Source organism: Lactuca saligna, chromosome 1 (assembly GCF_052625555.1).
Source record: "Lactuca saligna cultivar CGN05327 chromosome 1, ASM5262555v1, whole genome shotgun sequence".
NCBI classification, from domain to species: Eukaryota; Viridiplantae; Streptophyta; class Magnoliopsida; order Asterales; family Asteraceae; genus Lactuca; species Lactuca saligna.
The window spans coordinates 14,161,308-14,233,396 of record NC_136417.1 but is presented as its reverse complement, the minus strand read 5'-3'; the positions used below and the strand labels follow the sequence as shown (position 1 = coordinate 14,233,396).

General features: G+C 35.1%; 5 protein-coding genes across 6 annotated transcripts; 2 read left to right on the top strand and 3 right to left on the bottom strand.

The window, feature by feature from the left end:
- Positions 1-34,906: 34,906 nt before the first annotated feature.
- On the bottom strand, positions 34,907-35,958 carry LOC145012942 (uncharacterized). The gene is made up of 2 exons (XM_078971762.1): positions 35,676-35,958; positions 34,907-35,579 (listed from the first exon to the last, which is right to left on the bottom strand). The coding sequence occupies exons 1-2, from the start codon at positions 35,856-35,858 to the stop codon at positions 35,013-35,015; spliced, it is 750 nt and encodes a 249-aa protein (XP_078827888.1). The 5' UTR covers positions 35,859-35,958; the 3' UTR covers positions 34,907-35,012.
- A 662-nt stretch (positions 35,959-36,620) lies between these two features.
- LOC145012858 (phosphatidylinositol/phosphatidylcholine transfer protein SFH6-like) lies at positions 36,621-39,960 on the bottom strand. The gene is made up of 11 exons (XM_078971684.1): positions 39,815-39,960; positions 38,883-39,180; positions 38,441-38,807; positions 38,283-38,360; positions 38,081-38,182; positions 37,952-38,001; positions 37,746-37,845; positions 37,512-37,667; positions 37,039-37,437; positions 36,871-36,945; positions 36,621-36,781 (listed from the first exon to the last, which is right to left on the bottom strand). The coding sequence occupies exons 1-11, from the start codon at positions 39,849-39,851 to the stop codon at positions 36,743-36,745; spliced, it is 1,701 nt and encodes a 566-aa protein (XP_078827810.1). The 5' UTR covers positions 39,852-39,960; the 3' UTR covers positions 36,621-36,742.
- A 1,812-nt stretch (positions 39,961-41,772) lies between these two features.
- LOC145002822 (uncharacterized) lies at positions 41,773-42,777 on the top strand. The gene is made up of 4 exons (XM_078962017.1): positions 41,773-41,830; positions 41,936-42,059; positions 42,105-42,447; positions 42,538-42,777. The coding sequence occupies exons 1-4, from the start codon at positions 41,773-41,775 to the stop codon at positions 42,775-42,777; spliced, it is 765 nt and encodes a 254-aa protein (XP_078818143.1).
- Positions 42,778-43,380: 603 nt separating this feature from the next.
- LOC145002815 (uncharacterized) lies at positions 43,381-43,794 on the top strand. Its single transcript, XM_078962009.1, has one exon. The coding sequence runs from the start codon at positions 43,381-43,383 to the stop codon at positions 43,792-43,794; it is 414 nt and encodes a 137-aa protein (XP_078818135.1).
- Positions 43,795-49,130: 5,336 nt separating this feature from the next.
- On the bottom strand, positions 49,131-52,454 carry LOC145012709 (bifunctional nuclease 1-like). 2 transcript variants are annotated; one of them, XM_078971596.1, is made up of 11 exons: positions 52,143-52,454; positions 51,006-51,302; positions 50,755-50,925; positions 50,607-50,656; positions 50,462-50,518; positions 50,301-50,366; positions 50,115-50,189; positions 49,818-49,939; positions 49,633-49,724; positions 49,463-49,518; positions 49,131-49,371 (listed from the first exon to the last, which is right to left on the bottom strand). In XM_078971596.1, the coding sequence occupies exons 2-10, from the start codon at positions 51,298-51,300 to the stop codon at positions 49,466-49,468; spliced, it is 981 nt and encodes a 326-aa protein (XP_078827722.1). In that variant the 5' UTR covers positions 51,301-51,302; positions 52,143-52,454; the 3' UTR covers positions 49,131-49,371; positions 49,463-49,465. The 2 variants fall into 2 exon arrangements, with proteins under 2 accessions (XP_078827722.1, XP_078827654.1); XM_078971528.1 differs by having other exon boundaries at positions 52,109-52,453.
- Positions 52,455-72,089: the final 19,635 nt, after the last annotated feature.

Genomic DNA, 72,089 nt, shown 5'->3' with positions numbered 1-72,089 from the left:
AAATAAAATAAAAATATTATATTATCATTATACAATTTATATTTCAGAAAAGATATGTCATTAAATAGTTTATAAAAATAATTAGTTAGTAGAGAAATAAAAAAATATTAAAAACTAAATTATAATTAAAATGGTTGAAATAGAATATAATTAAAATAAAAGGATATGATGCGTAAATTACAAAAATATATTTTGATATATTTATCATTTAATATATATTTAATATATATTTAAGTGGTTAAAATAAAATAAAAAAATAAAAACCTAGTTAGAGAACTAAATGATCGATAAAAAAAAAATCTATTCTAATAAATGAAAATGATTTGTGACACATGTCATGTTTTCCATATACTTGGACACATGTCGTTTTCTGAGTTTTTTTATTTATTTAATATTCCACTTGTCATTAACCTATAATGACACCTAATTAATATTAATATTTTTATATAATCAGTTAAATATTCCTTAGTTTTAGCCTATATTGAAAGGAAATTGACTGCAACTTTTAATGCCTCTCAATTTGACAATTAATACATTGAATTCGAATAAATGTTAGTGTATAATATATATGGAATGTTGACTATTATAACGATTTAATTTTAGTATAACTTCAAATTTTGAATTTTGTTTTTCTTCTAATCATGGAATTTTTTCTCTTTCAATTGTCATATGCAATTACCTGATTTATCTCTACCACAGTGGTCCTCTGTTTTTTAATCTTTGTGTATGTGATGTTATATCCTTTGAATCAATCTTTCTGAATGTGTTGTCCGCTAGAGATGATAAATTAATTTGCCGCTATTCTTGTAGACCATGCTCTCACTTCAAACTTTTTTTGTAACTTAACCCAAGGATGAACCACCAGCAGGTTGTCCTACTTCGATCAGGAAGATGATGTGTTATTTATGTTTTCATTTTTGGGGCACTCTCTTTTATACAATTTTTTGTTTGACGGTCCTTAAAATCTTCTTGCAGACCTAGGCAGTTGATTCATTTTTTTTTACAGTGAATGGAACGAACGCTGCACCATCATTAGAAAGGGATCGTTTCCTACTTCATCATCTCCCACAAATGTGTTGATCTCTAATCTTCGTTCCTGGTTTGTCTTTGTTTCTCCGACAAGAAACAGCTGACCCTTTCACTTTGTTCATCACTATCTCACCATCTTTGTCATTGTTGACAACAAGCACGTAAACCCTCCTTACTACATGATGTTTCGATCTATAACTCAGTCCCGAACAACTAATTCGATGATATTAATTTGGATAAAATAGATAGAAGTTTGACAAATAATCATATATGCAGGGAAAAAAATAACTGATGATTCGGTTCTTTTCTTCTTTATCACATGTATTTTTTAAATTGAGAAAGTTTGAAGGTGCCATGGTGGCCATTCATGACAATCTATTATACATCAAGATGTGGTGGATTTTCTTTTTTGCAAATTAATTTTCAATGATGTGAGATAACCTTTAGCATCCTCTAAATAACTTTTACATATAAATGAGACATTAACATTAGTCATGGATGAAAAGGTTGTTTTTTAATCATTATGATCTATATTGTGTTTCCTTTTTTTTTTGTAAATAAGTTCTAATGAACCTGATTGCATGGTCTAAATCATAAGATGATGACATCTGAATATCAAAAACCTCTTAAATCTATTTTGACTACAATTTTTTTATTTGAATCCCATTGACACTTTGTGAAGCACTGCAAGCAGCTTTTTTTTTTTAAAAAAAAAATAGTATAAAAAAAACCCTTATAATTATATGATTTGCATTTTTGCTCATGGATTGTTTACTATCAATTAAATTGCAAAACTTCCTCCTTCCACGTTGATCTTTTCATCAGTAAGACTATATTGAGTGTATTTATCTAAAAAATGTCCACATTTTTACTTTTGAGAGTGATTAAATTAAATGAGTTTTAATTTTCAAAATTAACAAGAATGGTACAATTATTTCTAGAAGACAATTTGTTAATATATATAAATGGCTTACAAGATTTTTTTAGTAAGAAGTTAATTTAATTTGTGCAGTCAGTTATAATTATGAATATAATTTATTGATATATAAATGGTTCACAATATTTTTTTAGCAAGAATTTAATTTGCTTTGTGCATTCAATTATAACTATGAATATAATTTATTGATATATAAATGAATATAATTTGTTGATATTTAAATGGCTTGCAAAATTTTATTGCAGGTATTTCACTTTCATCCATACTTTTTAGACGTCATGTTAACAAAGCTAATTCATTTGCGTTAGTGTGTTTCTATAGTTTTTCACCATTTTTTCGTACATGTAGTTCTGTTGACCTTATTTTTAGGATTGTTAAAATAACATTAAACTACTACCCTGTATGATTGTGTTTGTTATCACGAGTCTATCAAAAATATTATTCTAACTTTTATGTTTTTATCTAATTATTAATGAACTAAAATAAAATTGTTCAAAGTCAGTAATCATTTTAAATCTTATTTATATATAACGATCATAAAGTTATATATATATATATATATATATATATATATATATATATATATATATATATATATATATATATATATATATATATATATATATATATTAATTATTATATAAAAACAAAAACTATGTTGTTGTTATTGGTTGAAAACGCAAGTATAATGGTATGATGCAATTATGTGATACAAATGATGACGTTAAGTGATATGCAAATATGATGTCGTGTCCATTCATAAATATAAGTAAGTTTTTATTTTGTTGAAAATTAGAATTATGTTCCTAGATATGTTAAAACTATTAATTTTCATATGTTAAGAGTGCAAGGGCATAATGGTAATTTTTTTAAAAGGCATAATGGTTTTTTAGTTGTGCTATCATAGGATGAAAATGAAAGTATGATGCTATTATGTGATACAAGTGAAAGTATGTTACTATTAAGGGATAAAAATGCAAATATGATGTCATGTTCATCTTCTATCCTAATAAATAGAAATCATTTGTATCCACTTGTGTTCTAATGAAAATTAAATCTTGCCAACAAAGTATTACATTAAAAATTCATAAATTTTTTCGATTTGATATTAATTTTTTTCAATAAACCCGTGTAATACACGGGTCTCACACCTAGTATATTAATATAGTATAAAAAAAAAAGCTCGATGCCTAAGATGGCGTAAAATGATATTTGGTTTGTCATTAAATGCGTGAATTATAACGTTTAAAATATGTTGTTTGATTCTCTTTTCATTGTATGAAAAGTTCATTGATATGATCAATGATAAATTAGATATTTTTTTTCAAAAAACGTGAGCCTTATGAACTAAAATATCTTCTATATAATGATTAAAATGGTCCTCGAATGTATGTGAGGGTGACACATCGAGATGTTAGTCGTTAAGAGATGCTTCTTTGCTTTAAAATTTAACACCCTTAGTTGTCACATAAACCTTTTTAGTTTTATTTAAAGCCCATGTGTAACATAAAAAGTTATGTGACTTTTTAGTTTTGTTAAAGCCCATGTTTAACATCAAAAGGTTATATATGGTAGTATGCCAATTTTATAAGTTTGATTTTGGGGGAAAATCCAAATAAATAAATAAATACAAATCAACTGATCATCACAACCCTTCATATTTTCTCTTTTCTCTTTCCTCTCGCTATATCCACGGCGGCTTCTTCTTCGGATCCTGCATAGTGCAACGTATAGTGTGTCGTGTAGCACTTTTAGGGGGTGTTTGGCTTAACTTTTCAAAACCAAAAGTTCTTTTTGGAAAAGAAAAAAAAAGCAAAAGATGTTTGGCAAATTAGTTTTAGAAACTACTTTTGAAGTTTTTACATAAGAAAAAGCAACTTTTTGGAAAAGTTAGAAAATCCTGATTTTTGTAACTTTTCCAAAAAGGACTCTTGGAGTTTGAAAAGCTAAGCCAAACACCTCCTTAGTATCCATTAGCATCTCACACTAACCATATCGACATGCAACCCCAAGATGTGATATACACATGCTCTATCTAAAACTTCTTATTTATGTTTTTATGTCTTTCCTTCGACTAGTTCTATTTTCTATTTGATGTGGGTAGTTAATATCTAGAGGCAGTCAAGCATGTAGTGTAGTTCTTTTTTTATAGCACGTTTAGTTTTTCCTGTAAGCCATTCATATACATAGCTTTTTCTCTTTTAGTAGGGATGGCAAAAAAACCCGAACCCAACGGGGAAACCCGAAACCCGATCATTTCGGGTCGAGTAACGGGTCGTTATCGGGTTTTTTATCGGGTTCGGGGCAGGGAGTGGGTTATCCTCGCCCCGCCCCGCCCCGCCCCGATTATATATATATATATATATATATATATATATATATATATATATATATAATATGTTCAAAAAAATTTGTTGTTAATTGTACACGTTCAAATATAAAATACTTATCGTGGACAATTTTTTTAGTTATTAACAATTTGGTGTTAATGATCATTTTTATGTGTTTTGACGTATTAAACAAAACTTAAATCAAATAATTTTTTATATAACGTCCGCTTTATTTTATTAAAGTGATGCATCATGTTTTTAATTTAAAAGAGTTGCTAGAACATGTATATTCTATAAGACATTGGGGTACCCTAAAAGAGAATAAAGATTTCGTTATCAGTTGTTGTAAATCCGATAAGATACCCGAAACCCGACGGGGAAACCCGAAACCCAATGGGGCGCCCCGATAAGATACCCGAAAGTTATCGGGGTGGGTTTGGGAATCCATGCCCCGCCCCGAACCCGCCCCATTGCCATTCCTATCTTTTAGAAATATATGTAGAAAAAATACTTTCTATGTAATTGTTGTTTTCCCTCTTCTCAGACTTAGTTCTCCTTAATCAAATTGTTTTGTGCATTTGTGTGTATTTCCAGCCTTCAAAGTCATCAATCTGGTACCCTATCAGAGCCTATTACATTGCGGTGTTGTGTAAAGAAGCTTAATCATCACAATTACAACATATGGGCTACTTGCGTATCATCTTACATGCAATGTCAAGACCTGTGGGAAGTTGTGAAAGGATCAGAAATAAGACAACTAGAGGTTGAAGATAATAATGGTGTTTTACGCAAGTCGATAATCAAGGCAGGAAAAGCATTGTTCGTGTGGAAGACAATCATAGAAGAGCAAGTACTTGAACATATCAAGGATGCAACTACTCCTATGGAGACATGAACTTAGTTCTCTAAGAAGAATGATACAACATTGCAGTTTCTTGAGAATGAGTTGTTATCTGTTTCACAAAAGGAGTTAACTGTCTCCCAATACTTTCATAAGGTGATGTAACTGTGTAGGAAGATTACGAAATTGGATCTTGAAGCACCTATTGGTAAAAAAAAAAAAAAAAAAAGGGCCAAAAAGATAATTATTTATGCTTTCAAGCCCGAATTCATAAGTTTTGTTATTGGTGTTCAAGGGTGGCCAATACAACCTTCAATACTCGTGTTTGAGAATATCCTAGTTGCACAAGAATCTCTGGTAAAACAGATGAGTGGTGTTACCTTGAAGTAGGGATGTTATTCAGGTCAGGACTAAACCGAACCGTCCTGAACCCGAATAACCCAAGAACCGAATAAGGGTAATTGTATGAACCGAGAACCAAACCAAATAAGCAATACGAGGTCGGTTTACTTCAAATATTATTTTGTTCGGTTCGGTTCGGTTCCGGTCTGAATAACTCAAATAACATGCACATAATGATTAAGGACCTATTATAACAAAAAAGAATTGGATAAATCGTATTATGATTGTATAATCCGAATAACTCAAATAACATTTACAATGTGATTATAAATATTGTATTTTGTATGACTTTTGTAGCTTATAATTTCATAACAAATCTTTTAAAGAAACAAATTTGTTAATTAAAAATAATACAAAGTATATATAATTGTTTCAAAGGTGCAAAAAGAGTTAGACTTTGTGTTTGTACACATCATATATTTCTCCAAAAAAAACGATGTGTCATCTGTTTTGTTGACGTCGATACTATGTCGGCTTTCACCTTGAATTTCTTGAGAAATCCAACCATAGCTTTACAAATGTTGAAATCTTCGTTTGCGGGGGTCAAAACATCTCAAACATATGTAGGATCTATTATAGTAAAGTAAATGTTATTATTATTATTATTATTATTATTTGTAAAAAAAAAAAAAAAAAAAAAAAAAAAAAAAAAAAAAAAAAAAAAAAAAAAAAAACTTAATACCTCTTATTTAGGAGTTTGTATCTCATTGAATTTACAACCAAATAATGCATTTAAATAGTGTAAACTATAGTTTAAACTGTGAACTAAAAGCTGAAAAAAAAAATCGGGCTAATCTGATAAATAACGAAGACGTTATGACAAAGTTGGCTAAAAATTTGCAAACATGCTGAAACATAAAATAAAAATTGTTACACTTCAAATTTGGTTCGGTCCTTTTGGCCCGAATAAGCCCTTATTCAGGTAACCCTGGCCAAATAACCTGAAAACCGAATCGATATGCTTATTCAGGTCTAATTCGGTTCGGTTCGGGTTTTCGAGCCAAATTCTCATCCCTACCGTGAAGACAGAGTAAGAGGCTCTCTATGCAGGCAAAGGTAAGAATAAATACAAGCATAATTCAAACCAAACGTCAAGGTGGCACAAAGGAAGAAGAAAATAAATACAATGGGTGTTTGTTTAATAAACATGGGTCGTTTAAGTGCTATAATTGTCATAGAAAAGGACACTTAACCAGGAACTGCATATTTGAACTAGTAGACCAAAGTAATGTTGTTGCTACACAAGATGAAGAGACTTGGGATGCAAAAACTTTGTTTACTTAAGAACGGGAACAAAATGCAATGGCTTTCACAACCATAACAGAAGGAAAAACGAAAACGTTTGATGAATAGATAATAGACTTGGGCTAATCTAATTGTATGAATGGAGAAAAAGATTGTAACACCTAGTTTTTAGATGTTTCTATTATCGGGATAGCGGACCATAAAATCATCAAGTAAAGGTCTTGGGCTTCAAGGGAATAGAGTTTAGACCCTATCAGATGTTGATAATAATGCGTTAAGTGATTAAAGCCATCGAATTGTGCTTCAAAGAAAAAGGGTAAATTTTGATAATTTATATATTGGGCTTCTTGCAAGGATTATGGTTTTAGTTCAACATGTATTAAGCCAAAAGTAATTATATAGGGTTATGGGGCTTTTCAATGCCCTTTCTATGGATACAAAGTGTAATATCCCAAAATTCAAGACCAAAAATTTTGTTTTTAGTTTAACAATTTATAAACCAACAGTATAAAAACATCAACAATAATATCTCATGTCAAAACCAAATTGTCAGTAATCAAAACATAGTATCATAAAATAATATCATAGTGTAATCCCAAAGATCTCATGTGCAGAAAATCATAGTGTGATGCACTGTGATTGAGCCGACTCTTTTCCTTTAAAAACAAAGTACCTAAAACCAAAAATGAAAATCGTAAGCAAAAAGCTTAGTGAGTTCCCCCATCATACCGCTTAGTGAGTTCCCCCATCATACCACATACCACATAATGCCTATCCCTCGGTATCTTTCAACCAGTAACCGTCTGGCATAACTGGGAGCGTGGCTCCCCTTCGGTATCTTTCAACAGGTAACAAGGAACTAACCTCCCCTTCGGTATCTTTCAACCGGTAACCAGGAGCTAACCTCCCCTTCGGTAACTTTCAACCGGTAACCATGAGCTAACCTCCCCTTCGGTATCTTTTAACTAGTAACTGGGGGCTAACCTCCCCTTCGGTATCTTCCAACCGGTAATCGGGGACTATTTCACCCCATATCGCTATCATATAATATCATATCATAAACATATTGATCACATAATAACATATCATAAACATACTGATAGACACGCATGGGTTCTGTCTACCCCTTAGGTATCTTTCAACCAGTACTGCCTTCGGTATCTTTCAACCATTAACCAGGGACTATTTCACCCCTACCACTATGACATAATAACAGATCATGATCATACTACTAGGCATGCATAGGTACTATCTACCCCTTCGGCATATTTCAATCGGTAACTAGGGACTGTATCACCCCTACCATTACTAACACATGTGTCATAGAATCCTAGCACATAAAGCATATCAGATAGCAACATACCAGAAAATTATCACAAGGAAAATCATCTTTACTACACTCTCTTACTAGTGTGTCATCCTTGGTGCCTTAGACCCACTTCGACTGGAAGGTAACTCACCTCACACTGCTGAAGTCCCGTAGACAAAACTCTAGCTGCTAGATGATAAGTTCTCGAACTGTCAATCATCAAAACAACATCCAAATAATAAATAGGTTCCAACACAAAAACCATAAGTCCATTCTTGGGGTAAAATACTTCTTTACCCCTATCTTAGCTTGATTCAACTTAAGGCCTAATCCAAAGGCCCAAAAGTTAAACTATGAATCAAAGCCCAACATATGGCCCAATTTTCCAAATTGGGCCCAAACCTTTACAAGGTCTTATTCTAAGGCCCAACCATTTAGTCCAGTGCAACATTGGGCATTTCTAATGACCCAATATCTCATAGTCATAAAGGCCTAATCATGGCCCATCAATGGCCCAATTTCCAAATTGGGCCCATACCTCACATATGGGCCTTACCCTAAAGCCCATCAAAATATTCTTGTACATATGATTATTCTTGGATGGCCCATCAATATCCCAGTCACCAAAACCCAATAGAAAGGCCCAACTTAAGGCCCAAGTGAAATTAGGGTTTTCACATAACATGATGATTAGGGTTAAGTGTTTCTAACTTAACCCATTAAGGACTTAATCCATTAAGTCCATCACTATACTAGACAAATAATATGGTGTAGTCGGCCTTAATACATAGTCCAATTCCAATGGCCCAAAATGCGGTTCCCGATAAGTCCACGCCCATGATTCCAAAATTAGGGTTTTCTAATCCCTAATTAAGGTTTCCAACCCAACCCCAACCCAATAGGCGCAAAAGCTAAGTCCTTAGATCCGTTAGGGTTTCATTAGGCCCATAAGGGTTTTAGTCCATTTGTCCAAGCATCCCAACGAATCAAAACACAACAAGCACACTGCCACCTAACACGGCGGCTAGTGGTGGCAAGAGGCGGAAGCCACCACCTCACGGTGGTGGTTATGAGTTTTCTTTTCATTATTTCATCACCAACTACAATTTTACAATGCAATACCCTAAAATAAACACATAGACTATGATAAACATACACACAACTACCCTTGTGGTGGCTGGCAGTGGTACAAGGTGGATGCCACCACCTTACGGTGGTGGTGGTGGCTTTCTTGGTTTTATCGGCTAGACAAAACACGCCCACAACACATACTATCAATGGAAAACACACCCACGCACTTGCTTTGCTCGGAACAGAAGCACATCCACCCTTTTGGTGGCGGTTGGCGAAGTTAGGAGGATGTAGAAGTGGCGGTAGGCGGTGTTTTGTGTTGACAACCACCACTTCACGGTGGTGGCAAACTTTCTTGAGTCTCAGCCAAGCAACAAACGTCCACACGAACATGCTCGTCGTGAGCTCAACACCGAAGTTCACACCGATCTCAGCCACACGTGTCGTGACGCACGACAGTTGGAGAAGGAGACCAGCCGCAACAGCCACCCAGAATGGCGGCTACGGCGACCATGCAGTAGTAGAAAAAGATGTAGGAGGGTGTTGTGGTCTGACCGGTCCACGGGAGCAGCGGGTCGCCGATCCTTACGGTTCATAGCTTTGCTGGTAGAACATGACGGTGACTATTCGTGATCCTTGCTGGCGATGGAAGCAACAAAGGAGCTGGATGGCCGACGACTCTCATTGGTGGCGGCGACGTTGGCTGGGTGGCAATCGTTGGCAACCATGGATGATCGGAGGATAAAAGAAAACAGGTGGTGGCGCCTGAGACATAGCAACTAGGTTTCGGGTTTGGTATGGAGAAGATGACGAGTTATAAACCCCGTCCACCTTAAAACTTTTGTGTAGTTACAAGTCTAGTCCCTCCCCTTAGGATCTTTTCAAATTTAATCCAATATTTACCCCTGATTCCATAAATCTTTACAATATCAATCCAGAATTTACATTTTATCCCTTGCTTCCATAATTCCTTTCATATTTTGTCCTAATTGTTACCAAGCAGCCCCTGTCTTCATAATTACAATCTGAATCTGGATTTTACACTTTTAACCCCGAATCTCTAAAATTGTGACAATTAGCTCCTCGAGACCAACACATTGCTATATAATTATTGATTACAATCATTAATTTATTTACTTATTTATTTAATAAACGGGGTGTTACAACTCTCCCCCACTTAAATTAGATTTTGTCCTCGAAATTATTCCTTACCATTCCTTACACCCCGAACCATTCTAGTAATATGGTCACCATCTTGGGTACACCCTAGCCTTCCCAGGGTAGTCGTGACCAATCTTTGCAAAGACCTAAAATCCTCAGGTGAACGAATTCATCGCAACAAGATCATATCTACATTGTCTGAAATATGTTGTCTTGAGATGGTCTAATTCCCTGACAGACCACTCATACTAAATCATTATCGTTTATTCCAGTCCGTTTATCTCTGAAGTAACTACTCAACTTCTAATACCTCAAGGTTCCCACTATAAAATAAGATCACATACATAATTATCCCTACAGATCACTTATACTTGGCCAAGGCCCAGCTAATCCCGATGTGAGTGACTTGTCACTTCCCAATCAACAAACTATTTCGTCCCTACTTGCAACCTAAAACACAAATACTAACACTGCCAAATGCTGAAACTGCCCAAACACTGAACTGCGTGAAGCATTATGTTGCCCCATTGCTACTTTCCAAAATCTACCAAGACATCCCTGGTCTCAATTCATTCGCCAATCATCTGAAATATTGGGTTCCGACCCAGCTGCAAAGCCAAAGGACTACCACTTAGTCGTCTCAGACGACTTCAGAACGTAATCCTTCTCTAGAACTAGTTTACACTAGTTATCATGCCACTGTGGCTCTAAAAAACTTTTGATCAAACCGGTCGGGTCCATGCGTTGAGTCCTATCGTCAGCAAATCCAAGGCTAAAAGTGATTACTACCTGACCAATGGTAGCCTTATATCACAAGCAATCTCATACGGTCCATTGCTTCCCTGGTCTCATAACTGTAGTGGCGCTCCAACAGCCTTATCACTGGCTTAACTAGATCTAGTCCATCTGGGTAATTCCGAAATCCAATTCGTGGATTTCCTTATCCTCACTGTTGCACTCGAACTGGTGGGTACTATTGTTCCTTCTGTGTTCTAACAACACGCTCATGCTATCTACCAACCTAGTGAATGCTACCGTTACACCCGCAGTCTCACGACACTCTATCACTATCTGCCAACCTCATGAATGCTACGACTACACCCGTAGACTTACAACGCTATCCATGCTAACTGATTGGTAGTGAATGATATGGCTACCCCCGTAGTCTTATAAAACTTCCCATACTATCTAACTGTTAGTGAATTCTACAGCTACCCCCACAATCTTACAACACTTTCCAAACTATCTAACTGTTAGTGAATGCTATGACTACCCATGCAGTCTTACAACAATTTCCATACTACCTGATCCTTAGTGAATGCTACGGCTACCCCCGCAGTCTTACAACACTTTCCATACCGGATAGACACGCACTCAACCTAACACACAACTGAATTTGAGTCCTAACTGGAGCTCTAACCTGGTTCCCGAAACCTACTGCCTAAGAGTCTCGAAGGCTGTCTGCTGCTTAGGCTCCCAGCGAAAGGCCACCGACTTCTTGGACATTTGGGTCAAAGGAACCGCAATCTCGGAGAAGTCCCTTACACTACCTTCCACATCTATCCATACTTTCCTTGACAATCCTCTCGAATCCTCCAAGTCACTTCCTCAAACTGATGCACCCATGTCTCACTAAACCTCACTACTAACCCACTGAAACATATCCACGGCTTTCCTAGGTTCCCGAACCCACCCAATTCTCAGCTGCTGAAAGATTCCTAGTAATGTCAACTAGCTACCTTATGAATATAGCCACATGCAATAGAGATCAAATAACCCTTCGAGTAAAATACACATCCTTAGAATGGTTGGACTCAAACAAGAATTGTGTAATAGGGTCAAATTTATCACTTTGAGATTATCCATCATGTGTCACATGTGACTTAGCATATTCACTTTATAGCTAGCTCACATTACTAAGAGTTCCACAAATCACAAAGCAAGCAGCATTCAGACAATGGAAAATCTAACCAACATATTCCAATCAAGTCATTATGTCCTCTTATCAGGAATCTATCATGGCATGAGATTCTAAGGCTCATACAATCAGACATAACCTAAAGAGGCTATCCTAGCACTGACTGCTCAGTACTAGCATGAAAGTATACAAGCACATACAAGAGGCATATAAGGCATCCTTCCTAGATCCTTATCCCTAATCTACCATGTAGTTCTCATAAACATATCATATCATAACATAACATGTATGGGTATCTTGGGGAAAACTTACTTGAGCTCTGTTGATTGCACACATCACATACCTTGTTCTTTTCAAAGTTCATTTCTCTTTTCAAATTCTTTTCGAAATCCTTTCTATAAAATGATATTACTTTTAAAAAATTTCATACCAAGTCCTCAATTTGAGTCCAGACACACCCGAAAGTGTGCCCAGATCCCTCAAACCAAGGCTCTGATACCAACTTGTAACATCCCAAAAATTCAAGACCAAATATTTTGTTTTTAGTTTAACAATTCATAGGCCAACAGTTTAAAAACATCCATAATAATATCTCATGTCAATAATCAAAACATAGTATCATAAAATAATATCAGAGTGTAATCCCAAAGATCTCATGTGTGGAAAAGCATAGTGTGATGCGCTGCGATCGATATGCCTCCTTTCCTTTGAAAACAAAGTACCTGAAACCAAAAATGAAACCATAAGTACGAAGCTTAGTGAGTTCCCCCATCATACCACATACCACATAATGCCTATCCCTCGGTATCTTTCAACTAGTAACCGTCTGGCATAACTGGGAGCGGGGCTCCCCTTCGGTATCTTTCAACCGGTAACCAGGGAACTAACTCCCCTTCGGTATCTTCCAACCGGTAACCAGGAGATAACCTCCCTTTCAATATATTTCAACCAATAACCAGGAGCTAACCTCCCCTTTGGTATCTTTCAACCGGTAATCGGGAACTAACCTCCCCTTTCGGTATCTTCCAACCGGTAACCGGGGACTATTTCACCCCTAGCACTATCACATAATACCATATCATAAACATACTGAACGCATAATAACATATCATAAACATACTGACAGGCATGCATGGGTTCTGTCTACCCCTTCAGTATCTTTCAATCGGTAACTGCCTTCGGTATCTTTCAACCGGTAACCAGGGACTATTTTACCACCTACCACTACCACATAATAACATATCATGATCATACTTCTAGGCATGCATAGGTACTATCTACCCCTTCGATATCTTTCAACCGGTTACTAGGGACTATATCACCCTTATCATTACTAACACATGTATCATAGCATCCTAGCAAATAAAGCATATCAGATAGCAACATACCAGACAATTATCACAAAGAAAATCATCTTTACTACAATCTCTTACTAGTGGGTCGGCCTTGGTGCCTTACACCCACTTCTATTGGAAGGTAACTCACCTCACATTGTTGAAGTCCTATAGACAAAACTCCAGCTGCTGGATGACAGGTTCTCAAACTGTCAACCATAAAAACAACACCCAATTAATAATTGGGTCCCAAAACAAAAATCATAAGTCCATGCTAGGGGTAAAATACCTAGCTTGTGTTTAAGTCATGCATTCGATTTTCATGTCAAAAATCAATTATTTTTATGGTGCTTTGGAATGGATAAAGTCTTCTAGAAAGTTGGAGTGGATGACTTATTGGATTAAGGAGTCAAATCAATGAAATTTTGATTCATATTGTAATCATGACGTGACCATGAAAAAACCTGCGTCTATTGTGCCTTTTATACACACAATGTGAGATAGGAATGTTCATGTCGTAAGGTTTGTCCAATGGGTTATCCATGACCGAATTGGCTGAGTTGGAGTGAGTCGAGTCGAAATCGAGTTGAGTGTACCCTCACGATGTGACCAAGGGTTGTTCACATCATGAGGCTCAATGGTTGGAATTGTTGGCTATTAACTTTGACTTTGACTTTGACCATTAACTTTTAACATGGGTTGACTTTTGGTGAAACTAAAGGTTTTGGAGTGTAGACTAAGAGGGGTGCTCTTTATTGATGTTATTCGCTATGTAGGAACAGTCCTTGTTGGGTGAGATTTATGGTGTTTAGCTGCTACATGCAAGGTGAGTCCTCTCACTATAATTGCTTGTGTAGTAGTATATGCATGTTAGCCAGTTGGGTCTTATCTGTTGATTACCGCTATATGTGAACTGACTTGCAGATAACTCTTGGACTACGGAAAGTCCATGGGACTACTAATATTCCCCAAGGTTGCTGATAACTCGGGTGGAGTGTTGTTAATCCATAGGGCATGTTGTTAGCCCACCGGGACTGCTATATTCGAGATTTTCCACTTTCTTTGTTATAACTCTAAAATCTGAATAATGGTTAATGGAAAAATGATTTATCCTGAATGTAAATTTATTAAAAATAGATGTTGTATTATGTTAAAAAGGAAAAAGTATAGCCTGGATTTTTGTGATGATACGATTTTGTATCAAAGCCCTGGTTTGAGGAATTTGGATGAACATTTGTGGGATTGAAGTATTCAATGACATGTTTAATCTCAATTATGCTCTTCCATTTGTAACTAGGATATCGAGGATCACAAACAAGATGTGAATAACCATGCAAATTTTCTTGGTACTCTCGATATCATTTATCATCCGATCAATGTGTCGGTTAGCCATACACGCTCCATCAATCTATGATAATTTATGAGACACCCATTGTCACCACCCTCTATTAGTCCATATTAGTGTGCCGGTTAACCACACACGCTCCACTAACGAATTATATAAAGTGTAATGTGCAATTTCATGGAATAGCATCAATTTAACATTTTTTCTAAAGTAACTAAGATTGTGAATTTATGAAAAGCATTTAGTTACTTTATTAATTTCATTATACATATTAATGAGAATTAAGTAGCCTATCAAACTTGTTCGGTAAACGACGATCCACCAATCAAGGAAGCAGTGGGGTGAGAGTGGGCACCCATTCAACTAACATTTTATAGGCAGTTTCGTTATACCCCCCCCCCCCTTATAGATTAGCTTAGTGAATGAAGCGTACTAGTGGTTCAACTTACTTGTCTTATATATATAGTAACATTAGACTTTTTAATGTTACATATAATATGAGGGTGTATTTTCAAACTTTTCAAAAATGGTGATTCATCTCACTATAATTGCTTGTGTAGTAGTATATGCATGTTGACCAGTTGGGTCTTGTCTGTTGATTACTGCTATATGTGAACTGAGTTGTCGATAACTCTTGGACTACAGAAAGTCCATGAGACTGCCGATAGTCCCCAAGGTTGCTGATAACTCGGGTGGTGTTCTGTTAATCCACAGGGCGTGCTGTTAGCCTATTTGGACTGCTGATAGTCCCCAGGATGCTAATAACACATAGATGGTTGTTATGTTGTGATGTATGAAATATTTTGGGGAAATCACTTAGCTTTGTGCTTACAGTTATCAATTAAATATTTTTCGGTAATTATCGGACTGCGAAGGTGTCACACCCCCAAACCAGATGGCAGAAACGTCCGAGGGTGGAGGACTTCATTTGTAGTATCACAACACATGCATTATAGTAATCAAAGTACAAACAACCATTGTATTCAAAAGTATAAGTATTTACATGTGTTCAATCATTGTATATTGAAACCAAAATAGTTATACAAAAGAAGAAGATATGACTCATAATGGCTCCATCTTCTCAAAAACCTCGGAGAGTACCTATTATTATTTCCCTGAGAATACAAGTAATTTGAAAAGAGAGTATCAACAATAAGTTGAGTGAGTGCATAAGCCTTTATGTTTGAAAGGGTGTCTTTGTATCTTGATTATGAAAACTGTTCCAAAAAATCCCATATTTTCTGTTGTCTATGAAAAGTAGTTTTATTCCCATAAAACCGTTCTATTTTGTAAACCAATGTTCTGTATTTGTAAAATTTGTAACTGAGAGTGTGTCTGGCTTCACCAGCTGTTACTGAAAACCGTAGTATACCATTGTACTTTGTATTTTGTAAACTGGTACTTTGAAGATGTACTTACGTTTAGTTGTTTATACACTAACGTGTTGTTACTATCTTTTTAATGAGTTATTATAACCATACTAAGACATGAACACCTGAAACAAACGCCTTGTGAGCGTTTAAATTGTTGATAACAATTGCCACTCATTGGCGTGTATGCATGATTGTAGCTAGCAACCTGAGTGTGGGGTTGTCAATCCTAATATAGATCTACACACAACTTGTTTCGATCCCCGGATTGGAGATTCTGGTTATAATGTTAGTACTTTAGCTTGATTGTCTGAAATGAATTAAACAACCTGAATTGAATGTCTCATAAAAAGCATATAAACGTTACATGTATATTAGATATGAAAACCCAATCATTCTGAAATAAATGATTGACAGTATGTTCTTGAATTAGTATTCTGAACATGTATTTGACAAGTGTAAACCCTTGTTTTGTTTTGAATCAAAACCCTTGTTTCATGTAAAATAGTGTATTCTAGTATACTTGAATCATGAATAATTGTTCTATGTATCATAAATTATACCTATTATAATTTATATGTACTTTATGAATTGGTAAATAACTATTTTTGCATGTAATCCTTTGCTCAACATGTTACAAAGGGTAATTAAACTGACGAAATAACTTTTATATTTATATACATATACAATTTTATATATAAGTAAAATTTAACGACCTTCGGACAAGCAACCGGTACTATAAGTCCACATTCAAACAAGGAAAATGACCTAGAATGAGTTATTAGTCATAAGCCTTTTAAATCTTATTTATATTAATATATATATATATATATATATATATATATATACACACACACACAAATATGAATATTTGGGAAAAATATAAGTTTATAAAAGAGTTCAATATTTGGAGTATTTTTGATGCAATAAAATAGTTTTATCGTGATTTGAAATCATTTATTTATAACACAAAGTTCTTGTGTTACACCTATATCCCCCCCCCCCCCCCCCTAAAACAGTAGAAATTATGAAAATACGGGGGTATGAACTCACTTGATAGAAGGAGAATCGGACAGAGTTTTGACAGGAGAAAGGTTACTTTTCGAGAATCTCGGGGCTTCGAGGCTTGCTTAGGGTTCGAGACTTGATACTGGGGCTTTAGGGGTTGTATATGAGCTTATGGAAGTCGAAAATATGAAAGAGGGTGAAATTTAGGGTGAAAAGTGTAAAATTAGCCAGAAACCTCGCATGCCTTATATAGGCCGAAGCCTCGGATCCGAGGCCATGTGAGGCTGTTGCGTGTCGGACAGGTGGCGAAGGGAGGGTACTTCTTTGGACAGGAGGCTCGCTGCTGGCTGGCTCGGATTGGACCATGCTTCGGTCCAATGGGAGGAGGGCACGTATGCGAAGGGGGTGTGTGAGGGGCATCTCATGCGAAGTTGTCTGCTTCTAAGTGGACCTCGGCTGCAGTCCAACTAGGAGGTGCCACGTATGGCTTCGGTCCAATCAGCAGCTGCCACATTGAAGCTCGCATGCAAGGGTGACGTGGCATGTACTATTCATGCGAAAATTCCCGATTTTTCCTATTTTTCTTTATTTTTGTGCCAAAAACTTGTAAAATTCATAACTTTTGCATACGAATTCCGTTTTTGATGTTCTTGATATGCACGCGTAGGTAAAATTATACTCTATAACTTTCGTTTAGACTTCATCGGCTAATTTTGAATTTATTTTAAATATTATTACTTTTAACAAACCGGGACAGGATAATCCGTTAAAAATTCATAACTTCTTCATCAGACGTCCATTTTTGTCTGTCTTTTGACCGTTGTACTACTAATGACGAGACCTTAAATTCTCGTTTAGGGTGTGTCGGCTAAAAACTACCCGATCTTTATTTCGAGTTTTTAGCTGTACACTACTATACTGAAACTTAGAAAAATCATAACTTCGTCATACGAAGTCAGATTTTAGCGTTCTTTTTATGAAAGTTCACGGTTTAACATAAAATACAACTTTCATTTAGATTGTTAAGGCTAAAAATCCTTTTATTAAAAATTCAGTTTTTACAATGAACAGTGTTTTGCCGGTTTTGTTGTGGATTTTCGATTGGTCATAACTTCTTCATTATAACTCAGATTTTAGTGTTCTTTATATTTTTTGAAACCTTGTTACAATCTTTATCACTTGGTTCATCCCAGTTGAGATTATTTAATAATTTATTTTTGAGGGTTAATTATGTAAATATACACAGTATGCCAAAATTTCTCTTTATTAATTTAAAAAGAAGTACAAATTGACCTACACTATTACATAGGTTTGAAATAACGGTTTGTTACAGAAGGTGTGACTATACGCACATATCAACAGCTTTATGATCCGAGATTTTGCACTGTCTACATTATAACTCTGAAATCTGAATAATGGTTTATAGAAAAATGATTTATCCTGAATGTAACTTTATTAAAAATGGATGTTATATTATTTTAGAAACAAAAAAGTATTTCCTACATTTTTGTGACGATACAAGTTGGTATCAGAGCCCTGGTGTGACATCCCCATTTTCACGGCCAGAAAAGACCGATTTTGTTTATGCTTTATAAAAATCAGAGTTCTTCTTCTAATAAAAATGTTACGGAATTTGTTCCCAAAAAAACACGATAAATACGTTATTAAAACATTTTCGAAGAAATGTATTCTATTCATTTTAAAATGTTGGGATGTCATCGTTAATACAGAGACATAAGCATAAACAGAACTTACATTTATTTACACTAGTGATCTACATCTCTTTAAATCTCTCAGTGTAATGTGACTTCATATCAACACCTGTGATGTAAATAAACTGAGTGGGTCAGGTTGGGAAACCTGGTGAGTACACAGGGATTTCAATCCCACAATGTTATACCATATATATAGTTTAAAACTCACAAAATATACAATTTCACCATATATATAAACAACTGTTATCCCACCCCGTCGATCCTCACAATGAGGCTATCCATACTCTCGGACCTAAGATTAGTCGTTTTACGTACTCCATACTCCCGGATCAGAAATGAGCGAATTTACCAAATCCATACTCTCGGACTAGGAATGAATGACTAATCCATACTCTCAGATTAATGATGAGTGATTATACCTAATCCATACTCTCGGACTAGGGACAATGACTAATCCATACTCTCGGATTAATGATGAATGATTATGCCTAATCCATACTCTCGGACTAGGGACAATGACTATGTCTAATCCATACTCCCAGATAAATGACATATACTAAATTCTATTCTCTGAGTATAACTCACTTGTACTCGTAAGAATATACTACCCAATATTCCTCATATTTAATTTAGGTCTACTCTTTATCTTAAATTATCAAATATAATCAGGTATGTTCTTTAACACGTCAGGCAGCATCAATTAACTCGCACATAAACATATAATTAATACTTCCATCAATACTTGTATTAAAATCATGTTCATGAAAGCGACTATGCACTCACTTGATAAGTGGTGACTCAGCACTCGGACAGTGCTTTGATGCTCTCAAAACAACTTTCCTTCGATTAAACCTAGTACCAATACCACTAGGGTTTAGTCTAACGATAACCGCGACAAATTAATAGTCTGACTATTATTATTATTATATAAGCGTTAAATAACACTCAATATAACTCATAACAATAACCCAAATAATTATTTTAAGGACCTAATAACATTCCTATAATTATTTGAAAGCTATATTAAAAATTGTGTAGGCGTAGCACACTTACAGTGAATTTTATCGAAAACCGGAACTTAATTGGAGCAGCGTTTCGAAACCGAAAGACTACTTTTTCTCGGGACTCTGGGAGCCTCAGGGCATCCTTAGGGTGATAGGGGTTCACCTAGACTTTAGGGAACTCAAAAGGAGATAGAGAGATAAAGTTCTTAGAGAGAGAGTGAGAAAATGTGTGAAAAAGTTGGAGACTCTCACCCCCCTTTAATACCAAGCGAGGCCTCGGATTACGCTGGGCGTAGTCCTTGGCTACGTTGGGCGTAATGCTCGGATAAGGGTACCAGCGAGCCTCCAGTTGTCTCGCATTTGGAAGGGATAAGAACCGAAGTACGCTGGGCGTACCCAGCCGCGGACGCGGGGCGTAGATGCGAGTCGACGTGGCGTGATCCGAAGCGAAGCCTTGGTCAGCAAGCAACGGCTCAGATGCAGCCACGTCATCAACCTCTCGCAGATTTCGAAATTTTACACTCCGACTTCTAAAAATCATATCTTTCGCATACGAGCTCCATTTTCGACGTTCTTAATATCCACGCGAAGGTGGGAACATACTCTACAACTTTCGTTTAGACTTCATCGGCTAATTTTGACTCGATTTTAAATTTTATATTTTTAACAGACCGGGACAGGATTAGTCCGTTAAAACCTCATAACTTTTTCATCCGACGTTCGTTTTCACCCATCTTTTTCTCGTTACGCTACTCTTAACGAGATCTTCGATTCTCGTTTAGGTCGTGTCGGCTGAAAACCGCTCGATCTAATATTCGAATTTCGGATTGTACACTGCTAATCCGAAACTTCGAAAAATCATAACTTCTTCATACGAAGTCAGATTTGGGCGTTCTTTTTATCGATGTTCTTAGTTTAAAATATTCTACGACTTTCGTTTAGATCGCTAAGGCTAAATCTTGCTCTATCGTAAATTCACTATTTACGCTTTTCGGTATCGTGCTGGTTTCGTCGCGAAACTTCAACGGGTCATAACTTCTTCGTTATAACTCAGATTTCGGTGTTCTTTATATGTACGGAAACCTTGAGACATATTCTACAACTTGGTTAAGATCATTTATTCTAAATAATCTTTTGTCAAAAAGTCGTTTTCGACCCCTATTGCCTCTAAATTCACTAGCCCGGATCTACGGGCGTTACACCTGGTTTGAGGAATTTGGATGAACATTTGTGGGATTCCAAACTCAAACTATGGAACTAACAGCTTTAATAATCATTTTCGGAAAAGATTCATTTCAATAGATGAAAAGAGAATATATGATGTGTACAATCATACAAAGCTCAGAAAGTGATTTCCCAAAATATGCATACTTGCTTTATATGTTGTGATTGAATTGCTATTATATGTGTTATAGTACGATGTGTACGATATAAGATAGGATAAGCATCTAACCAGGGTTGCATGCTAAAGTGCTTGCGAGGAAAGATGCATTTGTGTGTGTGCTATGTGAGATGTTGGTGATAAATGTGTAGTCCAAGGATCCTCTGGAACTGTTTGTTAGAATTACCTAATCTTTATGATGCTTAAATGCTGCTTGCTTTGTGCTATGTGAAAAACATATTGATTTTAGTTAGATATTAAGTGAATACATTAAGTTACATTCCATAACAATTAAATAGTTTTAGAATGTTTGATTTGGCCAATTGTACAACTCTTTTTTTATTCCAATCGTTCGAGTACAGGATCTTTCAGTTAAAGGTCTATTTAATCCTTACTGCATGTAATTGTATTCGTAAGATAGTAGGTTGACATTGGTAGAAGTTTCTTTCACAACTAATAGCAGTGTGGGTGAGTATTCCTAGTGATATCGGGGGAGTGATAGAGTGTGCTAATGCGAGCACTTATAAATGAGGAAGTCTAAGTTGGGAATCTAAGCAGTTTATGATTTCTTTCTAACCGTTTGGGTATGCTATATGATGGGCTTTGGCATAAACATACAATCCTATGTGTGCATGCAAACCTAATATGATCTATGTCTTCTCTAATTGAACATACCATATGAACAACAACATGCGAACCCTATATCTATGTATAATAATAAAAAATCACATATTAAGGATCAAGATACAAACGTTTGATTGTTATGTAGTAATGACAATCGAAAAACCTTGTAGATCTTGAAGCTTAAGAGCAAGTATCACAAATGTAATACCTCTAATTAATCACAAACACACTTAGCAAGTGGATGAGATGTGAGAAGGAGAAAGAGGCTTCAAATTTTAGCTACAACTCTCTAGGTTTTCAAGTATCTGAAATTCATACGGGTATGGGTCTTTATATAGTGAGGTGACTTAGAGACAAAGCTACGGTTAAGACTAGGAAACCCTAATTGCTTTGCTTTAGGACCAAGCAAGCCTCAAACCTTCCATCTACAAGCCTTTGGATGAAAATTCTAGGGCTTCTCTAGAAGATTTTTGTCTAATCCTCTTTAGGAGGGTTCTAGAGCTTTTTTCCTCAACTATCAATAAATTACCAAACATCCCCTACACTTTTAGTTAATTCAATTAATCCCAAAATTAATTCAAATTAATTTCTTATTAACTGTTAATTAAATAATATGATTTCTAATTAATATATCATTCATATAATATATTAATAAATCATTTATTTCAATTTATTAAACAAATTAATAAATTCTTCCTCTTTCTCAATTAATCATCTTGTCTAGTTGCTAGTATGAAGGCAACCCAAAAGGATTGTGCTACTATCAATTCAAGTATATACCAATTATATTTATGGGCTTAGACGACTAATCCAATAGTCTCCCACTTGGATAAGTCTAATAACTATAAATGTCAGTATAACTTCAAAAACTAATTAGCAAATTGTAGCACTCAAAGCAGTTGTCGAACTCTTACATAGTCAGTAATGTGTCATAAGAGAAATGATCATATAATCCTCTGTTTTGCAAGATATCGTATGTACAAATGATGTGGAACTGAATTATTATTATTGTCCAACAGTTTGTTTCCCAATTTTTGTTTTTTAATGACAAAGAACTACAATTGAACACATCAATTATGTCCAGACCGGGCCCGACACATAAGTCAACACCAAATCATCGAGGGGCCCAATATACCACTTTTCCCATGTGGGCAAAAGGAACAAATCAACTTTGACTTATATGCTTGTAATATTTACTCATCAAATCATACACAATAATACGTTTTTGTAACATCAATTTACTGATGCATTTACACATTATCAATCCACAACCAACTTTTAAACAACTCATATATCTCTGTTTAAAGATTATAGGATATTATCGTCTCAGAATTATAATTCTCTGAGCGTGGGTTAATCCAATACTGAAATTATCCATCTCAAAAGGACTCATGAATCTTACTGTAAACCATTGCTATGTCTAAACCATTACACAATCTACAACCCAATTCATGAAAACCTTAATTCATTACTTACTTCCAAAGTATGATCGACTGTGGATGTTTGAATAATCAAATTACTTGGGAAGTAAAACATGAAAAATGAAACAAATAATAAATAATTGATAAAAGATAGTAAACAATATTCATAAATAAATCTCCATTATTTAATCATCAAATGTCAATTACATTTACATTGTCACAAGTTTATAAATATTTATCTAACTACTAAAACTAATATCATATTTGAGATCAATGCTCCTTGCATGCTAAATGTGCTTAACCCTACTCAGACCGTTTGTGAGGGATCTGCAGGATTCTCTTCTGATGATACACTCTTCAAGAAAAGGTGTTCTTCTTCTACTCGATGTCTGATAAAGTGATATTTTATGTCGATATGTCTTGATCTACCATGATCTCTTGGTTCCTTGGTTAAGGCAAACACTCCTTCATTATCACATAAAATCGCCATTAGCTCCTTTATAGTTGGAACAACTCCAACGTCTCTGATAAATTTCTTCAACCATATGGCCTCTTTCGATGCTTCGCTTGCAACTATGTACTCTGATTCACAAGTAGAATCAGTCACAATCTTCTGTTTGGAACTTTTCCAAGTTATTGATCCTCCATTAAGTATAAAAACCCACCCAGACTGAGAAAGAAAGTTGCCTATGTGTGTCTAAAAACTGGTGTCACTATACCTAGTTACTCTCAAGTCATCACTACCACCAAGTACAAGGACCCATTCCTTGGTTCTTCGCAAATAGTTAAGAATGTTCTTGATCTCTATCGAATAAGCTCTACCTGGGTTTCCCTGATATCAACTAACCATGCTCAAAGAAAAAGCCACGTCAGGGTGAGTACATGTCATAGAATACATGATCAATCCAACGGCGGAAGCATATAATACTCTTCTCATTTCTGCTATCTCAATATCAGTACTCGGACTCTGAGTCTTACTCAGTTTGGTATTACTTTGGATAGGCAACTCTCCTTTATTGGAATTTTCCATGCTAAATTGTTTTAACACTTAATCCAAATATGTACTCTGACTAAGTCCAATTAGTCTTTTACTCCTATTTCTCAAAATCCTTATCCCTAGGATATAGGTATCCTCTTTTAGATCCTTCATAGAAACACTTTTCAAGCCAAGAATTAACTTCTTGCAAAATCGGAATGACGTTTCCTATAAGGAGTATGTCAGCAACATACAACACTAGGAACTTTACTATACTCCTACTAGCTTTGGCATATACACATGATTCATCCTCATTTCTTAAGAAGCCAAAATCTTTAGCTTTCTTTTCAAATAAAAGATTCCATCTGTGAGAAGCTTGTTTCAATCCATAGATTGATTTCTCAAACTTACACACTCTATTGGGGTACTTAGCATCCACAAAACCCTATGGCTGACTCGTATAAACATCCTCGGCTAGCTTCCCATTAAGGAAAACGGTTTTGACATCTATCTACCAAATTTCATAGTCATGAAATGCAGATATAGCTAACGTTGCGCTAATAGATTTAATCTTAGATACTATTAAGAAGGTCTCATCATACTCAACCCCTGGGTTTTGAGTAAACCCCTTCGCAACCAGTTAAGCCTTGAAAGTGTGCAGCTTTCCATCCATGTCGGTCTTCTTCTTGAAGATCCATTTGCACCCAACTCTCTTACAACCTGGTACATTTTCAACCAAATTCCAAACTTGGTTGTCATAAATGGACTTGATCTCGTTGCCCATTGCCTCTATCCACTTGGCAGCCTCAGGGCCTGACATTGCTTCCTTGTAGTTAGCAGGTTCATCCAAATCTACTAATATACTATCAGTGATAAATATACCACCTTCTGTTGTTATATGAAAACCATACAACACAAGCAGAATGTTGACTCTACTAGAACGTATAAGAGATACTGAATCATTAATTGGTACAAGTGGAATTTCTTCCTCAAGTTGAGCCATAACAGGTTCATATGTTCCTTCATCATTTGACTCTTGAATTTCCTCAAGATCAATTGTACTCCCATTATCCTCTTTGGCTATGAGCTCTCTCTCACGAAAGACACCTCTTCGTGTCACGAAGACCACATTATCACTAGGTCTGTAGAACAAGTATCCAAAAGATTTTTAGGGTAGCCGATGAAAATACATTTCTCACTGCGAGGTTCAAGCATGTCGTGAGTCTCATCTAATGAAAGCTTCACATCCCCAAACCTTGATATGTACCAACGAAGGAACCTTCCCTATCCACATCTTGTGAGGTTTTTGGCAACCTTCTTTGTTGGGACAAGATTAAGAATGTGGACAACAATCTCTAAGGAATTCCCCCAGAACGAGATTTGAAGTGAAGCTTGACTCATCATGGAATGAACCATGTCCAACAAGGTTCAATTACGCCTCTCAGCCACATCTATAAGTTGTGATGTCCTAGGAGGTGTCAATTATGAAACTATTCCACATCCTTGAGGTAGTCGTGGAAATTGATACTAAGATACTCACTATCTCTATCAGATTTGAGCATCTTGATCTTCCTACCCAACTGATTCTCAGCTTCTTGTTTGAACTCTTTGAATTTTTCAAAGGTTTCTGACTTATGCTTAATTAAGTAGATATATCCATATCTGCTATAATCATAAGTAAAAGTCACATAGAATCGATTTGCATCCCTTGTGGTGGATCTGAAGGGCCCACATACATCTGTGTGTATGAGATCCAACAATCCTTCACCTTTTTCACAAGAACCACTGAAAGGTGATTTACTCATCTTTCCAAGTAAACAAGATTCACATGTATCATCTGACCTTAAGTCAAATTATTCCAGCACTCCATCCTTTTGGAGTTGGGCAATGCATTTCTTGTTGACATGTCCAAGACGACAATGCCACAAGAATGCTTTATCTAAAACATTGGACGAATCAATTTGAAGAACACTATTACCAAAATTGTCTATAACGATCATAGTTTCACACATGCCATCACAAGGTAAAACTTCAAAATAAAATACACCATTATTATAAGCATAAATAGATCCATTCTCATTATCAAAAGAATATCTAAAACCTTGTCTATACAAAGCATGAAATGAAATGATATTTCTTGTCATGTCTCACGATTGAGTAGCATAAATTGTTCAAATCTAAACATATCCCATTACTAAGCATTAAATAATAAACACCAATCTTGGTAATAGGTGATGATCTCCTATTGCTCATGACCAGGATACAAACGTTTCATTGTTATGTAGTAATGGCAATCCAAAAACCTTGTAGATCTTGAAGCTTGAGAGCAAGTATCAGAAATGTAATACCTCTAATGAATCACAAACACACTTAGCAAGTGGATGATATGTGAGAAGGAGAAGGAGGCTTCAAATTTCGGCTACAACTCTCTAGGTTTTCTAGTGTCCGAAATTCATACGGGTATGGGTCTTTATATAGTGTGGTGACCTAGAGACAAAGATAGGGTTAAGAGTAAGAAACCCTAATTGCTTTGCTTAAGGACCAAGCAAGCCTCAAACCTTCCATCTACAAGCCCTTGGATGAAAATTCTAGGGCTTCTCTAGAAGATTTTTATCTAATCCTCTTTAGGAGGGTTCTAGAGCTTCATTCCTCAACTATCAAAAATTACCAAACATCCACTGTACTTTTAGTTAATTCAATTAATCCCAAAATTAATTCCAATTAACTTCTTATTAACTGTTAATTAAATAATATGATTTCTAATTAATATATCATTCATATAATATATTAATAAATCATTTATTTCAATTTATTAATCAAATTAATAAATTCTTCCTCTTTCTCAATTAATCATCCTATCTAGTTGCTAGTATGAAGGCAACCCAAAAGGACTATGCTACTATCAATTCAAGTATATACCAATTATATTTATGGGCTTAGACACCTAATCCAACATGATACACTTTGAAGTGGTAGGTTTTCTAGAAAGCATTCTAGTTCATGCTCATACGTGAGAAGAATACTAGAAGGAGATAGTCGAGGATGAGTAGTAGTGTGTGCCTATGGTGAAACAGGTATCTGAGATTGATACCGGTATGGTGTAATGATGTAGGGACTTTGAGACACTTCTTGGTACACATACGGATAGGTGTGGAAGGTAGTAGGGGTCCATACTATTGAAAGCACAAGATCCATACAAGGATCAAGAAGTGTCATAAAGGTTTCTATGAAGGTGGTGGAGGGTAGATAGTATAGTTTAGCACTAGCGTTAGTTGTAGTCATCCTTATCACTGTTGGCTTGTCACTTATAATTGTATAGAATACGACCGATAATTTTTTAGTCATGAGTGTCTGTGGTAGTTTGGGTCTAGTTGGTTCAAAACTGTAAGGTTTAGATGATTCAGAGACATCGAGGACCTTGCTCGATGTAGTGCCAATCTAAGTCGCGAGACTCAAGAGGAAGTTGTTGTGATGATCTACTCAAGGATTGCAGCCTAAAGCTGAGTACTCAGCTGATGGCAAGGGATGTTACTTGTTGCATTAGGGTTGTGTTTTCTTACCTCCTGTGCTTAAGGGAGGAGAGGGTGATTGTGTGTTAGTCGATGGTTAAGATAGGAGATGGTGATCTCCTCAACAAAACTGCTGAAGGAAGGTGAATTCTGGTTCGCAGTAAATCATATTTGTGTCGTAGCAAATGCATATTTGAGACTAGGTGGTTCTTGTGGTTCAATGGACAAGGTGAAGTCAATGTCGCTAGTGGAATATGTAACACATATTCTAGGAGATTTGGTGTATTCGGGGAGACATCAAGTTGATCTTATTCTGGGCAGAAGAGTTTTATGGAAATGTTCAGTTTGTCAGAGCTGTGTTTTGAGCATCTATAAGGGGATTCTTGAAGTTTCAATGGGAGGATGAGGTTGTGTATCAACTATCCAAGTGTAATGTTTCATGTGAGTAAGTTAAATTCGGAAGGTGTTAAATCTATCCAATGGTGTTTTGGTCAATTTTGGTAAGTTTAAAGGGTGATTTTGGGAGAAAGGTCTCTAAAGTCTACATTAGAGATTCAGAGATTTCTTGTTCTTAGGATTATCTTGTATTGTGATATGCATCCTAATAGTCAAGTCAGGTATGTTCATGGTTAATCTGGTTTGAGGGTTTAGGGTTGCAGACGTCAGTCGATGATTGTCCAAACCCTATGTGGGGGAGAACTGAGTATTCTGCTTGGTGAATCATCATATGGTCCAATTTTTATGGTTTCATCATGATGGGTCAGAGTAATCTATAGTCCATGGATGTTAGATTTTCGTTCAAGGTTTAGGGCTACATTCGGGAAAGAAGTGGGCTATCATTGAAGTGTTCTTGATCTAGAAGTTTCTCGTTGTGCTCCTCAAGGGTCCATCGGACTCCTCCATGGATACGGGGACTTTAAGGTTTGCTCAGATCATAGGTGCAAGTTAAACTTTGTATCGATCAGAAGCACTCAAGTGTGAGAAACAACAAACAAACAAACAAAGTAAATATTAAACAGAAAACGAAATACATGAATAATCACAAAGTTTTCTTTCACCAAGAAAGGGTTTGTTTGTTGGCTTTTGGTATAATACAACATCCTATGGTGCACATACAACCCTAAATACCTTGGATCTATGTTTTCACTAATTATACATGCAAATGGTTTCCAAGGAATTAAACCTATAACTAGAATGCATTTGACATAAACCATATAATATACGAGTTAGGGAAACATACATTTTATGTGGCTTGAAGTCTTGATGTATTTGGCCTTAAGAGCTTAGCACCAATAGTATGAAATGCCTCAAATGGAATCACAACACACCTAGGACAAAGGTGGCTCTTGAGAGAGACTTCCATGCACCAAAACACCTCCATAATTCTCTAAGAAAAGAAGTGGTGATTTTGGCTATGGAGTAACCTATTTATATGTAGGATTCCAAGGGTCATGGGTATAACCCATAATCCATACCCAAGGGTTTTATGATCCATGGTTCATATGGCCCAACTCTTTATGTATCCATACATAAACTTGGTCCAACATGGATCATAAGCCCAACACATATAAATATAACTAATTATCATAATTAGTCCCCATGGATTTAATTAGTCTCTTTTGATCACTAAGTTACGTCTTATACATACAAAATTGTCACCTTAAGTTACGTCTTATAAACAACAAAGCTCGTCACGAGTCGTAAAAGTTTGAAGCTTAACATTGCTGCGAAAATCATGACTTACCTTATTTAGAACATTGACCGCATATCAGCACGACGTGGCAACACTGCATGACAACACCACTCAACAGTATTGCCTGGTAGCACAGCCAAGACTCGATACCCGATTCATTTATATCAATGGGTCTTATTAGGAGTGTTCATCGATTGAAATCCAATAGATTTCGATGGAACTATACCATCCAATTATCCATTAGATGTTGGATTTTATCAATCGATTCAATTCAATTCGTTATCAACGAACCGATCCAATTAGATATTTGATTGGATTGGTTTTATCCATTAGATATATTTGATTGGTTATCCATTATCCATTAGATCTAATCTATTTATATCCAATAATAATCAAATATAATTATGATAAATAGAACTAAAACCACACACAAGTACACTGAATAAGACTAACAAATGACCCTTCAACTTCAACGACCAAATCTCAAAGTTCAACCGTAATACGACTAAAAAAAACTTTTAAATTTAAATTCAACTGGATAGTAATTGGATATATATTGGATAATATTAAAGTGATACAACATTTAATGGTTATTAGATATTCATTGGACGCTAATAGGATATCAAATTGGGTGAGCTTTAGATTGGTTCGGTTTAGTTATTCATTGAATTTTTTGAGTGATCTAATAACCAATTCAATTTAATTGGATTTTAATTTTTCAAAACCGATCCAATCTAACTAGATATTCAATATAGTCAATCAGTTCAGAATGATCAGTTCAAATTAAACCAGTTAATATCTACACAACTTTAGGTCTTATGACTGCTTGCACGTAGTATAAAGAACCCAATATTACCAAAACGGGTAATAAAGTTTGGCTTTTTTCCATATTTAGGTAATCACGTGCTTACTTTTTTAACTTGTTCATAATAGGGTAATATCATCGGTAATTACCAGTAATATTACTTTATTTTGAACAGATCAAACAAGCTTATTGGTCAAACGAATATATAAAAAATATGATTATCTAAATATGGACAAGAAAACAAAGTTATTTACATTATGAGGTCATCAAGGTTATGTTTGGCGTATTGGCTGAAAAGCTAGCTGATAAAAAATAACGTCTGGTAAAATTAACTGAAAAGCTAGTTGAAATATATAAAATTACATAAAATGACATGTAAGAGTATGTGTTTCTATAAGTAATTAAAGGGTGTATTTGGAGAATTAAAAAAAAAAAAAAAAAAAAAAAAAAAAAAAAAAAAAAAAAAAACCTCTTAAAAAGCTAGTCAAAGTAGCTTTTCAAAAAGCTAGCTTATAAGATACTTTTTGGCTTACCAAATACGATAATATAAAAAAAAAACTCGAAAAATAAACTAACTTATCAGTTATCTGTAGCACGTTAAACACAACCTAAACCAATTTTATATTGTTGGTGTAACGGGCTCGTTTTGTGCACAACTATGAATTATTGAAAAGTTCGGTACAAACCATATAAACTTAGACCCGTGTAAAGGGACCTCTTAAATCGAACTTTAGCTAAGTTCCTTTAAAACATATTAAAGATAGAGAAAAAATAAAATAATTCAATTTTAAAACTCATGAAGTAGAGAAGGAAAAAGTTGATACACGAAGAATCAAGAGAGAAAAAAAAAAAATCAGAGTTATTAATTGAGCACACTGTCGAAAAAGCTAATATTCAACTTAAGATGATGTTTAAAAGTAATTTTTGTACTCAATGTTGAAGATCAAAGCTCATACAAAGTACACATATTTTTATTGGTATTAAAAATTACACATATTTTTATTGGTATTAAACATATGCTTAGGATTGTTTCTCAAATATCTTATTAGCTTTGAACTTTTAGTTTTTTAAAAAGTCGTTTTTTTTCACTAAAAAATTAATGTTTCCAAACACCTTTTAAACTTATTGGTTTTGAAAAGCCAATAAATCTACCACAATGACTAGTAGGAGACTCGGGTGGTTGGACATAGGGACTCAAACAAGGTACACATTTTCCTTTCTTTTTGGTACTCTATATCTTAGAAAACACAATACAATTATGATACAATTTCCACTAACCAAGTAAAGGAGTCTTTCTTTAGAGCATTAGGTATGAGTCCAATGTTATAACATCCAAAATTATCACGTCATATATCAACACAATAATAACTAAAAGTGGGTTGGTATGCATATGTTATAACATGTTAAGACTGAACGGATTGGGGGTGCTAAACCCGATCGCTACAGTCGCTAATCTCACTGGAATACCGCCCCCCAGTGCTTGCTAGGGGGCTCGCTACTAAGCCCTCGTTATGTATCTGACGAGATGAGAGAGAAGAGTTTGTGCAATTTGATTGGTGGAAGGTTGTTTGGCTGGGATCCATTACCGAATAATGAAAAAAAAATATATGAAAATTCAAAGAAATCCATCAAGAAAACTTCACCTTATTGAAGCCGGCGATTTGCTTCTGATATAATCAATTCAACGTTTAGATCATGGGTATGTTAGGAAAAAAAAAAAAAAAAACATTTTAAGTGATGATATGTAACAGAGATGATTATTTGCAAATTGAAATACTATGGGTTTTGTCAAATCGGGAGAGCATGGAGAAGAAAAGAGGTTTTATTGCTTTAGCTTTACTGCTGATAGAGAAGAAGAGAGATTATATATGTTTTAAATTAATTCATCTTTTTCGAGATGTGATACTGTTTGTATAAGATACTTGGAAGGATTCTTATGAAAAACAAAAAGATAACCTGTTCTATCCATTTTCTTTTTTTTATTCTAACTGTCTTTTTTTGTCAAAATAATTATTCTACGAACTTTGTATGTGATTTGTTATCTTATTTTGTGATAATTGCTTTTTTGTCAAAAATATAATTTATTCTTGTGGTTTAAAAAAATAAAATTTATTTAATATTATTGTTTGTGTATTAAAAAATATATAATTTAATTAAATTTGAAAAAGAGAATAAAAAAAATAAAGTGTTATGAATGTTACGACTCCCTCTCTAATGCGAAAAATTAGATGCTAAAAGAGAAAAATGAGGTGACATTCAAAAATATGATGTGAAAAGGTGTTAAGAGTGTTATCACTCCCCCTAAACTAGAGGTTGATTAAAAAGACACCATATATTATAATATGAACACCCTAATTAATTTTTTTAAACTCAACATACCTATCTCGTACACCCAGCGTAGGGACCAATTTTACAAACTTTTTAAGGAATCAATGCTAAATTGAAAATTACCTAGAACACTAGCATTACACCTTTGACTTTGCACATATTGACCCACCCAATAAATTTGCATCTTGAATCCTACAATTTCATAAAAAGCTTTTAGGTTAGAAATAATTATTTTAAGAAAACCTATTTGATATTTGGGAATACACTTTACCATTTTAGGGCATGAGTGAAAACGACCTGGATTTCTCGATGTCCAGGTGTTAACAAATGGATACCAACAGGTGTTAATCCTCAAGATCAATTCCACATTAAAAAGTGGGCAAAAAGACCATAACCACAAAAATAAAAGTTAACATCGATCAGCAAACCACAACTAAATTTGCAGTTTATGTTGGTCCAGACCCAAGAAAAACATTCATGAACACACCATTTCTCTAGATTATCTCTTTCATAGAAAACAGAAAATATATGTACATACAAATGGAAGAAATTCTACTCTACTTATACTGGTAAACATGCTAAGAAACAGGAATAAACTATCAGCTAAGAACCACAAATATAGGACTACTTATAAGTCCACGTTTTGAAACCCCTTCAAACCAGGTCATTATTAGACTAAGTCTGACCTATCCAACTTGTGCATATGGAAACCGACCCGACCCATTCGAACCTGTACCTGTGACCCAGCTTAACCCATCAAGATTACCCAACATTCACCCCCGTAATCTTGATGAACTTGATCTTGCTTTTCTTGCTACTTGCTTTAAGAACACACAGTTCTTCTATCTTGCTCAAGAAGTATACTTCTTGCTGTCTCATGCATTATGTTTCTAGTTTGCTACTTGCTACAAACCCGAAACTCTCTTCTTGCTATGATTGTCTAGCCTGCTACTTGCTACAGACTATGCAACAACCCTTCTTGCTTTTCTTTCTTGCAAACCGGCCCTCTCCTGCTTGTTAATCACTTGTTGCCTGCTAACAAACAACAAAATTCTGATGCTGCATCTTTCTTCTGATTAACAGACATGATCGGACTTGTTGCTTGCTTTCATTCTTTCATTCTTTCTTTCTATCTTTCTTCTTTCTTCTTTCTTTCTTTCTTTCTATCTTTCTTCTTTCTTTCTTTCTAATTTGCTGTTGTGCAGCCTTTCTTCATGCTTTCTACTTGCTTTCATCCTCTCCATTTGATTACATACGGTTGTAATCAGCCCTTTCTTTCTTGCTATGAACCAGGTATGAACTTGGAGGCTCTTGCTCACGAGCTACAACTACTTTTGATCCCCTGCCATACTTCTTCTCCTGCAACATTCTTTCCACCAATCATTCTTGCAAAAAACTCTTTGGGTCTTGCTGTCATCCTTCGAATCTTGTTGTCTCTTGCTTCGATTTTTGCTTTCTCTTGCTTCTTTTCTTTCTTTCTTGATCAAATGTTTTTGCTTGTTGCATGCTTCTTTGTGCTAATCACAACTTGTTGCTTTCATCAACATTTGATCAACCCTTCTTCTACATCCCACACTATGAGCCTAGGGTTATGATACCAAGTGTTGGTCCAGATCCAAGAAAAACATTCATAAACACACCATTTCTCTAGATTATCCCTTTCATAGAAAACAGAAAATATATGTACATACAAATGGAAGAAATTCTACTCTACTTATACTAGTAAAGATGCTAAGAAACAGGAATAAACTATCAGCTAAGAACCACAAACATAGGACTACTTATAAGTCCACAGGAATAAACTATCAGCTAAGAACCACAAACATAGGACTACTTATAAGTCCACATCTTGAAACCCCTTCAAACCAGGTCATTATTAAATTAAGTCTGACCTATCCAACTTGTCCATATGGAAACCGACCCAACCCATTCAAACCCGTACCCGTGACCCAACTTAACCCATCAAGATTACCCAACAGTTTACTCTAACGTACTATGTAAAAGGTTCGACTTTTGAAATTTAAGTTGCATATAATTTGTATTTGTGATTAACAGCATCCCCATCCTGACTTTATCTATTCGTAGATAATAACTTAGAAAATTAACTGTCTGCCTAAATTCATGAATTTCGAAATAGACACAAACCCAAATTATGTAATTTAATCTGATTTTTTATTCAGTAGGTTTGGAAAAATACCATACACACCCTCAACTACACATTTTTCACAGGCATACACCCTACATAATAATTCAGATCTACTTCTTGGCCTTCCTCGTCGCCGTCGCTGCCTTCTTCGGAGCTACAACTGTTTTCTTTCCCGGAGTGGATTTCTTCGACGTTTTTGCCACTTTCGCAGACTTTGTAGGCGTTTTTGTTTTAGCCTTAACCGCTTTAGGTTTTCCAGCTGGCTTCGCTGCAACTTTAGTAGCCGACTTAGGCTTGGCGGCTGTTTTTGCTTTTGATGCCGGCTTAGGCTTTGCAGCTGCTTTCGGCTTTGCTATGGTTTTAGCCTTGACAACCGGCTTAGGCTTGGCGGCGACCTTTTTCTTAGCTGGTGCTTTTTTAACAGCTGGCTTGGCTTTGGCGGCTGCCTTGGGCTTAGCAGCAGTCGTCTTCTTCGCCTTAGGAGCTTTAGCCGGTAGCTTGTATGAAGCTTTGACCTTGACGAGCTTACCAGCGGCGACGAATTTCTTCAACTGAGTCAACAAGCTTTTCCTAAAATTCGCTGGAAGATTCTTTTGCTTCCCTTCGATAAACTTTGTGATCGCTTGCTGGCTCGAACCTGTCTTCTCCTTCAATGTAACGATCGCATCCTTGATCATCTGAATCACGATCGATTAACATTAACATTTAACAATCAGATCGATAAGTTCATATCGTAACCAATAAATTAACCAAGAATACAGATCAATTTATACCTCGAAGTAAGGAGGATGCAGAGAAGGATTTCTAGGTTTACGCTTGGCCAATGCTTTCTTTGGTTTTACTTCAGCTGCTTCACCGGAAGGTTTGTCTTCCGCTGCGACAGTTTCCGCCGCATCAATCACCTCTGTCTCCACAATTGGCTCTTCCGTTGGCACGATTGGTTCTTCTGTGGCCATTGGTCTAGGATTACGATCTGAAAGTTGAGAAATGAATCGAGATCTGTATACGCAAATACTAACAGAAGTTAATAGCACTGATGATGACGACGATGAATTAATACATGGTGATTTAAATAACATGGAGCATGGACATATTTTTGGTATCCGTTTTTTGATTGGTTGAGAGAGGTATCACACGGATCGTAATCCTCACATACCGACCGTCGGATCTTTTATAGTCAACGACTGAGAAGTTCCTTGTAATGTTTAGACAAAACAGTGCCAATTTGATGTGTTTCTATGCTCGATTCAATTAGGCACAACTTGGGTTATATTTATCGGATTTTAATGAAATTTTGTTCATTTCGTTAGGAGATTAAGTTAGCTTTCTAGAGAGTATATTTAAAAATGTTAAAGTTAAATGGTTCAAAATATATTTTCTTTAAAAGCAATAGTGGTTCAAAAAATAATCCAATTTGAACTATTGAGAGGTTTAAGTAATCATAAGTCAATGTCATGATCCATGGTGTGAACTTGATATGGGATTGCGTTCTATACTCATTAATGAGTCTATAGAATCAAGAATGGTCAAGATCCGATAAGTTTTGAGTACTCATATATCAATTTAAATGACAGGAAAGATGAACACATGAAACTTACTTTACAACTAGTAACATAATCATTACTTTTTATCAAAACAAAATATATATATATATATATATATATATATATATATATATTAATCATATATTTACGTTAACAAATACATATATACACACAATACACAAATGAATGATTCCTATAAAAACTTCATAAAGCATTTGGTTCCAAAATCCAAACCTTTACACATACATCAAATCTTTACATATGGAAAATGTGATTGAGATCCATGAGGTGGATTGTTATTTGAAACATGCCATCTTACAAGCAAAGTTTCTTCCCTACATCAAAGACACGTTAATCACTAAATCTTTTAAGAATATAAATGTTCATTTATCAGTATAAAATCATCATGTCCTGTGTAACATACCCTAGACTCAACTCCTTTCTGTCCATCAACATAAGCAAGAAGTTCATCTTGTTTCATTAGAGCTTCATGTAATGCCTATAAAGAATGGAAAACACTTAAGGGATATATAATCTTACAAAAAAACATGTGAATTTTGGTATTTCAATTCATTTTTATAAAAATACTAACCTGTTTTGTAGAAATTAACTCAGCTTCTAAAGCATCTACACGACAAACAGCAACATTGAGTAGTTCATCTTTATCATTAGGAAACTCCTGTGATTTCAGCTGCAAATTGTTAAATTTTTCCTCAAGCTCACAAACTTTTTGCACAAGATATGATAATTCTGCCTCAATATTTGGTCTTCTTATTAAAAGAATACTGTTTATGGCTAAATTAGATACTGAAACTCCAACTGATCGAACGAAAGCAAAAATGGATAGAAAGAACATGAGTGAAATCCATATATGAGCATGAAATCTTGATGTAGCCATTTGTGGACCTTGAATTACATCTATCTCTTGATGAGAAGCTTCTTTCTTTAATCTTTTGTCCACAACTTTATCCACTGGAATATCCTTTTCGTACTGGAACAAAGCATTAATACTAACTTATTAAGATAAATATAAACGAAATAAATGATTATAAAGGTTACACTTACTTCTTCAGAAACAGGAGCCAATATTGGATCTTTATTGTGTTTTGTACCTTTATGAGCAATCTCTTCGATTTCAGAAGCCGATTCTGCTGTTGATGCTTCGCTACTTAATGTTGAGAGTTCTTGGACGCAACATTTTGCTTTGCCACTAGAAACCAACTTCATGCACGTACCAAGTTCAAGACATCAGTATCACTATCAATATCAGTATCAGTAACAGCAGTATCAATAAAGCACCTGCAATATGTTGTGGTCTTGCCATGGTCCTTTATCAGATTGCAAACAACCCCCTTGCACTCTGCAGTTACAACTTCCACCCAGAAATTCTGGCAGCTCACTAAAAAACAATAACAATAACAATAACAGTAACAATAATAACAATAACAATAACAACAGTAATAACAATAACAACTACGAGCACCATTTGCAATATGATAACTCACCTTGCATCAATTACTTCAAGCAAGGTGTTTTTATATTTATGGCCAAGAACCTGAGCATAAAAGAATTACCAAAAATGTAAAAAATGAGTACATTCGCATATAGAGATGTTTTAAAATATTTTAACTTACATGAATTTTGGATCTAGTTTTGGGATCAAGAAAGTTTTGGATTGCTTTCCATATCATTTTAAATCCAGAACCCGCGTTGACAATATACATGCGACCAAGTGTCTGTAAATTTCATTTCCATGAGACAAAATACTAAATCTCAAAAACAACATTTCAAATTAAAGGAAAAAAAAAAAAAAAAAAAAAGTAAAAGTAAACATACCTCAGGGTAGTAGTCATTGTCGATTTGCTGCAACTTCCTGATAACATCTAAAGCAGACCTAGTTAGGTTCTTCAAACCCTGAAACATTATAAAAAATCACAAAATTTATAAATCTGATAATAAAAGACTATTTTCAGATAGAGAATTAAAGAGCATACCATGCCTTGAACATCTAAAATTGTTGTCCCAGAAGTGATACGTTTATGTGCAGCTAAAGAGCAAGCAGGAAACCTGATTGTAGTAGTCCTTTCAAACTCCTGCACGTGATACTTTACATATCTCTCCAATGTTGTCACTAACATAACCTTATCTGGATCAGCTTTTCCTAATAACTCTATATAAATAGGCCTTCCTTCTTTATCTACACCATGGTAGCCTTGAGGATAGTGTTCCAGAACTTCTTTCAGCTCATTGAACTCAAAATCCTCAAAGATATCGTCAGTACCAAATGCTTTCCTCCATTGAAGCATGTTAACCCACATATGTCTTGATTTTTCAATATCAAAGTTCCTGGCTTTTAAGAACCTGTGATACATGAGTATATATATACAATAAGTCCATAATTGGATAGAGATTTGGATTTAGTAATTATTAGTTTACCTCAACATTGTGAAATAATCATCAAATTGTGGAGGAAGAAACTCTTCTGCTACCAGGATTTGTCGGAAATTATTTACTGAATTTACCTCTTCGGGATCACGCACATCTTCAATAGAAATGGAAAGTTCGTTATTGTTTTTCTTCTTACTTTTCTTCTTAAGAGAGTGTCGAATTCTACTTGATGCATTCTTTGCTGCGTTCTTTAATGTTCCCATTTTACTTCTTTTTTCTTCTCCGGAGATTTCAAAGTCTGAGTTTTGTTCGTTGCATTCATAGTAACTAGAGGTTCCTTCCCAACCTGCAACATAATACAAACGCGTAACATATTTAGATCTACAATCAAATTTAACATCAAACATGGCATGATTTTTCCCTTTGTAGAAGAATCATACGTTCATTAGAAAAGGAAATAATTATATGTTTGGTGCAGTCTTTCTCTGTAATTAAAAACCCTAAAGAAAAGCCTCGTATTCAGTAATTGAATTCGAATGAAATATACCTCATATAGATCCAGGAATCTTGGGAGTTAAAATGTGTAACCAAAGTCTACTTACTCGATCAGTTTCATATTTCAAATCTACAAATTCAAATCTTGTACTTTTTCCAGATGCAAAATTCGCAGAAAATCAACATCAATAGCTTTTATATTTGAATCACTTGTAATAAGATTAACACCATTACTGTTTTTTTTCTGAAAAGTGTGATATGTTGTGGAAAATAATTGGGTACAACTAAAAAGCACAAACCATCAAAATTCTCAGCCAAGCAGTTAAAAAATAGATTGAAACAAAAGCCTATCTCAAGATTAACTGAAATTCAAACCAATAATTTAACATAACACAGTAAACATATAATATGTATTCATATATGCGTCAGAAATTTACTAGGAAGTAGGAACATTTACAAAAATAGAAGATGAAAGATACACTCACGATGATGAGGAACAAATTGTTCGTCTCCCTCAGACATGCCGATAATTTCTCCGGTAAGATTAGTTTCCACGGTGGCCGTCGGTGGAAAAACACACAACGTCCCCGGTGAGAGTGTGAGTTTTGGTCCTTGTGGAGACGTTACGCATTCATTAATTTATTTATTGTTTTTTTTTTCTACTTTGCTTTTCAAGTTGGCGGGAGTATTCATTAAATAACGTTTCTGCCCTTAGATTTTTGGAAATAATTATTAACACGAATTAAATAATATGGTATAAACATATTAGAAAACAATCTAGAGAAGAAAGAATTATATGGGAGGGACATCTTTAATTCCTTTTTAAAGACATATTTGTTGGTCAGAATTAAAATTACTAATTTTAAGTATTGATGATTTATAACTGAAAAAAAAAAAATAAACGTCGATTATAAATTTACATGAAGAAAATATTATAACTATAAATGGCTTGCGTGTTAAATGCATATTAAGTTTCGTGGGGGGTGAAATTGCGACTCCTTTGATGATCTTATTGGAATATGCGCATGCGAACAAGCATCTTTAGGTTTTCATGATCCAAAGATATTATGTATAAATATTAAATTATTAATATATATTAAAGATATTATACTATTGTATTATGTCTGTTTTGAATTTTTCAATCTTTTATTATTCAATTTGATTTTAAATATTTTTGTTTTTAATATGAATAAATTGTATTTTAAATGTTTTTTATTTCTATAAGTTTTATCAAGTAATTTATAACACAAATAAAAATATTTACAGTCAAAATAATAAAAACTTCAAAAGTCAAAAATGAACATTAAATATATCATAGACGGATTCAATAAAGCATCATGGGTATCACGCGAGGCCCCAAAAAAATTTTAATAGTATAAATTGTTTCTGAAAATTATTATTTACATTGCAGATAAAATATATTTTGGGTTATCCTAACTTTTTTTTGTAATATTATTGTAGATGTTTAATCCAATAAATAATTAACCCAAACTTAAAAGCCCAAGTTCCTAATACCACAAAACTAATTGACGGCAATTCTCAGCATCTAATTAGCGTAACTTCCAAATTCTAACTCCCTCCCTGCCCTGCTACTCGTCGTTACTCTGTTGTCCTCCTTCTTTTGTCACTGATCGGTGGCCGGTAGTGGGTGTTTTCCGGCTAAATCCCTCGGTGGATGGTGGTGGGTGATTATTGATCAAAGTAGTGCACAATGAAGCAAGTAAGTAGAAATTTTGTGATTATTTTTGGTTAAGTGAAATTCAATTTTTTGGCATTGTGTTGAAAAAATAGAAATTACCAATTAGGTTTATTAAATTAGAGACTTAGGGTCACTGATTAGTGATTATTTGTTGTTAAAACTTGAAATCAAGTTTATAGCTCATATATTTTGATAATTTGATAGCGGATTGTTATTTGTTGTTGAAACTTGAAATCAAGTTATAAAATTAGAGTTGAATGTTGATATATTTTGATTGTAGGTTGATATTAACAAGTTTTTCAAAAGACAGGTAGATGTTGGAGACAACTATGGTGAAGGAACTTCAAAAAAAATAGGACTAATGAAAGTACACAAGTTCCACAACCTAATCAACATACACAAAAACCACAATCTAATGAACATATTCCAAAACCACAAGAACCACAATCTAATAAGCATACTCAAAAATCAAAAGTACCACAATTTTTTGATTTGAATGATCTTCCTACGGACCCATGGGAGAGGCCAAAGATTACATCTTATAATCCTAATCAAAGGGATGAAATAAGGAGGGCATATTTGATTAAAGGACCTTGTCAACCAAATGGGCATAATTTTGAATTTACCTTATTTGATGAGAAGCAAAGACGTTTTGTTGTGGAATGGTTTACGGAATTTCCATGGTTAGAGTATAGCATTAAAAAAAAGAAGGCATATTGTTTTTATTGCTACTTTTTTAGAGACATGGTAGGGGGTCAAAGTGGAAAAGATGCATTTATAACCGAAGGCTTTGACAATTGGAGTAAAAAAATCATTTTGAAAACATATGGGTGAGATTCGAAGTTCTCACCGTAGGCCGAAGAAAAGTGTCATTTGTTATTGAGAAAAAACCAATTTATTGGTGAAGTTTTGCATAAGCAAATGAAACTTGAGCAAAGTAATTATGAAATTCGATTACGTGTTACAATCCGTAGTTGTAGATTTTTATTGAAAAATGCATTACCATTTCGTGGATACGATGAGACGGAAAAGTCTAATAATAAAGAACTTTTCATTGAAGTCTGATCTTTGATTAGAGAAGATAAGGAGAAGATTTTTAATGTTACTTTAGAAAATGCTCCAAAAAATGAAAAGTTGACTTCTCCGACAATTCAAAAAGATATTGTCAATTGTTTTTCAAAAGAGATAATCAAGTCTATTTGTGATGAAATTGGTAAAGATGTGTTCGGTATATTAGTTGATGAGTCTAGTGATGTTTCCAAAAAAGAACAAATTGCTATAGTTTTAAGATATATTGATAGAGTTGGGATTGTAAATGAAAGATTTATCGGAGTTGTTCACGTGTTGGATACATCCTCTTTGACTCTTAAAGTCGCCATCGATACTGTTTTTTCCAACAACAACTTGACTATCGATCAGGTGAGAAATAATAAAATATTTATTCCTTTAATATGATATTAATTTTATTTTTATGTGTTACATTTTTTATTAATTTTTTCAAATATATAGGTGAGGGGGCAAGGTTATGATGAAGCAAGTAATATAAGTGGTGCATTCAACGGTTTGAAATCTTTGATTTTAAATGAAAATAGTTATGCACATTATATACATTGTTTTGCACACCAACTTCAATTAGTAGTTGTGGGGGTTGCAAAGAAACATGATGATGTTGAAGAATTCTTTGAACAACTAGGTTTGGTGGTTAATGTCGTTTGTGGGTCTTGTAAGAGAAAAGATATGATACGATAGATGCAAAAAGAAAGAGTGGCAGCCGAAATTGGTATTGGTGAAATTGAAACAGGAAGATGGTTGAGACAAGAGATTTCTCTTGTTCGAGCTGGTGATACTAGATGGGGTTCAGATTTTAGAATGATTGTAAGTTTGTTGAATTTGTTTGCAGAAGTTGTTACGGTCCTTAAATTTGTCAGAGAGGATGGGTCTACTTTATCTAACCGTAATCAAGCAAATGGTATTTTGTCATATTTCAAAACACTTGATTTCGTGTTTCTTTTACACTTGATGTTGGAAATTCTATGTCTCACAGATACTTTGTCAAAGCATCTTCAAAAAAAAGATCAAAACATTTTGAAAGCGGGTTCGTTAGTAAAAGGGACAAAGAAAGCATTGCCAATTTTTAGAAAAGATGGGTTTCCACAAATTTGAAAGAAAGTATGTGCTTCTTAACACGATTATTTTGGACATGTCAGAATATTATGTTACCCCACGAAAGCGTAGGACCAATAAGACTAATCAACATTATTTTGAAGTTGTGATTCTTAACACGATTTTGGATATTCAAATTCAAGAATTTACGGAAAGATTTAGTGAAGCTTGCACGGAGCTGATGGGAACATGGCGGCTTTGAGTCCTTGTGACTCATTTTCTGGTTTTGATAAAGCAAGGTTGTTAAAGTTAAGCGAGATATACAAAAACGATTTTAACGATTCAGAAAGGGTGCAACTTAATAAGCAACTTGATATCTATTATCACTCTTTGCTCCATGATGAGAGATTTTTCAACTTGAAGGAAATTGCAGACCTCTGTCGTTTGTTGGTAGAAACTAGGAAGCACCTCTCTTTTCCTTTGGTTTATAGATTATTAAAACTAATTTTGGTTTTGCCCGTCGCAACCGCAACCGTTGAACGGTGTTTTTCTGCGATGAAGTTCTTGAAGACCGATTTGCGTAATAGAATAGGTGATTATTTTATGAATGATGTTTTGATTTGTAGTGTAGAAAAAGAAGCACTAGAGAATGTTAAGACATAAAATGTAATTAATCGTTTTCGTAAAATGAAAGAACGAAGAGGTGAACTTTAAAACGAAACTTTGTTATAGAAGTTGAAGTTTATATATAATAAAATTGCGGTTTTTATTTTTGCTTATTTTATATTACAAGATTTTTTTTTTCTCGGGATATCCCATTATTTTGATCCTAGCTCCGCCACTAAAATATATAATGATAAGTAATTGTTAGAATTTAGACATTACAAATTATAATATGTATTTTTTTAGGTTTAAAATACTCTTGAGATGATAGTTATTAGAGATATTGTATTTATTGTATACTTATCATGTATATTTAGATAGGATTAGATTTCCACTATTATAGAATTTGTGAGTTGTTTTCTCATTTTCCACATGTTGTATTCGGCATCAATGAAAGTCGCGATTTTTGCAAAAAAAATATGGTATCGCTATTAAACCCTATAACCTAGAATGGTATCATTATTAAACCATATAAACTATATTTTATAGCTTAGTGGCTAGAAAGCTTGAGTCATTGATGAAGGAACTATTTTCTTTCTGGTTTTTATTTCCATCGCCTTCATATATGTTTATATGCTTGACAACGCAGCATGCAATGTTCTAAAAAGTCTGTCATGCCACGTCATGGCTCAAACGTTTGTACTTGTTGCCCCGTTTTAACTAAATGTCACCTTGAGTCATATATTTATATAAAAATAAATAACAGTAGAATATATATATATATATATATATATATATATATATATATATATATATATATATATATATATATCCGGTAAGAAATTTCTTTTTGTAAGAAGGTAAGAAGTTTTTTTTCTATATATTTTTTTTACGAACAAAAAAAATGAATCACTAGATGATTCATTTGTAAGATGATTCACAAGAAAAAATTCTCAAAAAAATATCTTTATGATTCATTTTTAAGTAAATTAAGAAAAAAAATCACTTTTATGACAATTTTAGTGAATAACAACAAAATCATTATATAAATAAATCATGGAGATGTTTTTTTGAGAATTTTTTCTTGTGAATCATTTTATAAATGAATCATCTAATGATTCATTTTGTTTGTTTGTGAAAAAAATATGTAGAAAAAAACTTCTCACCTTCCTACCAAAAGTTTCCTTCTTATTTGATCTTGACTCTCTCTCTCTCTCTCTCTCTCTCTATATATATATATATATATATATATATATATATATATATATATATATATATATATATACATACAAAATTGTCACCTTAAGTTACGTCTTATAAACAACAAAGCTCGTCACGAGTCGTAAAAGTTTGAAGCTTAACATTGCTGCGAAAATCATGACTTACCTTATTTAGAACATTGACCGCATATCAGCACGACGTGGCAACACTGCATGACAACACCACTCAACAGTATTGCCTGGTAGCACAGCCAAGACTCGATACCCGATTCATTTATATCAATGGGTCTTATTAGGAGTGTTCATCGATTGAAATCCAATAGATTTCGATGGAACTATACCATCCAATTATCCATTAGATGTTGGATTTTATCAATCGATTCAATTCAATTCGTTATCAACGAACCGATCCAATTAGATATTTGATTGGATTGGTTTTATCCATTAGATATATTTGATTGGTTATCCATTATCCATTAGATCTAATCTATTTATATCCAATAATAATCAAATATAATTATGATAAATAGAACTAAAACCACACACAAGTACACTGAATAAGACTAACAAATGACCCTTCAACTTCAACGACCAAATCTCAAAGTTCAACCGTAATACGACTAAAAAAAACTTTTAAATTTAAATTCAACTGGATAGTAATTGGATATATATTGGATAATATTAAAGTGATACAACATTTAATGGTTATTAGATATTCATTGGACGCTAATAGGATATCAAATTGGGTGAGCTTTAGATTGGTTCGGTTTAGTTATTCATTGAATTTTTTGAGTGATCTAATAACCAATTCAATTTAATTGGATTTTAATTTTTCAAAACCGATCCAATCTAACTAGATATTCAATATAGTCAATCAGTTCAGAATGATCAGTTCAAATTAAACCAGTTAATATCTACACAACCTTAGGTCTTATGACTGCTTGCACGTAGTATAAAGAACCCAATATTACCAAAACGGGTAATAAAGTTTGGCTTTTTTCCATATTTAGGTAATCACGTGCTTACTTTTTTAACTTGTTCATAATAGGGTAATATCATCGGTAATTACCAGTAATATTACTTTATTTTGAACAGATCAAACAAGCTTATTGGTCAAACGAATATATAAAAAATATGATTATCTAAATATGGACAAGAAAACAAAGTTATTTACATTATGAGGTCATCAAGGTTATGTTTGGCGTATTGGCTGAAAAGCTAGCTGATAAAAAATAACGTCTGGTAAAATTAACTGAAAAGCTAGTTGAAATATATAAAATTACATAAAATGACATGTAAGAGTATGTGTTTCTATAAGTAATTAAAGGGTGTATTTGGAGAATTAAAAAAAAAAAAAAAAAAAAAAAAAAAAAAAAAAAAAAAAAAAAAACCTCTTAAAAAGCTAGTCAAAGTAGCTTTTCAAAAAGCTAGCTTATAAGATACTTTTTGGCTTACCAAATACGATAATATAAAAAAAAAACTCGAAAAATAAACTAACTTATCAGTTATCTGTAGCACGTTAAACACAACCTAAACCAATTTTATATTGTTGGTGTAACGGGCTCGTTTTGTGCACAACTATGAATTATTGAAAAGTTCGGTACAAACCATATAAACTTAGACCCGTGTAAAGGGACCTCTTAAATCGAACTTTAGCTAAGTTCCTTTAAAACATATTAAAGATAGAGAAAAAATAAAATAATTCAATTTTAAAACTCATGAAGTAGAGAAGGAAAAAGTTGATACACGAAGAATCAAGAGAGAAAAAAAAAAAATCAGAGTTATTAATTGAGCACACTGTCGAAAAAGCTAATATTCAACTTAAGATGATGTTTAAAAGTAATTTTTGTACTCAATGTTGAAGATCAAAGCTCATACAAAGTACACATATTTTTATTGGTATTAAAAATTACACATATTTTTATTGGTATTAAACATATGCTTAGGATTGTTTCTCAAATATCTTATTAGCTTTGAACTTTTAGTTTTTTAAAAAGTCGTTTTTTTTCACTAAAAAATTAATGTTTCCAAACACCTTTTAAACTTATTGGTTTTGAAAAGCCAATAAATCTACCACAATGACTAGTAGGAGACTCGGGTGGTTGGACATAGGGACTCAAACAAGGTACACATTTTCCTTTCTTTTTGGTACTCTATATCTTAGAAAACACAATACAATTATGATACAATTTCCACTAACCAAGTAAAGGAGTCTTTCTTTAGAGCATTAGGTATGAGTCCAATGTTATAACATCCAAAATTATCACGTCATATATCAACACAATAATAACTAAAAGTGGGTTGGTATGCATATGTTATAACATGTTAAGACTGAACGGATTGGGGGTGCTAAACCCGATCGCTACAGTCGCTAATCTCACTGGAATACCGCCCCCCAGTGCTTGCTAGGGGGCTCGCTACTAAGCCCTCGTTATGTATCTGACGAGATGAGAGAGAAGAGTTTGTGCAATTTGATTGGTGGAAGGTTGTTTGGCTGGGATCCATTACCGAATAATGAAAAAAAAATATATGAAAATTCAAAGAAATCCATCAAGAAAACTTCACCTTATTGAAGCCGGCGATTTGCTTCTGATATAATCAATTCAACGTTTAGATCATGGGTATGTTAGGAAAAAAAAAAAAAAAAACATTTTAAGTGATGATATGTAACAGAGATGATTATTTGCAAATTGAAATACTATGGGTTTTGTCAAATCGGGAGAGCATGGAGAAGAAAAGAGGTTTTATTGCTTTAGCTTTACTGCTGATAGAGAAGAAGAGAGATTATATATGTTTTAAATTAATTCATCTTTTTCGAGATGTGATACTGTTTGTATAAGATACTTGGAAGGATTCTTATGAAAAACAAAAAGATAACCTGTTCTATCCATTTTCTTTTTTTTATTCTAACTGTCTTTTTTTGTCAAAATAATTATTCTACGAACTTTGTATGTGATTTGTTATCTTATTTTGTGATAATTGCTTTTTTGTCAAAAATATAATTTATTCTTGTGGTTTAAAAAAATAAAATTTATTTAATATTATTGTTTGTGTATTAAAAAATATATAATTTAATTAAATTTGAAAAAGAGAATAAAAAAAATAAAGTGTTATGAATGTTACGACTCCCTCTCTAATGCGAAAAATTAGATGCTAAAAGAGAAAAATGAGGTGACATTCAAAAATATGATGTGAAAAGGTGTTAAGAGTGTTATCACTCCCCCTAAACTAGAGGTTGATTAAAAAGACACCATATATTATAATATGAACACCCTAATTAATTTTTTTAAATATTTTTATTGACTGAAATTGCATTGTTTTCCGGAAAAGTTGATTATAAACAGTTAATTATTTATTGATTTTTTTATAAAAGTGTTAATAGGGTATCTAAAGGGTGTCTTATTAGCAACACCCCTAGCCTAATAGGTAGAGAGAAAAAGAAAGAAAGAAATCGATTGGTTGATGAAATCAAAAGCCAATCATATTTCTTGTTTTTGCTTGTCGTCGTTACGAGTTGTGCTTTAACACCCTCTTAACTAGAAAGCGGGGTGGTGTTCATCTCGGTATGACTGGGTTGTTAGTCACATCCACAATAATATCACTTCTCGTTGCCTATATTGTGTGCTCTTAAGCATTTTACCATATGCTCTTAAGCATTTTAATGGTTTCATTTAAGGTGTTTGTTATTGTATTTCAATACAACTTATTAGTTTATTGGCTTTTTGAAAAACCAATAAATCAAAAAGAAATATTTAACAAATTTAAAAGCATTTTTCAAAATAGCTGTTTTGAAAAACAAATTAAACTCGACTTTTTGAAATTGCTTTTGATTTTTAACCAAAATAGTTTCAAATAGAAGATTTTAAGCGTAAAAGCTTATTTCAAACGTTTTTTTTTAAAAAGCTAATTTTAGAATCATTAAAAATCAATAAACACTATCGTCTAAAAACACTAAAACACTTTTAGTGTTCAGAAACCAATCCCAAACACTTTTGGAGTTACGGTTTTTTTAATGGTTTGTTGGTATTTTTCGCAACACAGATATCTATTCAACAGCTTTAGCGAACATGTTTTCATTCACAACCAAATTCATCCAGAATAGCTTATTTACTGAATTATTCAGACCTCAGAATAGCTTATTCTTAAATAACTCAGAGAATGCCAAAAAAAAAAAACTAACCGACTAAATTGGTTGGTGTAAATTTCATTTCTTAAAATGATATGTCGAAACCATGCAAATATGCATCATCAACAAAACATGAAACATAAACGTCCATAAAAGTGCATAGCCCCCTACGACATAACCACATATTTACAATGTTTCATACACATACATATTTTCAACTAAACAAACCCCCGTCATAATTACTTGAGACACCAACACAACAGACCAATTATGTACACACATCACATCCTCCTGCAACAAATTCAACATCAATATTTTACTGTTTTTTTTTTTTTTTTTTTTTTTTTAAATAAACTTAAAAAAGAATATTATGTCATGTTACCTGTTATGCCCAGTTCCTCTTGGATCGAAGTTTCGTGAGCTTATCCCTCCATTGCGCTGTAACAAACCATAAAAATATATAAGAGCTTCAACCATGATTATAAGATTAGATTATCATTTTAATAATAATAATAATGATATTTTGATACATTAATTATTTATAAAACATACCAGCATCTCTGTAACGTTCCTCAACCGCAGCAATTAGCATATTCCGAATAAGATTAAACTCCTTGGTTTCCACGCAAGGCTGACCACTTGGTCTGTAACCATTACAATTTTTATTTTTATTTTTAGAAAAAAAGAAATCTATCAATTAATAAACTAAACCTAACCCTGAGATAATTGATAGATACCTATCGAGTTCTTTAAATATCAAGCCATCTGAAGAAGAAGATCCATGAAATGAAGGTTTTGCAGATTCAACAATCTTCATCCCATCACTATATGCCAAGAACTTGTTCACCTGAATTGGCACCTGATGAACACACAAATGATAATAACATTAACAATAAATATTTTATTTCCAATAATGATATATATATATATATATATATATATATATATATATATATATATATATATATATATATATATATATACTTTTTTAAGAGATGAATAAAAGGTAAAAAAATAATGTTAAGATGTGATACCTTGCACCTCACAGCAATATTGATGGCATCTGATGGACGAAGGTCAAAGCTAAGACAATCTGTTTCATCATCCACCTAAAATAACAATAATAAAAATAATCATATTATTTTGTTTACAAAAAACATGAGAATTGGATTATAATTATATAATCAATTAAATTGTTAGTTATTTGAAAAGTTTCTTGCCTTTGTGAGATATAACCGAGCAAAATACGCCTCTTGTATTCTCTTGGTTACTCGAACAAGCTTCACCTGAAAACAATTTTTCATCAAACATCATTTTATATTTTATTCAGACAACACTTTATTTGATTAAAAAAAAAAAAAACAAAGAAACAGGGCATTACTTTATATCCCATTTTATCAACCATTTCCTGCACCACTTGATACATAGTTGGCCTAGCCTGAAACAAAACAAAGCACAACAATTTCAATCACTAGAGAAACACATGAATGAAAAAAAGTCAACAAAAAAAGTCAAAATCAGCATACAATTTGTTCATTGCGGATTGCAGCCATGAGCAATACACTTGGCATCTCCACTACAAGAAAATGAAAATCGATTTTATGTAAAAATCCGGAAAAACTATCTTCCAAAACTACAAAATCAAACACATTTGAGAATAAAGAATCCACATACAAACAATAATTGGAAGTAAAATCCCTGTTCCATCTTCCATCTTCAATACAATAGCAGGATGTGGAGCATAATCAGGCACATGGCCACCTTGAGGATTGTTATGAGCACATCTTAGATGCCTCCCATCCCTCATCTTAATCATAAACCCCTCTGGCCCACTTTTCACCTCAACTGTGTAGAAAACCAAAGGAAAATAAATTCAAATTACTTACTTAAAACAACATGATAGATTTTGTTTATCTTATTCTTACCAGCTTCAACTACACTGGAATCAACATAATCAGAGTCATTCTCATTGAAACTCTCTGCCATGCTACCATTGCCATTTGAGGATGAACTGAAAGTGCATGTAATGGAATTGGTCTTTGATCTTGATTGATTATGGATATGAATCCGATGACTGTAAACACCTCTGAATCCCCACATCCCACTTCTAAGACCTTTAGCCTTTGTCACACTCGAATTAATGGCAGGAATTGGATGAATCCCTCCTTGCTTCCTTTGAACAGAAGGGCAAACAACTGGACCTTGTAGAGAACTCATCATGCCTGTTACCAAAACCCAAACATATAAACAATCGTTCAATAGACTAATCTGATGAAAAAAGGAAATCATTTCTTGATCAGACCCAAGAAACAAAATGGTACAAATGTTGAATTCTGGATATATTTATTTGATCACATGCTATCATAGTACGTTATTGGAAAGTAATGATCAATAAGCATTAAATAGTGTAAATGGTTCTCTATCAGACAACAATCTAGTGCACTATGGATATTGACAACTACCCCGTGTTTAACTTGTTAGAATCGATTTGCTACAGATTTGGGAAATGTTAGGTGGGATGATGATTTCCTTTTCTTAATTTTTCTGGAAGAACTGTTGACGTATATTTGAGGTATTCCTCGATTATCACATGGATGACAAAATTGCTCTTGATAAATTTCATTATCAGAACAAATCAATGCGTCATATATTTCCTAGTTTTTGTATGAAATCGCAGGCTTTACTTTAATTCCAATCACAAACCATGAATCATAACTTCCCAAGCATAACCTCAAACCAAAAAAATCAAAATATACGAAATAATTTCTGGAGAACAAACGAAACGCCTAAAAGCTCATGTTTGCTTTGATTTTTTTTTTTTTTTAAATGCGACCACAAACAAGATCATTTTATCTTAATAGCAATCATATGAAACACAGAATTCGAACTATTTTACAAGCAATCTGCATAAATCTGTTGAAATAGGGATCATCATCATCACCATCACCATCACATATACATGTAAAAATCAAGAAGCCGGCATTAATTAATTACCAAAATCAGATTATAATCAAAAAAGGGCCCTGACCTTAACAGTATGACTAAAAAAGAATAGGAAAAACCTTCCGTCACCGATCGAAGGTAGCCACTACACTTCCAAATCCAAACGCCTCCAATCAAAATTGGAACCAGAAATCAAACGGATCAAAGTGATTGCACATCAAGTAGCCATGGATTATTCGAATACAAACGATTCAGTTCGAGATTCACAAGAAAAACGATAGTTCCAACAAGAGTGAAAGGTTAAAGAGGAGATGACGCGGACAGGATAAAGAGAAGAAAAGATGGAAGAAGATGAGAGATTCTTCTTCTTTAATGGCGATTGAAGGAGAGAGAGGAGAAAGCGTTGATGGATATTTACGGAAGAAGTAGGACTTTTAAGGTGTCCCCTTTTCTCTTTGTGAATTATTTGTGTTGAAAAGACGAAAATGTCACTATCGAGGGAAAGTTACATTTTAACGCCTTTATTAAATATTGATATCCTACAAGGAACCCTTCATATATTTCCTAGTTTTTGATTTTTGATGTAGTACAAATAAACGCGGGAACGTGAGGTGGAATAACGGATGCTGTGATTCAAGTACGGAATGTAATCCAATGTAAAAGTCGTCTCTCAAATTTCTTTTCTTTTGTATATTTTGTTCTTTATTTCTACATCCTACCTTTGTTTTAAACTTTTAATACCAATAGACTATTTGTAAATTCTATATTATTTTCCTTAAACTAAGGATGATACATATACTGATATACATGAATACATGAGTCTCTACTATAATATTATAACACAAATATAAAAATACATTACAGTAGCGTAGTTAGGATTTTATTTTGGAATAGGTTAAATAATTTACAAAATATTAAAGAATGACAAAATTCTTCAAATGATAATAAAATGTAACTATGCATTCTAAACTAAATTGTTTACTTAAGTTGCAAATGGTATTGTCTTACATCATTTAAATAATTTAAATGAAGTATAATCCATATAAGGCTACATTTCAAGTTTTGAATGTGATAGGTCATACTATCATATCACAACCATAACTTTTTTTTTTAACAGAAATATATATTCTACATATCAGATATATATGTAACCTTAATTTTGTGTGAGTGGGCCAAAGCTCACTCTTGCACCTGTATGGTTATGCCCCTAATACACTATACATCTTCGCGTGTTGAGTGGGAGGTCAAAAACACACACTTAAACAGTCCATGTGGTGCCCGACGTGGCCATCGTGCTCACCGAGAACATTGTGTTCAGCTAGGCAAGAACATTTTGTCCCGCTAGGCAGGTTCTCTGTCCTCTCTTTTATGCCTTTTTCTTCTTTCTTCTTCTGACTTCTATATTATGTGGTGTATATTGTTCTTATTGATTAAACAAATTTTAAAAAAATCTAAATTACCCCTTTAATGATGTACTCGGGTAGGTACAATAAGCAATCACCAACCCGAGTACAACAAGCAACTACTGGCCTGAGATTTACCAAACTTAATAGTGAGAATTAAAAGGAGCGATGCAAGGGCAACCTCTAGGCCAATAACACCATATAACAGGTAATGACCTATAAGAGGACATACCCCAAGGAAAGCACAAGCATACAAATATTTATAGTGAGCAAATAAACCGTTATAAACCAAATAGTTATCTTTACCCGGATCATGCAAGTCACCGAGTAACACCCTATATCGATGCACTTTCAAACGCTTATAAAAGTTGAGCATCGCCAAAGGAAAAAGATGTAGAGTTTTCGAATGCGGAACAATTTTACATCAACGCCTAATCGACATTTAACTTAGGCATTGGAGAGAAATATTGGGGTTCATCCATCGGTATCACTTTCTAACCTAGCATTTTGCTACCTTTTGTAGCGTGCCTTCCTGATTGTGCATTAGAAGAGGACATTCTTGATCAATTAATAGGCATCCAGAAGGCTACGTAGCAACATTGACGTCATCCGTCTAACCATACTGAGAGATGCATTCACGAAAGAAACAAATAACCTTCAGCAGCAATACCAAAACACAATAATTGTCTCCCTAAAACCGCAATTTACAATTGTTTCCAGCAACGATGTAACCGAAAGGGACAGAAAACGAAAGGAGTCCCAACTACTTCAAAAGAACAATCTGACAACAACTACCAAAATAAAAGAATAAACGAAAAGATCACAACAAACAATGAGGAAAATAACACGACTTTGGACAAGTTATTTGTTAAACAACAAAACTGTGAACAACCAATAAGAGGAAATGAACCAATCCTAATATATGGTTGCATCTAGGATATATGCATTTCACTGAATATATATTGTGATAACGGTTGTTCAACTAAATTAATGTACAAACATTGTTTTACTACCAGAGGTCATGAGAAAGGAAATGAGAGAACCCAAGTCACATTTAAAAGCTTCGTAGGGCACTCGATGTGGCCTGTAGGAGTAATATTGTTAAAATTGACATTACAAGACCTTTAAACATGCACCACAAACATACAAATGATAGATTTTACAATCATACAACCACCATCACCATATAACATTATTTTTCGAAGAAGCGCTATGAAAAAAATTCGAATAATCGCTTCCACATTACATGGTCAGATAAGATTCATGACATCGAAGTAATACATAACTATTTACAAAGAACCATTGGTAATACCAACATTAACAATAATAGCAAAAAGACATGATCTAATGACGGAACAACAACAAGTAGTATGGATAAACCAGAAACAATTATAATAAACAACACATACCCGGATCAGGGAATCCACATATGACTTACATTGCCAACCCTATTGCGAGATGGCCTAGTTAACTTACTAAAATAATATGATGATGCGTTTTCTTGGAAGCCAACCAACATAGTTGGTGTGTCGATACAGGTGATCGAGCATAAATTAAATGACAAACTAGCAACAAAACTGATCAGACAGAAAAATGAGTCAATCCAAATAACGAAACAAAGCAAAACATGATAAAGTTAACAAGTTAATAAGTGCAGGAATAGTTCGAGAGTCTTTATTCCCATTATGTGTAGCCAAATCTATCCATGTAAAGAAGGGCAATGGGAAGTGGCGAATGTGTGTTGATTTCATCGATTTAGACAAGGCATACAATAAGGACTGTTATCCGCTCCCGACGATTGATGAAAAAATAGAATCCTTGTACGGACACAAGTGGAAAAGTTTTTTTTAGATACATATAAAGGATACCACCAAATCCATATGCATAAAGGGAACGGAGAGAAAATGTCATTCCACATAGATAGATGAACATTTTGTTACACAAAAATGTCTTTTGGGTTAAAAAAAATGTCAGAGCAACATACCACAAAGTGGCATACAAAATCTTCGAGTCACAAATAGGAATAAATATTGAGGTATATGTGGATGTCATGGTCATAAAAAACAGAGATGACAATCGCTTCTTGGAGGATATTAAAGAAACGTTTGACAATTTGAGAAGTGTCAGCATGAAATTAAACCTGAAAAAAAAAGTGCCTTTTCAGTGTGGAAGAAGGCAAGTCCTTGGGACACATGATCACCAAAGAGGGAGTAAAAGCAAATACGAGTAAAAGTAAAAGCAAATACTAAAAATACTTACTTTTTAATGCAGTTACCATCACCGGGAACAATCAAGGAGGTGTAAGCATTGAATGATAAGATAACCGTGTTGGGCCGCTTCATAGCAAAATCAGCTAAGAAAACACTTCCCTTTCTACAAGACCCTCGGACCTAGATAACCTGGACCTCTCTAGGTCCCAAATGCCATAAAGTTTCTCACTTTATCCAACCTAGACCCTTTCCATGCACTAAAACCTTGTAGGAAGCTTAGTTTTTATGTTTTAGCCTTGTTAGGCTTTGCATGCACATAAAGTTTGCAACTTTACGTGGTATATGCACTAGGTGAGGTTGGATATGAAGTTTGGGACCTTAGATCCCACTGCAAAGGGATGGACATAAAAGTGGCTGAAGGAACTCGTCGAGTCCCTTAGTTGACTCGACGAGTCAGGGTAGGGTCTTCCCTATTTTTGAGTTCAGATTGAGTGCAACGAAGATTGGTGTTTTGGCCTGAATGGACTTTAGGTTTTCTGGGCATTTGATGAACCCGACGAGTCACTAAGGTGACTCGGTAAGTTGACTCAGGATTCAGTGGAAAGGACTCGGGAGGAACTCGACGAGTTGTTGGATGCACTCGGCTAGTTGAGGTCAACATTAACTGTTGACCTTGACCATGACTTTGACCATGGTCGTATAAGGTTGATTTTGAGGGTATTTATGGGATTGTGACAAGTTAATCACATATTGATTATAGGCAGTTGAGGAGGAGCAGTGTGTGGGATATATCTGATCTTAGCTTATCAGTTCAACATTGGTGAGGCAAATCTTCTCACCATACCAATGGGTCTAAGGCACCAAGGCCGACCCATTTTATGATATGTGGATTGTCGATTGATTATGCGTTATGTTAGTATGACATTTGTATGGAAGACCCTGGGGGTTCCCGTGGCAGTAGACTAAGACCACGTGGGGGTTCCCGTGGCATTTGGTATGGTACAGAATTCAGAAGGAAGGTACCTACGCATAACATAATATAAGCACAATCATCACATAATGTAAAAAGAATACATGAAAGAGTACATATCGGCCACGACATCGGGCGCTGCGCGGACCTCTTCCGCAGTCAACTGAAAGGCTCTCCCACGTGCCTTCGGTGCTTCAACCTTCGCAGGCTGAACTTTCGCAGCTCTCACCGCAGCAGGGGCTGATCCCAGAAATGCTCCCTGCGCTGACCCCCGCAACTGTAGACACTCTGCCTTCCGGTGTCCAGTCTGGTTGCAATGAAAACAGACTGAAAAACCCTTAGGGCAATCCTTGGCCATGTGCCCCTCCTTGCCACACTTGTAGCAAGACCCTGCTCTGCAAATCCCCTCGTGGCTCTTGCCGCACTTGCCACAAGTGCGGCCCTTATGGTTCCCAGATCTCGAATCAGCGGATTTGACTTGCTTGGTTGCCGGATGAGATTGAGCCGGCCACCGATCCTTTCCCTGAGACTCAGCCTCCTCCCTGGCTTGGGTCTCCCTCTTCCGGGCATTTTCCTGAAGCTCGGCAAATGTCCGGTACGTCCAGTTCGCCACGAACTCACGTATATCCCTCCTTAGAATGCTCAAATATCGGCTCATGCGTGCCTGCTCAGAGGACACGTGCTCTGGGCAGAACATCGCCCACTCATGAAACATCCTCGTAATCACCGTAACAGACTCAGTACCCTGCTTGAGGGTCAGAAACTCCTGGGCCAAACGCTCCCTCTCCACCTGGGGAACGTACTCATCTCGAAACATAGCGGTGAACCTCTCCCGGGTCACCGCAGCAAGCTCAGCAGGCGTAAAGTGCGCAGTCACAAACTTCCACTAGTCCTTCGCTCCCAAGCAAAGCTGGTTCAGCGCGAACCAGACTCTCAATTGCTCTGGAGATGAGCAGGTAAAGAAACACCCCTCTATGTCAGAAATCCATCTCATCGCCGCGATCGGGTCCTGGGTCCCATCAAACTCCGGTGGTATCGTGTTGCTGAACTCTCGGAATAACAACGCATCACCACCCTGCGGCCTAGTCGTAGCTATAGCTGCAGTGGCCGCAACAACAACAGCCTCAGAAAGAGCAGCGTATCTCTCATCAAATGTCTCCATTAGAGTGGTCTTGATAGACCCGAACATCTCTGGTATCTCTGCCCTGATGGCCGCAGCCACCTCTTCCTGTATGATCCTACAGATCTCATCATCGCTCGAACTGCCGATCACTGGTGTGTGGCACGTCCCAACCATGGTCTCCTTCTGAAATACAACATAAGAATATTAGAGACCCTTTTCGAGTATAAATACACTCGATAACTCCACCCTACTCGTTCCTTGGTGCCGAAAGGTTTCTTACTTGGGCTGCGTACCAACCCGGTATCTTCAGTAGTACGGGCCCAATACTACCGTCCATACCGTGTTGGCATTCATCCCAAGTCCTCCTCCTTGAACCTCAAATCCCAAGTACTCTACTCTTTCTATCATGTGCCACTCACTAACAAAACTCTCATAAGCGCCTCGCTACTATCTAAATCACTCTTAAGCATCTTCAGCAGCAAAACCCCTAGACTAAGGCATCATATATCATGCCACTCTAGTCCTAATAAGAATACCTAGTCTACTCAAGCATGTATATCGTAACTCATCATATAGCATACATAACATATCTGATAATCACTTATTAGGAGGGTATTTTGGGAAATCACCGTTCGGGCGCTGGCTGATCGTACACACGACTCTGCTCTGTTTGTCTCAAAACTCCTTTTACTCTTTTTCAAAAAAATATTATTTTTATTTTTATTATTAAAAGTTTCCTCAAATCCCCAGTTTGAGTTCAGATACGCCTGAAGATATATCCAAATCCCTCAAACCAATGCTCTGATACCAACTTGTAACACCGTAAAAATTTGAGCAATTTTTCACTTTTGAAACCCATAAAATATCATTTGAAATCATAAACAAATCATTATATCAACATTGTATCAATACAAAACCCAAGATCAATATATATATATATATATATATATATATATATATATATATATATATATATATAAACTTCGGTATGCGTGTGTAAGGATCATGCCGGCGCCTTCCCGCGATCATCGCTGGTACCTGAAACACATAACACATAGCACTGTAAGCATAAATGTTTAGTAAGTTCCCCAAAATACCACTCTAACACATAATAGCCACTCGAGGCTAAAACTTTGTTGACCCTCATGTCTATGTGTCTCAGTGGGGCCCTCCAGCCCCAACTCTCTATGGGCCCTCTGCCCTAACTCTGTGGACCCGAAAGTCCTAACTTTGTGGACCCGAAGGTCCTAACTCTGTAACTCCGAATCATACATAACACATATCACAATAAATCATAGCACATAAATAACATGCAATTACACTGGCATATAACTCTAAAATACTCTATCTCATAACTCTGTTACCACACTAGGTAAAGTATAGTGAGAAGACTCACCTCAGGCGTCTCGGTAAATCTCTGACTCGGTAGGAATATTGCCTAGTCTTCGCCTATTCACATAAAGTAAATACTCTTATAAATATAATTCTCAAGACTAGACTCAACCTGCCTTTGGCACCCTTAGGAAGGAAAAAGGCTATTTTACCCCCCTCTCAACACAAGTACTCCATTGACCAAACCCTCAAAGTCAATGGTCACACTTTGACCCTACTCGCCGAGTGCACTCTGGTGACTCGGCGAGTTCACACATGTTCTTTAACACTTTGTCCCGCTTGGCACACCGAGCCCCTCCCTATGCTTGACAAGTCATACTAGGCATGAATCGCGGGGCCACCGCGACTCAACTCGCCGAGTCTCAAGAACAACTCGGCGAGTGTCGCCTTGAACTCCAGTCCTCTAACTCCCTTTTGACTCACTGAGTCATCCCCCAACTCAGCAAGTCTACTCACTGAGCAATTTACGTGAAACCCTGACCCTACTCGCCGAGTCTCAGGAATAACTCGGCAAGTTCATGCCATGCACAAACTCTACTGGCCTCCTGAGGTCAGATTGTTTCCCTAAATCAAAGATCTGGCCTTCCCAAGCATGAATGTCACGTAAAGCTCGAAACTTGATGTTTGTATAACAACAACAAGGCATCAAAAGGTGATTTAGTCCCAAAAATGGCAACCTAAGTCCAATAACCCCAAACTAATCCATAAAGCTCCAAGGGTTAAGGTCTCTGGACCTCTTTGAGTCTAGATCCAAGGCACAAACTGAAGGAGGTTCGAACCATTACCTCAAAATGAAGTCTCTGAATCCCTGGAACTGCTAGAATCGCACCTCCCCTCTTGCTTTTGCACCTCCTTCTTGCTAAACCAAAGATACAAGGATCAAAAGTGTCTTCTTCTTCCTTTCAAAGATTTGGCTCACTTAGGGTTCTCTCAATGGATTGGTAGCCACAATGAGAGGCTATAAGTGCCCTTAAATAGGCTCCAAACCCGGGGATTTAGGGTTTCATTAAACATTGTGGACTCACCGAGTCCAAAGCGAATCCGGATGAACAATCACGACCCTACTCGGCGATTCTACGCATCAACTCGCCGAGTTCCTTCTCATAATTCAAAATAATTAAATAAAATAATATACCTGGAAACCCGACTGTTACAATAAAGATGTAATCCGGTTAAAAATCCTGTATTTTCTATTGTATGTAGAAGGTATTGTGTAACTGTGTATTTCCCCAGAAAATCATATATTTTCTGTTTATAAAAATGTTGTGGTCTCAACCCTAAGGCCGAATATCAGTGTATGTATGTTTTCGTATCAACAAGATTTTATTGGTGTTCCCTAAAATTATGTTGGAGAGGATCTCTAGGTGAGCCGTTTTAACCATACTTGATTATGACGAATTCGCCTGTCGTGGCGTTTTCAGGGGGCGACTGGATTTTAGGTGAGGTTTGTCACCTTAGACTAGCCTAGTCTAACTGTAGCGAACAACTCAGGTGTGGGGTGTCACCCCGTATAGATCTATACACAAACTCTCGCTCTCCCTCCAGGAGACTTTGGTTATAACTACAGGCTACGATTGTACACTCGAGAGATGTCAATCGACATGTCTCACTAGCATCCTTGACTGAGTTTACGCATATATTGTATTATATTATATAATGTTTCCGTGTGCGTTTTATGTTTGAAAAGCCCAATGAGTATGTATATGAATGTATGAGGCCCAACAAACATGTAGAAAGACCACTAGGGCCCAATGAACGCGTAATGTATAGTTTAGGCCCAATAAGCATGTAAATGAACCAATAAGGCCTAATAAACATGTAATGTATAATCTAGGCCCAATAAGCATGTAAATGGACCACTAATGCCCAATAAACATGTAATGTATAATCCAGGCCCAATAAGCATGTAAATGGACCACTAAGGCCCAAATAAACATGTAATGTAAGTATTACGCATAATAAATATGTAATTGATGTATTTAGTTCGTATGTTATAACATTGTTTATTTTAGCTCGATTGTTTACCAATATGACATAAAATGCCCACTTTTTGTAATAATGACATTTTTGGCTCGTAAATTTACAATTTAGGCTCATTTATAGTAAGATTGACACTTTAGGTCCCTTAAGACCAAAAGTTTACATAAATGAGCTTATTTAAAATAAAATAATATTTTTAGCCCACTTTTGTTAAAAATAACAATTTCGGCCCATATTTATGAAACTTGGCATTTTCGTCCAATTTTATAGGAATCAACACTTACGACCCAAGTTTAATAAAAATTTACATTTTCAACCCATTTTTGATAAAGATGACATTTTCGGCCCAAGTATTGTGAAAACTACATTTTAGGCCCAAATTCAAATAAAATGACAATTTTAGCCCATTAAACCGTATATTTACATTTTTGGCTCAAATTTGTGTTAAATGACAATTTAACCCATAAAAGTTAAAAATCTACAATTTAGGCCCATAAACTGTGAAGGCCCACATTAAGGCCCATTATGTGAAAATTAACACTTTTGGCCCTTTTTAAAACCATGAATATTATAAGGGTTTAGGTCGTTTTTGGTCATTTAACTTTTGGTTTTGTGCTCATTTGGTCACTTAACTCTTTTTATGTTTTAAAAGGTCATCAAACTTTTGATTTTATGCTCATTTAGTCACTTAACTTTTGTTTTGGTCACTTAACTTTTAGATTTGTACTCATTTAGTCACCTAACTTTTAAAATTGTGCTCATTTAATCACTAAGCTTTTGAAAAAGTTTAAAAGTTTAGTGACTAAATGAGCACAATTTTAAAAGTTAGGTGACTAAATATGACCAAGCCAAAAGTTAAGTGACCAAATGAGCACAAAGGCAAAAGTTTGATGACCTTTTAAAACTTAAAAAGAGTTAAGTGACCAAATGAGCACAAAACCAAAAGTTAAGTGACTAAAAATGACCTAAAACCATATTATAATGACCCATTCTTATGTAAAAATGAATATTTTAGTCCTTGATAAACGGTAGGTGCCATAAAGGTCTCATCTTTTGTTTATTTGTCAAAAATGGTCCCTTTACAAGATTTTGTTTAGTTTTTCAACAATCTTCACATGTTTAACACTTTCATCTTCATGGTATGTTGTATAAAGTGTTTTAGTTTACAAATGTCACAAAGTTTTGTTAGAGTTTTCGAGATTTATGATGTTTCATCACATATTCACAACTTATACCAAGAAAACACACATAAACATGCATATATACATATATCTACCACATAAGCAACTTGTATTCTCCCATAAAACATTGTAAAATCGAAAACAAGGGGGTATAAACTCACCTTAAGGTTTTGATTCGGTTTTTGGTGAAGATATGAGAAGATCTTGGACCTAGCAAGCTTTTTGAGAAGGTTTTTGAACTTAGATGGTTCTAAGAAGCGTGATTCACGGTTTAGAATGTTAGCAAGTGAGAGGTTTATCATATGAAGTTAAACACTTAAAATAGAAAGTAGCTTACTAAGATGAACTTTGATGGAGTGTTCTTGAAGGCACAGTCACAAAAACCACAACTTGATGAAGAAGAAGAAAGTTTCTTGATGTTTCTAGAGTGACATAAAAGGATAGTGTTTGAAAGGAAAATGTGTGTGTTTGAGGGTGCTCTCGGACGAGAGTAATAAGGGAAGAGAGGCAGAGATGAATTGGTTAATATATGGAGGATTAGGATATAGGGTTTAGATACATGACATGTAATTAGCATGGAGATCATATAGGTAAAGATGAGATGTCACCTCTTTTTATCATTGAGTTCGTATTAATGAGACCGTGTAAAATTCATATCTTCTACATACGGACTCCGTTTTTGACCGTCTTTTTATCATTGAGTTCGTATTAATGAGATCTTCAATTCTCATTTAAGTTGTGTCGGCTAAAAATCGATCGATCGAAAATTTGAATTCCGGGCTGTGCACCGCTATGCTAAATCTTAGAAATTTTATAACTTCCTTATACTAAGTCAAATTTGGATGTTCTTTTTATGCATACTTTCGGTTTAACGTATACTACGACTTTCATTTAAGTCGCTAAGGCTAAAAAGTAATTTGTCAAAAATTCTCTTTTTATGTTACGCGGTGCTGTGCCGGTTTAGCCTTAAAACTTCGACAGGTCATAACTTCTTCGTTTTAAGTCGGATTTCGGCGTTCTTTATATCTCCGAAATTCTTGTGACGACCACTACAACTTTCTTCATAGATATTAGGTTTATCTAAAATTTTGTTTTTGATACTTATTTTCATTCTTAATTTATTATATCTTTATAAACAAGTATGAAGCACATAAATTCACATAATTCACATAATACTCAAATAATTCCTTTTTATTACTTCAAAATAAGTTACATTTTTGACCCTAACTATTACATCATCATACGAATGTTTAGCCTAGAAACACGGACGTTACAGATTCACATCGATATCTCACCCCGGAGCGAATAGTCATAAAAACTCACTAACAGAATGATAGTTCAAGTAGTAGCAAGAACATTAGATAGTGCGAAGAGGTGTTGGGTAGACAAACTACCTAACATGGTGTGGGCTGTTCAGTTTAGTATACAGTTCAAAAGCCGTAATACCGCTAGAATTGATGGTTCTCATAGAAAGAATAGCAAACTATGACAAAATAACCAATGATGAAACGTCGAAACAAACATGGAACTATCCATGGAAAGACGAGAAGTAGCGGCAATTCGACAAGAACAATATAAAACACAAACATAAAGCCTCTATAAGCAACGAGTCCGTAGTAGGTCTTTCCGTGTCGATGAATAGGTCCTAAGAAACAAAAAGGATAACCTATAAGAGTCGAAGGGAAAGTTAAAGCCAATATAGGAAGGAACATATACGATACATGAAACAAATAGAGACAATTCATATACCCTTCAAATAATAGATGGGAAGGAAGTCCCTAGATCGTGGCACGTAAAGAACTTGTGAAAAATTTATGTATAAAAGAATCGATAATACATACGACAATAAAATTTGAAGCAAGAACAAGAAGATGTATCTACATAATTTACAAGGGACAAACGACATCCCAACAAGGATGCAACATCACCTTGATCAAATCATATCTGAGTATGATTCAAAGCAACATAATTTACAAGGGGTGAACGACACCTCGACAATGATGCAACATCACCTTGATCGGATCATATCCGAGTATGATTCAAAGCAACATAATTTACAAGGGGTAAACGACATCCTGATAAGGATGCAAAATCACCTTGATCGGATCATATTCAAGCATGATTCGAAGCAACATAAATTACAAGGGGTAAACGACACCTCCGAAATGATGCAACATCAAATTGATAGGGTCATAACCGAGTATGATTCGAAGCAACATAATTTACAAGGGGCAAACGACACCTCGACAAGGATGCAACATCACATCGATGAAATCATATCAAAGTATGATTCAAAACAACATAATTTATAAGGGGTAAACAACACCCCCATGAGGTCGTCTTGAACATGTCATTCAACGGCGTAGGCATAATTTTTATTTTAGGGTAGGCCAAATAATATACAAAATATAAAAACGATAACAAAATAACTATATATGCATTCTTAAATAAATTGTTTATTTAATTTGCACACAATGTTGTCTTGCAACAATGTATGTCCTTATATTAATTTCAAGTTTTGAATGAAATAAGCAATATCATAACCTTAAATCCTTTTATTTAACATATATATATATATATATATATATATATATATATATATATATATATATATATATATATATATATATATATATATATATATGTAACGTTAATTTTGTGTGGGTGGACCAATGCCCATTCTTACCCTATATTGGCTTCGTCCCTATGTCATCCCAAGATATGACGAGGAATAACATAATTCGCAAAAGATAAGTGAGACCTTGGCAAGGATATCACCCCAATTGAACAAAACACTTCAAATGCACAACGTACTTAAGGATCGGATGAAATAACTAAGCAAAAAAAAAAAAAGTAACATAAGCAAAGATTAGGAAAGTCCATCCTGACTATCGGACACATAAGTAAAAAAGTTCTACCCAACTAGTATATGCAAAAATGACAAAATGGTTACACTTGCAAGCCATCTACATAGAAATGTTTGCAAAATAATGATGGAGTGTAGTGAATGATGTTTGAGTTTTAAATTTGAAATTTGGGGACGCATGTGCTTTTAATTTGTTATCTATTTACGACATTAATTCAATCACATAAGGTGATTTTTTGAACAATTTTAATAGTTCAATCAATGTAGGGTGTAATCAACAACGTTTTGGCCACATATGATAAAATAGAGTATACAAGGTAACGATGATAGTTTTTAAATTAACATTTTACTAACTTACTTGCCTTTCAATAATATTGGCTATGGTTTGAGTTCGATATAATTTTTTGGACATTCTACATAGACCATTACCCATTTATAACTATTTGGACTATTTAACATTTAAAAAAAACATTTATTTTTCCAATTTGGTCCTTGGTGATTGAAATTCCGTTGACACCTAAATAAGAAACACAAAGTAAATAGACAATCATCGAAACTTTAGGGGTCTGGACTATTATATAAAGATACTTAAGGGGTCTAAGTTGTAATTTGATCCACCAAAGATATGAAGGTGGTATTTGGAGGGTAATTTCGACCATGAGAAAAGATAGAGAATAAATATTATAATATTAAAAAAAAGAAAAAAAGAAAAAGAAAAAAGAAAAAAGGAAAGCAAAGCAAACGAAAACAAGACAAGTTTTACGCAATTTTACAGCCAGCGGTTCGGTGATTAAACTAACTTGCGTAAGAGGTGTACACGTGTTTCGAAGTTGCGGCTTGAGGACCATCTGGATAAGGCTGAAACTTCAGACCGGGTAAAATTATCCATTCTGAATGTGAACTATATGTGCTCCCTTTTTCATCGGTGGTCCATTCATCTACGACTTGCTTACAAAAGTTGTAATTTTATAGATATTGTGCTTAATTGGTTATTATCATAAAAATAAGCTTTTATAAATTATTTATTATCTAGGGATGCAAATAGCCAAACTATTTAGTAAGTTGTTTGGAATTTACTCGTCTCGAGTTTGATTTGAAACGAGCTGAGTTTAAGTTTAACATTAGATTTATTTATTAAACGAGTTCGAGCTCGAATTTATATTACTAAACTTGATTAGGTTTGCGAGCGTAAACAAAATTATATATATTATTTTTTCATATATTAAAATAAATAATTATTTAATAAATACCAAATTAGAGAATTGGAGTATACCATATATGAGAAGAGTATGGGCCAATCCCAAGCATGTATCAGTGGCGGAGTCAGGATCAAAGTAAAGGGGTATCCTAATTTTTTTCCTGGGGTACTTGGGTTTCCCGGGTTCGGGTTCGGTTTTAAACCCAAATCTTAATCGAATCCTTAGCTAACCTCAAGTCTTGTTATATAAACATGAAGTTGAAGTATATTTTGATACTTGAATCGATATGAGACTCAAAGTAGATATCAAATAAAGCATGAGCATAACAGGTTTATATAATAGAAAGATATGGTTGAGTTTACATGTGTTTAGCAATAGAACTCAAGACCTTTGCTTGAATAAGCCAAAGCCTTAACCAGCAGACCAACTGTTTGTTTATGTTTATAAGTGGATGGATGCGTATATATACATTATACCAAATTTTTTTTGAGGGATACGTAAACAAAAATTACACTACCGAAAAAAATTTGAGGGGTATCCCGGGCTACCCCGGAACCCCCTTGGATCCACCCTGGCATGTATAAATCTTTACAAACGAATATCAAACTTCGTACCATTAGCCTTCGAAACGAATCGAGCTTGAGCCCCTAATAAACAAGCCGAACTTAGATTTGGCTCGAATCGTTTGATTTACAACAAACACTAAATATACATCTTGCGTGTTTTATTTTAGTTATGTACGGTTTAAGTCGATATTTTAAATTTACAATATTAATAAATATTAATTATTGTTGAATATTTTTATATCAAAGCTACAATTTAAAACTATGGGTTATCGGTTTGCTTTAACCAAACTATGCTTATCCTTTATAAACAACAAAACCGACACAAATGGTTCCTATGGTTTGCTCAAAATTACCACTTTAGTCCAAAAAAGTTTGGATTAACGCCACAAATCCAAAGTTTTCATTTTCTTGCGTTTTTGGTCCAAAGGGTTAACTCCCATCTCTTTCCCTCTATTAAGTTATGTTTGACTAGTCAAATTAGAGGTATTTTGGTCATTCCCTATTTATACTTCTTATTTTATATTAACAAAAGAGTCCTATAAGAACAAATCACAATCCATCTTTGTCGTCGTTCTCAGCTACGTCTTCTTCAACAAAGCGGTTGTCTTCGATTTCATCAGGAAATCAAAATAAAAAATGGTGCTTTGTTTTTGTGGTAAAATGGCCATAGTTCGCACCGCATGGGCTGACAAAAATCCAAGTAGATGCTTCTGAGGATGCCTTACTAAGGTACGCAAATGTTTTATTTATTTATTTATTTATTTTTTTGGATTTCAACATAAATCTCCCATTACATGTTATAATTTTCTTTTGTTTCTTTAATTTTGAAGGGATCCAAATGTCGATTTATTGGGTGGTTTGATGGTCCAATGTGTGCACATTCAAAAGCTATTATACCTGGGGTGCTCGCAAAGATGCTCCTCATGCTGCAATCTGGTTTTGGAATACACCAATATATCATCAATAAACATGATAACCAAACAATCAAGCATCGGCTTGCATACTCGGTTTATCAAATCCATAAATATTGCCGGTGCATTGGTGAGCCCAAACGGCATCACCACGAACTTGTACTGCACATAACAAGTCCGGACGCGATCTTCTCCATGTCCTCCTCCCTCACTCTGACCTGATGGTACCCATATCTCAGATTTATCTTGGATAACCAAAATGCTCCCTGCAACTGATCAAAGAGATCATCAATCTGCAGTAGGGGATAACGATTCTTCACCGTCAACTTGTTCAACTCCCTATAATCGATGCACATTCAGTACAAACCATCATTCTTTTTGACGAAAAGAACAGGCGCTCCCCACAGAGAACTGCTCGGACAGTTGAACTGATTGCCTAACAGCTCCTATAGCTGAGATGATAGCTCCTGCATCTCAAGCGGTGCTAATCGGTACGACGCCTTGGAAATAGGGGCCACACTTGGCACAAGGTCAATCCTGAACTCGACCTGCCTCTTAGGAGGCACATCGAGTAACTTATTTGGGAATACATTAGAAAACTGCATGACAATCATAACGTCAACAACTGACACCTGATCCCATGCTGAATATACTATCGAGCCCTAGCCGTCAAACAAAGCCCTGAACCTAACCTGGTGCCCTATCCATAAGTAATCAGTTCTCCCCCACTTGGGGTTCAAACTACCATCCGATGGTCCTCGCAGTTAATCATGGCACCAAACGACTCAACTAGTCCATACCCACGATCACATAGACATCCTCTATAGGAATCAAAATCAAATCGATCGGGAAGGACACCCCGAAGATCTCTAGAACACAAACCTGATAAACCGAAGAAGAAGAAACCCCGTGTTCCTTGGCGATAGAAACTCGCAACGGACACTCCAACTCCCCCATGGGCAAAACAAACTTCCCACTGAAGGATTGAGAAACAAAAGACTGACTCGCAACTAATTCAAACAACACTAAAGCAGGCAAGGAGTACACTAGGAGCATACCTAACATGGGTACAAACATATGAGCATAAAACAAACATAATCGATAAAATAAGGGATAGAAACATACCAGTCACAATATCTGGTGTTGTCCTGGCCTACCCGAAAGTGAACTGGAAAGCGCAACCTCGAGCTCTCGGGGGCTCTGCCCTGCCCTGACTCTCGTCAGTGATCCTCAATGTAGCTGGCACAGGGACATGCGCTGACTTAGTGGTGAACAATGGATAGTTTACCTTTACATGGCTAACCTGATCACAATGATAGCAAATCCTCATACCCTGAACCGGGGCGGACTGGCCGCAGTCCCTTGCATAATGCTGCTCCTTCCCACATTTGTGGCACACTCCACTAGATCGACAAGCTTTTACATGAACCTTCCTGCACTTCCCAAAAGTGCGGCCACGCTGAGCTCGAGACCTAGAATCAGCGACCTTGAACCTCTTCGGTGTCGGTTGCGACTACGTCGGAGCCTATCTCTGCTCTCTCAACTGAAACTCAATCTCAAGCTCACGCCGTCTAGCACCCTCCTGTAACTCCATCAAAGTATCACACCGCTGAGTAGAAACAAACTGTCTAATGTCCGTCTTGAACAGGCTCAGATAACGGGTCATCTGAGCATGCTCTAAAGCAAACTCATGGCAAAAAATCCCCCTCTCAGTAAACATCTGGGTGATCTCCGTCCCCGACTCTGATACTTGTCTCAGGTATAAAAACTCCTGAGCCAACATCTCCAGCTCGACCCAAGGAATGTAGTGAGTACGAAATATCTCTCTGAACTGGTCCCAAGATAGCGTATCCCTCTGCTCATCAGAGTACGAACCCGTAACAAGTCTCCACCAATACTTTCCTCCAAACCTCAGAAAGTTCAGAGCGTGCAAGACCTTCTGTTCAACAGGGCACAAACACGTGAAGAAACACCCTTTCACATCAGATAGCCACCTCATGGCTATGATCAGATCCTGTACTCCATCGAAATTTGGGGCCTTCGTATTATCGAAGTCCCGATACTAAAAACCCCGCCCTATCCCAAAACCTACAGTTGCTACGATTGCGAAGGCTACATCAACAGCCGTCTCAGCAATGGCTACGCAACGATCATGGAAGAACTCCATCATCGCAATCTTGATAGACCCGTTCATCTTCGAAATATGATGCCAGATGATGGCCACAACCTCCTCGTGGAGGATCCTCCTGATCCTGGCATCCAACTCATTCGATCTCATCTGACTGTCAGTCCCTGATCCCAACCCGGATCCAATCTCAATTCGCCTCGTATTCACCATACTGAAAATACACCAGGAAGATATAAGATAATCCACATAAATAAAGGTGAACCAACTCCCAACAAAGCCCGAGGGGTTGTGACTTCCTTGCTACATATACGGGTCCTGTACTTTCAGTAGTACAGGCCCATACTACCTTCCACACCTACCCGTGTTGTCTCAAGGGTCATCACAACACCTTAACAATACTCATAAGCATAAATGAACGCGCAACCATCACTCCTAGAGGAAAAGCTAAACATCTCACTACTGGTGGACTGACCCCTCATGAATCATCTATGAAACTTCCACCAACCCTACATCACTCGTGTATGCTAGCTATACATAACACTGGACCTTATAAACATTCGAATATCTGATCCTACCCTAAGCCCTCCATCAAATAAGAATATGAAATAAGGCAAAATCAAACATTCTTAGGCTATAAGATCTTAGTTATATATAACCATGATGCATACACTAAGAAACTATTTTAATGATGTCAATTTCATAAAAGAAAAGACCCTAGGCTATCAGACATCATATAATCAGGAAATTCTATCATGCAATTTCTGCTTAGCCTATTACTAGCATGCTATTCTAACATATCACAATATCAAATAATAACATGGTATTTTAGGGTCTACTTACTGGCTCCGACTAATTGTACACATCGCATCCTCCTTTAGTATTTTGAAAATCATTTTGAAAATATTTTCCTTAGTTTGAGACTGGATTTACACGAATTTTCCTCCAATTCACTCAAACCAAGGCTCTGATACTAACTTGTAACATCCATAAAATTTTGGAAATTTTAAAATTTTTAAGTAAATCCAAAAACCACCATTTGTTACAAATTAATGAAATTATTTTCAAAATAAGTTCAACATCAGAGAAATCTCAGAAATCATGAAAAACCAATGTGAGGAGGTGCACGATCATGCATTTGCCTTCGCGTGATCCTTAGAAGTACCTGAAATATAATCCAAAACTGTAAGCCCAAAGCTTAGTGAGTTCCCCCAAAATACCAATGACAATACAAAACCAGAATAATATCACAAACAACATGCATTCAGAGCCTTCAGTCTGACTGGAATCCCCCACCGACCTACAATCTATCTGGTACGCTAACAAAACCTACAACATGACTGGTACGCCACCTCGGGCCTTCAGCCTATCTGGAACGTTCTCTGGGCCTTCAGCCGGACTGGTACGCCCCACTGTCCTTCAGTCTATCCGGGACACCCTGGGTCTGTTGGCCTTCAGTACAAAGCAGGTTCACCTCAACCCAACTGCATAAAACATGTCAACATATACATAACAATTAAACACATAACCAGTCAACAAACAAAAAGGCAGATCTTACAGATCACTAAGCATAACATCATCCTAATACTAGGATACAGATCTAACAGATCACGACAATACTCAGTCATGCAATAATCAGGATAACAATCCAAAAGGGACGACCTTGGTAGCTTCGACCCAACAAGTATAGTGAGGAACACTCACCTCACAAGTAGCGCTGAACCGGTAAAATCCAACTCCAAAACTCAGCTCCGGACTCAAAAGCCTACAACCACCATGTGACCCTTTCTATCTGTGACATCTCTAAATTTCTCGGCTAGAAAAGACGAATTTAGTTTATGCTTTTAAAATAAAATCAAAGTAATATTCCAAAATATGTTGCGAAATTTGTCCTCAAAACAAAATATGATACAAAAATGTATCAAAGCGTTTATTAAAGAAATGTATTTTCATTATATAACAAAACTTCAAGATGTCATCTTCCGTTATAGACCAAAAGCATAAACTAGAGGTGAACAAAAACCGAATCGCAAACCAAAAAAACTGAAAAAACCGCATAAACCAAAACCGAAATAAAAACCGATGGTGCGGTTTTTTAGTTTTCCAAAAACCGAAAATACTCGGTGTGGTGTGGTTTGTA

Coding starts and splice junctions, on each gene's coding strand:
- LOC145012942 (XM_078971762.1), bottom strand. CDS start 35,858: ATGGCCACAGAAGAACCAATCGTGCCAACGGAAGAGCCAATTGTGGAG. Junction 35,580..35,675: donor TGCATCCTCCTTACTTCGAG/GTATAAATTGAT, acceptor ATCGTGATTCAG/ATGATCAAGGATGCGATCGT.
- LOC145012858 (XM_078971684.1), bottom strand. CDS start 39,851: ATGTCTGAGGGAGACGAACAATTTGTTCCTCATCATC. Junction 38,361..38,440: donor TTTTAGATGTTCAAGGCATG/GTATGCTCTTTA, acceptor ATAATGTTTCAG/GGTTTGAAGAACCTAACTAG. Junction 37,668..37,745: donor AAGACCACAACATATTGCAG/GTGCTTTATTGA, acceptor ACGTGCATGAAG/TTGGTTTCTAGTGGCAAAGC.
- LOC145002822 (XM_078962017.1), top strand. CDS start 41,773: ATGGTAGGGGGTCAAAGTGGAAAAGATGCATTTATAACCGAAGGCTTT. Junction 41,831..41,935: donor CGAAGGCTTTGACAATTGGA/GTAAAAAAATCA, acceptor TTATTGGTGAAG/TTTTGCATAAGCAAATGAAA. Junction 42,448..42,537: donor ACAACTTGACTATCGATCAG/GTGAGAAATAAT, acceptor TCAAATATATAG/GTGAGGGGGCAAGGTTATGA.
- LOC145002815 (XM_078962009.1), top strand. CDS start 43,381: ATGGCGGCTTTGAGTCCTTGTGACTCATTTTCTGGTTTTGATAAAGCA.
- LOC145012709 (XM_078971596.1), bottom strand. CDS start 51,300: ATGATGAGTTCTCTACAAGGTCCAGTTGTTTGCCCTTCTGTTCAAAGG. Junction 50,657..50,754: donor TTTACTTCCAATTATTGTTT/GTATGTGGATTC, acceptor ATTTTCTTGTAG/TGGAGATGCCAAGTGTATTG. Junction 49,940..50,114: donor ATATTGCTGTGAGGTGCAAG/GTATCACATCTT, acceptor TGTGTTCATCAG/GTGCCAATTCAGGTGAACAA.